Raw genomic sequence first — 72,089 nt, forward strand, 5'->3', positions numbered from 1 at the left:
ATTTACAGCCTTGTATTCACAGAATGACTGCAGCAGTGCAGATTACATTAATTTAGAGATGAAAATCAGTAGATATACAGCAACTCTTGCATTTCATTTGTACAGTTGCTGACTGGAAATGAGGTAAAAAAGCAGCAACATGTCATGTAGCTAGTATTTGCTACCCTGCGACTAAAGATCACTTACATGGCAAAGAAATCACCAAATTTTTCACACATTCATGGATCATAGCCCAAATTAAATACAAAGATCTTCAAATATTTTTCAGGTAAATAAACTTCCTAGGTTTCCTTAAGAAAGCAAACTGAGTAAAACAATTCCAGGTGATCAATTGATCAGGTTGTTTTGAGTGTTAGTATTAAACAGAAATAACATTTGCTTGTCTATGCAGCAACTGAGAGCCTTTTAGCATCATGAGCTCACAAGGCAGATGTGATGCTTTGTTATAGCTGTCAACAATTTGCTGCATTGCAGGCTAATGGTAGTACTGTAGGACAGCAGTGCTACAGTAATACTGAAAGACTCATCATTAACCATCACACTCAGATTCTAAAATAAGATATTAATTGAACTCACAGAGTGTTAAAATTGTAAATAACATTGTCTGTTAAGTTTGAACATTAGTAGATTTCTAGATCTTTAATTCTGCAATTGCAGCAACCTTACAAAATCAGAAGTAGAATTTTAATACAACAGCCTCCTCAGAGAATTGCTTACACAGTCGGACAGAAGAATGCAACAAAGGAGTGGAAGATATCTGTTTTCACTCTGCCCTTTGAACACACTCATCCAAAAGCACATATATACATTAATTTAATTAACTAAAATATCCCTGGTGGCTGATACCTACTTGCTTTTTAATATTTTACATCTGCTTCATTAGAATAGAATAGGAAAAAAACCCATAAATTATAATAAAAATTAATACATGGTGCAAAATTCCATAAAAAGTTATAAATAACTGATTTTGTCTCCTGACTGAAAACATCAAATGTCTGATTCTCCCAGACAGTGATAATCAAAAACACATTTTCTCCTTCCTGTCTCACTTTTTGACAGCTATCCTGTGCATAAAGGTTTCAAGGACAAACTCACACAACTGCAAAAAATCACCTAATCATCTAATTTTATATGACTAAGACAGAAAAGAATCCTGTTTAAAAGGCATTTTCACATGGATCACATGTGGATTTTCTTTAAGCTGTTTTTGTCATTTGGATTTTAGGTGTTCCAAAATTAGCCTTTATAATTAGATGTTCACAAAATTATGCCAAAATTTCCATAAACCCAATGAGTCCTTTTAAAAATTGTAGTGTTACATGATCCCAAACTCTGTATTAATGGTTCCATCACTAAACTGAATTACTCATTTTTCCATAGCTGGAGCACAATGCCTATAGCCCACAGGACAAAAACTTGAATTCCTGGAGCATTGAACTGAACCCTTCCTATCAGAAGTGTCATATAACTTTTAGGTGGTTTGCTACCATCCATTTCTGTCAAGGTGAATACTATGTGGGAGAAAACAAGTCTTGCCAATTTGCACATACAACTTAAAAGAATTAGTAGTGTATAGGTCATTGCAGGGTATGATGCTGTTTTTCTTCCTGTGTGATTAAACTGGAAGATAACAGTAATCAAGCAGCATTGATTAACTGGATGATGAAAGATTTTTCTTTTTTTTCCAAATCCTGAAATTAAGGCCAAGACATTTCGGTATGACATTAATTTGTGATATTTGGACATTTTGTTATTTGGATTGTTTTGACAGAAAGCAGATTTTAGTAGTGAAGGGTCTACAACAGGGATTGATGGAAGAGCCTAGAGACTGATTCTGAGGTGATGGCTTATGTGAAAAGGATGGACTATGACTGGTATGGTATAGTACTAAAGGGACACTTTAGTGGTGGGGTGTGAGAATCAGAGATGAAAGTAATACATCTACATTTTTTTTCATGTTGAAATTTCCTACACAATCACAGATGCCAGATGTTTGCAATGGATGTAAGCCAATACCCAGGGAAATCTTGGCTTTCAAATATAAGTTAAGTTATTGATTTACTTTTCCAAACTGGTTAAATGAAACAACATTAGAAGGACTGAGCATCTCTCCCTAAACTCTTGAGCAAACAAGATCAAGAGAAGAGGATAATTTCTTCTCATGCATTCCCTAAAAATAAGGGTAGGGTCCACACTGATAGCAACACGGGATATGTCTCCCCACCTGTTCTTTGACCCAGAACTGGAAACAGCCTGTTCTGGATGCTCTTACTTCAAGTTGTGCCAGAAATGGGTAACAGATGGGTTTTTCTCTGAGCCAATATTTCAGGAATACATGATTGTCTAGCCGAGATTATGGTCTCTGGATTACAAATTATTGATGCAGTTTTAAAAAAGAAACATGAAAAGTTAAAATGCTGATCCCTAAAACATTTCTGATTTATTTTCTTGAACTTCTAACTCCACAGCAGTATCATTTCTTAATATTCAATAGCATTCATATAACATCCTTTTTGTTAGTAATACCTTTCCTATAAATCTGTGTGAAAATTCCAATTACCAAAATAGATATCAAATTCTAGATGTAGGACTTCTGTACCTCTTTTCAAAAGATGAGTTGTAACAAAAAAAGAAAAAAAAAAAGATAAACCTCTGAGCACTGAAGGAGGAAGCAGCATGGCATAGCAGATAGACCTTCAATCTAGCTCTTCAAGCAGTGACTAAGCACATCTTGGTATTACATACTCAACCTTTATTTTTGCAGATAACTCAACATTCACAGAACAAGATGAACAAGGAAGACAGTCATTCCAATGAAAAGTTTACTCTTGGATAAGTCAGAAAGCCTTCTCCAAATTCTGGTATCTGCATTGTTATTCTCTGCTAAATTTGAATCAAATCAACATGCTTACAGGTGAATCAGTTTAATAGCACAGGTTTGACATGAAAAAAAAGAGGAAAAAAAGAGCGCCTTTCAAGGTAATTTTTCAAGGTTATTTCATTCAAAAATTCTTTTCTTTCAAGTATTTTTTCAAGATTACTCAAGAGCTGAAATAAGAAAAATTATATTTATTTATAAAACTTAGTGTTTTTACTTACTGCACACTATATTATGTACTGCTTCTTTTGGGAGAAGAAACACAAAATAGGGACAATTTTAGAATATTTTGCTCCTATAAGGAAAAATACTAACTGATTCTGGTCCCATACTTTTTGCACTTCCTCTCCCATGTTTGAATTCTTGGGGATTCTTCTCATTAAATAAGAAAGGATTAGCATTAACAGTTATATCATAACTCCAAGGAGAATGGCTGAGAAATGCAGCAAGAAAGTTGGTGTTTGTTGGATTATTTTGCACTTACTCACATGTGTATAGAAATAGCTCCTTGGGAAAAATACTGTGGAAGGATTTAATAGCTAGTGTCTATTCAGCTCTTAAGGTGATCCCACAGAGTAAATTCCAAACAGAAATCCAGCAACACAATTTATGAGATGTGACATAAATCACCACTACTAGACTCTTCAAGACTGTAAAGAATTAAACTTCAGAACCCATAAAGGGTATCACTACAATTTGCCATTTGTTACCTTGAACACTATATTTTTTCTAAATATGTTTTTTTTCCTCAAGTCCTGCTTTCTTCCTGAATTTTATGACAATGTTTAGTGAAGGCAATTTTAATATTAAATCTTTTATATATGATTTAATTTTTTCTAGCTTATACTCCCAAATTACTTATCCAAAGTGAAAAAAGGAAAAAGGAAATCAGTATACATATTTTAATTCAAAACTCATGCCATAAATAGAGACACAGATATTCAACACAATCTTTACCCTGAAGGTATTCTTAGGCCTTCTTTCCTCCTCTAAAGCAAAAGGAAAGCACATATATGGCACAAGTTTTTGCCACAGGAGAATATGCAGTAAATGTGTGAACTCCTGGATCCTGGGGAATTTTTTTAAATTCATTATGTTAAAAAAACATTGAAAACGAGAGATGCACTGTTTTCTATCATTACTAGGCATGATCATTTTGTTAAATTTCTCTTGAGCTTAAAGATGCTGATCTCAGGTAACTCCATGAGCCTTCCCTAGACCACATTTCAAACTTTCAGACATCAATGTCATTGCAGGAGTTGGTACATATACTGAGAACTCATGTTAAATTTTAGGAGATAGATTTCTTAATCAGATCTGGAAGCTGATATGGCCAATTTAAATTTCTTACTGTGAGAGCTCAAAGAAAAAAGGAAATCTTTCATCATACTTTTGATATTTTTTTAAATGCAACCTCATGTCTTTAGCTGATTATGATACTGCTATCACCTAGAAAAAGTCAATGTAAATTTGTCTCTTGTAAGATTACAGCTTCCCTCTGTTGAACTAAGTCAAAAACTCTCAAACTTTGAATTTGTAGAAATAGACAACATCAAAAATATATGTAAAAAAGATATTATCAAATAAATACTGTAGATTTTCAGTGGCCATTTCACAAAGTAGAACAAGGGGAGAAGTATTTTAGTGTCAGTAATAAATATGCATATTTGAATTCTGATATCATAAGCCCTAATTAAAAGTTCTCAATTACCTTGTACAATTTATGATAGGACTAAAAATAAAAAACACAGAAAGAAATTAAATTTGGAGAAAAATCTAATTTGCTCAAAGAGTTTATTTTCTGCCTTAAATATGTAAAATCTATGGAAGCATAAATTATTATTTAACTTCTTATTTCATTTGAGAATTCTGCAGCTAACTTGATAAAGGGCATGGGGACTCAATTTGTCCAGTGAGGAGCTATCGTCTCTCAACAGGGAGTAGTAAAGGTTCAGGGACGCATTTCCTGGCTACTCGTCCAGCCTAGATGGTGTCAAGGGAAAAAAGATCTCCTGCAAATTCTTGAAGGCATATGGATATCCAAATTTGTTCCTGAACCTCTCTATAACCTCAATTCAGGGGACATTTCAAGGATAGGGGATTAGGAGCACAGGAAAAGCCAGATGACATGCTTCAGGGATATTTCAATGATGTATGTTCCCTGGTGATCTGAAAGAATTCAAATGTAAGTTTATTTGAATTTGTTAAAAATTGACCTTAGAAACTGAAACAAATTGTAGAACATTTTCCATTAGACTTACTTCTTCAATTTCTTATTATTAATTATCACTCATTTCAATAGCATTGTCGACATCCATTGCTCATGATTCTGCTATAAAAAGGAAAGTGTTTGTCCTTTTACTATAGATGGTGTGCCCTTCAATTCTGCTAGTTAATTCTCATGAATGTCAATATTGTGCAGTTCAGGAGAACTTGAATCAGAATGTTTAGATTACTAATTTTTTTGTCTCCAAAATAAATGAGTTATACCTAGTTAACAGATAATCATATGGATATGAAAAGCAAAAAACAAAAATAAATCCCTTACACTCTTGCTCCTTAAACAAATTGTTTTGTTCAATTTGATCGCAAAAATGATTTTTATCTCAATTATGTACATGTCATTTTTGAAAACAGAAGGTACTTCACAGAAAGTATTTGTGAACAAGATATTTAATGCTCAGCTGAATTTGGCCTCAGGTAAGCACTTAAAAATGTATTGCAGTCTTAAAATCCATTCAAGGTGTTCCTTAAGTCTCTGATTAGGTTCTGATTTGATCTTTAGTGTATATATCAAGATCTATTGGGAAAAAATCAAGTATATACTGTTTATCATCACAAACTTAATTTAGAATTCAAAATCTTCACATTAGGCAACAGATATAAACCTACAAAGCGGCTACTTTTGACAGAGCTAAGAAAAGAACATTCACAGTTTTAAAACACTGGTAGGACCTCATATAACAACTATTTCCCCCTATCTAATATAGAAGGATCAAGGTTGAGTTTCTTTTAAAGATTTTGAAATCAAGCACAAACATTGTTTATGGAAATATCTTCATCAGTAGCAAAGAAAGGGAGTGCACCCTCAGCAAGTTGCAGACAACATGAAGCTGAGCATTGCAGCTGACACAACAGAGGAAAAAGATGCCATCCAGGGGAACCTGGTAAAACTTGAGAAGTCGGCCCATGAGAACTTCATGAAATTCAACTAGTCTAAATACAGGGTTCCGCAGCTGAGTCAGGACAATCCAAGACATGAGTAGAGACTGAAAGAAAAACTCAAAGAGAGCACTCCTGTGGAGAAGGACTTGTGGGTTCTAGTGGATGAAAACCTGAACATGAGCCAACAGTTTGCACTTGCAGCCCAGAAGCCAACTGTATTCTGGGTTGCAGAAAAAGCAGCATGGCCAGCGGGGTGCAGGTGTTTCTGCCCCTCTCCTCTGATCTCAGGAGACTCCATCTGGAGTATTACATACAGGTCTGGGATCCTCAACATTAGAAGGACATGGACCTGTTAGAACAAGTTCATTGGAGGGCCATGAAGATGATCCAAGGTCTGGAGCGCTTCTCCTGCGAAGGCCGGTGGAGAGAATTGGGGTTGCTTAGCCTGGAGAAGAGAAGGCTCTGGGAAGACCTCCTTGCAGCCTTCCAATACCTAAAGGGTGCTTTTGAGAAAGAGGGGAGCAACTTTTTTTGCATAGCCTGATCGTGTAACAAAGCCAAACAGTTTTAAAACAAAAGAGAGATTTATATTAGATATAAGGAACAAATTCTTTATTCAGAGTGTTGTGAAGCACTGGAACAGGTTGTCCAGAGAAGACCCGGATGCCCCATTACTGGAAGTGTTTAAGGCCAGGCTGGATGGGGTCTCAAGCAATCTGCTCTAGTGAATGGCATCCCTGAGCAGGGTGTGGGGTTGGAACTAGATGGTTTTTAAGATTCTTTTCAACCCAAACCATTCTATAATTATATGAAAGGGAGATAATAAGAAAATTAAGAGTATCTCATTTTATTTTCAGGGTAGGACATCCATACTGTTCTCAAAATGTGTATGTATTTTGGACATATAAGACAAAGACGTAACCCCCCCCCCCCCAAAAAAAAAAAAAAACAAAAACCTACAACAGTAGTAACAGTATAAACAAAATTAAAAAACATTGTGTTGACTTGGGGGATATTTATTTTTTAAACATCCTCCTTTACCTTCATATACACAGAATATAGGACAAACTCCCTAAGAAAAATCCAGAGGGAGTAGATTTTTAACATGGTGGAGTTTGCTCTTCAAAAAATGGAAATCATTAGAATAATCTGCATAGTTTCCAGATGAGTTAATAAAGATGTAATCTCATTAAGTCACAGCCCTTGTATCTTGTCTTCTTTCTTTTCTGGGACAAAACCTAATTCTTCAACACTTTGTACACTCCACTAAAGAGTTCCATTACATTTTAATCGCTACTTTCTGAGTAGCCATTATAAATCTGTGTCATTCCTCTTTTACTGAGCCAGTCAAAAGCTATATACCTTGTAATGAAAGGTGTGCACTTTGAGTGCTTTCACAAGAACACCATCCTCTCTATCATGGTGTTGTGTCAGGGCACAGCTGTGGGCAAGATGGAGCACAGTCATACTGATTTCAGTGTCCTTGCTATCCAGGGTTTCTTTCAGAGTCCAGAAAAGATGAAAGAGGCAATCAAGAAAGAGATTCCATTTTATTTTCCAGTGAGGAACATTCAGTTTGTTTTTGTGCAGTGTGGTTCTGATGACTGCTGACATATGAAAAGAGACCTTAAAGCAAGTCCACATCCTCTTATAAAATGTAACAAAGGCCACAAGGCTGGCTCACTTTTTTCTTACCATCTGACTTCATTCCACTGGCATTCTAAGTAAAGCACCTCAAAAGAACAAAATTTGTTGCAAAGTTGAACTAAGCCAGGAAGGAAAACGCTTCACAAAAGAGGAGGTAGGGGAACTTGGCAAGGATATACACAGCTGCATTTTTGTCTTGCTTGCTTAATAGTGTAAACAACTTTTGTTGCTTAGCTTTGTATGTGACCATTCAGGAAACCCTCTATATAGACAATGTATCTTGTCAACCATTTCCTCTGTGTGTAAAATGTAATTCGTCACCCTGTGCTGCCTTGGCAGCAGCCTTGTAAAGAGCTCACTGAATTAATGAATATTTCATAAAGATGTGATTTATTAGCATTCCTCCCCCTCAGCTTTGAAAAAGATCCATCCTTCAAAAGCTGAATGCACAAAAGCTATCTGCAGGTATGGAAAGGCGACTGAAACCCCTGAAGACAAAACCAGGATTTCTTAATAACCTCTGGGCTCTACAGACTTTAGAAGAGATAGTTAGTCAATCTTGTATTAATATTTTAGATGGTAAAGAAAAGCCATACTAAGATATTATACTGAATTTTGCTGTCAGAACCATGGGCTATCACAACAAATAAAATATATTACCAACTCAGAAACTTTTATTTGCATATATTTTAATGAACATATAAAAAATAGGTAATGGCATAAAGCAAATACTTCTAGGCCTTCTGAGGTGCCCAGATTTTCATACTGCTACAGAGTACTTTCCTTCCAGAACTACCAGCAAATTCATCTCAGGCACAAATTATGAAGTTGTAGGTACCTACAACTAAGCACCTACCTGTGTTTTTATCCTCACCACTACTATCCTTGAGTACTAATACAATAAGTACTATAAGAATAATCATTATTTTCTGTGATTACAAATATTTATTGTGCTCAATTGATATGTATAGCCTTGTTTCTAATACATAAACATTCACTTTCAGAGAATTTGCAGATTCTGACACACATTGCAATACAAACACAAAATAAACTAAAAAATCCAATGTGATTGTGATATTTAAAACAGGTAGTACTATCTAACAGTGGCAAAAACAAATTTACAGATGTATTTTTCCTTTTTTTTTTTTTTAACAGGCATCTGTTGTTTGCAGTTCTAGTGCAATCCCATTGTAATTGTCCTTTGTATATTTGATCCACAACACCTGTTGCATTCACACAATTATTACAGCTGGATTGCTAAACTCTTATCTTCAGCTGTAGGAATTTATACTTTCAAGTCAGGAGTACTCTTATTCTGTAAAGATGGCAAATGCTGCATAATGTCAGACCATGGCAAAATAACACAGAACTACTTCACAACAAGAATCATCTATTATGGTTGTGTTTAAATCTCCTTGACTAAAACTTTCTTGTGTCTCTTTCTCTGAGAGAAGATGAATAGCTCCACTGCACAGCTTTCGAATGTGAGGTCAAAGGAGAAAAATGTGTGTGGCAAGTTAGAAGGACAGAGCAGTTTTCCCAGATGATAGATGATACTTTTTGCAGTGATTTTTATTTAATCTATCTTAATTAGTTAATCTGATTTTTTTTTAAGTGGAAGAAGTACTCATTGTGTGTCTTTACACTTCAGAGAGACACATATATATGAGTGGAAAGAGGCTTATGCTACAGGAAGAACATTACAAATAGGAAAAAGAAAACTAAAGAACACCTGAGTTATATTCAAGCATAATATGAAATACATGGCACAAGGACTGCATGAACTCAACATCTGTATAGAAATAATTCTTGCATTTTGCTTCAGAACCCAGAAAAGCCTTCTCAATAAGATGATAAGCCCAAAATACTAAGGGAAAATATGTAGATATACTTCCTAGAAGGTTGTTCTTGCACAGGAGCATTCATCTAGGAAAATATACCTATAATCCATCAAGAGGGTGTATGAGATATCATATATAGCTAAGATAAAGCTTATAAAATGCTCAGTCAAATATTGGTATGATGGACTTAGAGAAATGAAATACTATATCAGAAGTTAATGTTCTCAGACACATCAGAAGGAAAACAAGAGATTTTCTTGACACTGCTGTCATCCCCTTCTAGGAGCCATTCCCTGGAGTCTTGCTGCATATTGTTGGCTTATTCTGTGAGCACCACAAAAGAGATATAATTGGTTGTGGCTGTGGTTTGCTCTGTAAATTCAATTCTTTTCCTAATGCAGAGGTCAAAACAGTGTCAAGATTTCTATTTCAATAATTATCAAAGTTAGAGAAACATAATGTCAGAAAAGTTTTTAAGGATTTATGGAACTAAGTGGGGTAAAACAAATAGTTACACTAAGAGAATTCCATGAACATTTTTGAAGCAGAAAGTGATTAAGTTACAGTTTCTCAGTGCTTGCACTCCCTAGACAAATTAGCATGCAATCTGATTTAATCACCTATCTAAACAGAAAAAAAAATTGGATGGCATTAGAGATTTTGGAGAGAATAGAACTGAACAGTAGGCTGAAGCAAGCATTATATATACTCAGTGGGTCAATACTAATTTACCTTACATGATGAGTTTATAAAGTTGTACCTTGGCAAGGAATTTACAATAAAAACTTGGGTAAACACATAGGGCTTGAAGTCCAACTTCTTAGTTCTTGTTAAATAACAGCAGTTTCAGAATTGTTGGGGAAAGTCTATTGATATGGTGAAAAGAGTTAATGACATTTCTAATAAAGTAAAAAAAAAAATCTTTTTGTTGCCTTCAGCTTGTTGCTGGTCCTTCAGCTGTACATTGAAGCAGGTCAGCTAAATACTGGCTGGATTACATAGTCATGATAAACTCACATTTCTGCCATCCCCTCCTTCTGAAATTGGAAACAGAAAAAAATGAAGCATGGAATTATTTGGGGTAACCTACCTACAGACATCACATTATTCAAATCATCTAATGTAGTTAAAAAATAACTTGGAAGATATGGGAAGAAATCTATCCCAATCCCTTAAATGTGGAGACCTTTACAGATTGACACAGATGCCTAAAATCAGACCTTCAGCAGAGCTTTCAGATATTATAGAAGTTCAGTGGAAAATTTCAGTGACATTTTTCTACTGCTACTGCACTGTGTAAAAAACAAAAGGTTAACAAGGTAACTATCAAAACTTTTCAGAGAGGCTTGAACTAGATAAAGGCATTATTGTCTTAATCTTTCTTTTCCCCTGTTTACTGTCCCAAATGCTGCAAAAATATTTGAGCATATCTCCAAGATTTGAGAAGTGAGTAGGAAGTTCAGAAAAGATGGAGAAGGGGAAAAAAATCTACCTTCTTAGTCTTCTCAAGGGACAAAAAAATGTAAGCAAAATTTTTCCATTATGGAGAAATTATACTCTCTAACAGCAGAACCATTATCTGATCGATTGTAAATGTAGGCATCTCTCATACTAGTCCCCTTTAATCTGGTTTGACAGAATGAAAGGAACATATTCTAAATTGCTGTAATAGCGCTTTCTGCTTCAGGAATTTAATATGAGACTTGTTCATATCAAAGGCAAAATGTGCATATCAAAGTCGTAGACTTTTTTTGTCACTTTCCAAAACAGTAAATGAGATGTTTACATTTAAATTATGCAAATATATTTTTTCTTTCCTATCTGCCTTAACCTTTGGTTTGTGTCAAGAGACACTTCAGGTTAGTTGGCAAACATCAAAGCACTTTAATCCCTACCGCTGTCATTTTTACAATAATTGTATTAGACCACTTAACGATGTTCAGTTTCTTGTATAGGTCTCACAGCTACAGAAAGGGCAAGGAAAATAGGAGGGTGAAAACTTTAGAGACCTGTAGAGGTTTCCAAAGAAACTGTTAATGTTTGAGTACACTGCTGTGATAGAAGCATTTCCTAGTGTCTCACACTAGCCACAGAATCACTTATAAAGCAATCAAAGAGAGAGAAGACTTTGGGGATCTTTGGAGATTGAACTTTGGGGATCTGTACTAATTCATTATAAAGACAAAATAAATTTTTATTTAATAATTAATATATTAATTTTATTTTCTACTTTTTACTATTTTTGCATTATTAAAAATGTACCAATTGCCTCAATTATTACCATGAAAGTTAATGAAAGTTATTCCCAAACACATCTCAAAGATGTCAGATAGTACTGCCTACACAGAGGATGTTTCTTTCTTTCTAATTTTTTTCACTCTGCAGTTGCTACAGTTTCTATATGTGAGTTTTATTGCCACATCATTACTGATCCCACAGATACAGGGGGTTTTCTGTATCTTCATGAATTTGTCAGTATAAATGTATATGGTCTAGCATATTGACTTACACAATTTATTTTCATACATAGCTTAAAATGTATATGGCTTCTCATATAACTTGGGGGTGTCAGTCAAAGCATTTGGAGAGTCAGGTCTAATTCTTTATGATGCTACACAGTGTTTGCTAGGGGAACTTCTATGGGGCTGAGGGGTTTGATTCCTATTGAAGGGGCATTGTCTGCCTAATTCTAGCATAGTGACGAGGCTGGAGTGGCAAAACACTCAAATGAATCCAAGGAAGAAGAATGAATCAGATGTGATTAATAGAATTATTGTGTATCATAAGCCTTTTTGGATGCTTGGAATGTGTCAGCTCATATGACATTTCGTCATTACTGCAGTGTGACTGGGGCTGTGCAAGAGGGCCGGGCGTCAGGAGTCAGGAGGAGATGTAGTGAAACCATATGGTGAGTCCTGAAGTAGTGACTAGGGCAGTGGTGCCCTGAAGACTGGTCAGGGACTTGGGTCTACTATGTGTTAGAAATGTGCTCCGTGGGCCATTAGATATTTCAAAATATTTTCTTATAGGTGCAAGTTTGATAAAAGAAAAAACATGTAAATTGGGACTATGGCCACTGCTATATCTAGAACAGTTAGTGGGAGTAGGATTGATACAGTTGCCCTGTTTATCTTCTGGAGAGTTATCTACATAATGCCTGGACAGCTGATCCTAAGTTTCAGAGTCCCTACATATAGAGATACAGATCAAGATCAACTGGATTATATCAACTACTCTCATCAGCATTTGTCCTGAGATACAAGTCTGCAAAATACAGCTGCTGAAAATCATATCCATTCCCTGCCTTGTCACTTTTGCTAAAGAGGCAGAAATTTCCACGGAGGATCATAGTGAACATATTATGGAAGAGTTACATATTCAGTTGTCTCTACTGAGTATACCACACCTTTCTTCTCAGTTATACTGGTTATGCAACATGAACACAGGAGAGAAAGAACAAATATGGTCTAAAAATACTAGTGGTTTGGTTTTAGGTTTTTTTTCCTTTTGTGCCAGTATTCCAAATGTTTGCACTATTTGCTTTTCTAATTTGAGTGAATGGAAAGTCATTCCTCTATATTTTGAGATTCTTTGGTCAACTGAAAACCTAAGCACAGCAGGCTCGCTGAGAAGTGACATTTTAGATTTAATGCCCAATTTTCTGCATTCCAGTGATTTAATCCTTTTTATGTGGCTTTTAAACAATGTTATTCTGGAATCTACCAACATTAATAGTGGCTTTAGTAGTTGAATAAAAGTATTCATATGGACTGCAGAAATTTATCTTTGGATGTTAATTTCATGTTTCCTTTTTGTATGTGTGGAGATTGTGGTATTAATATAATAATTGATATGATATAAAGTGAAGAATACAGATTTGTTTAGCAAGAAGCCTGAAAACTTTTGCATATTGTAATTTATAAAAATATATTGCAGAAAAAGGGAAAATTACATCATTTGTGAATGTATAAAATGTATTGAGAAATGACAGTTGCAGATTTATGGTGTCTGATTTATGCTGATTTATGGTCATCTGGTATACAGTTAATAATATATGTTAAATCTAAATTCTCTTTTTAAATTAATGTCATGGTGAATTTGCATGTAAGTGAAGTTCAAAGGATTTTTAACTCTTCTAAATTTCATAATAATGTGTTTATTTACCCTTACTTATTCAGTAACATGTTTATTAAGTTTAGATGTATAGGTCTCCAAACTACAAAATTTCCACATGGCTCCAGGTAGTCATATGCCTTTGAAATTGCTTGCAAATATATTTACCCTGTAAATTGAATGTATTGAAGAAACCTGATTTGAAGGCAGTCCTGATCTTTTTTTTTTTTTTTTTTTTTTTACAAAGAGATGGAAGTAATGCCTCTGAAGTGGATGGATAGCTGATTCTTGAGACTGGTGGTCTCTTGAGTTACACAGTAAGGAAAGCATATAAAATGACAGAAAATATCACAGGCAGATTGTTCATAGAAGTAAAAACTAGTGATCCATCAAAAAGCTCTGAACCATATCTTTCTTTTTGTTGCAGATATGACAGTTGCAATTCATTTTGTTTCTTGCTGAATATCTGAAATCTGGTTCTCTAGAGCTGAGAAAAAATTTAAGGTTAGTGTAATGGTTTTTTTATGAAGCTTCATCTGCTGTACACTTCTTAATGCATATATTACATCTAAATATTCTCTTTCCAAACACATGTCATGGTGACATGTCAAGGCTTATGGGGCCAGTGATGTTTAACATCTTGATCAATGATCTGCATGAGGGAATCCAGTGCAGCTTCAATGAGTTCACAGACAGCACTGAATTGGGTGGGAGTGTTGGTCTGCTGAAGGATAGGAGGGCTCTACAGAGGGTTCTCTACAGGCTGGATTGATGGGCTGAGCCAATTGTATGGAGTTCAACAGGGCCACGTGCCAGGTCCTGCACTTGGCTCACAGCAATCCCAGGCAGCGCTACAGGGAGAAGTGGCTGGAAAGCTGCCTGGTGTAAAAGGATCTGGGAGTGTGGGTCAAGAGTAGCTGGACATCATCCAGTATGTGCCCAGGTGCCCAAGAATGCCAACAGCATCCTGGCCTGTATCGGCAATAGTGTGGCCAGCAGGAGCAGGGCCGTGATTGTCCCTCTGTACTTGTCACTGGTGAGACCACACCTCAAACCCTCTGTCCAATTCTGAGCAACAGAGCTGGTGGAGGGTCTGAAGAAAAATTCTTATGAGAAACAGCTGAGGGAGCTGGGGTTCTTTAGCTTGGAGGAGAGGATGCTCAGGGGAGACCTTATCCTCCTGGAAGGATGTTGTAGCGAGATGCAGGTTGGTCTCTTCTCCCAGGCAACTAGCAATGGGACAAGAAATGGCCTGAAGCTGCGCCAGGGGAAGGCTGGACATAAGGAAAAAATTCTTCACTGATGGAGTGGTTAAGCATTGGAGCAGGGCTGCCCAGGGAAGTGGTGGAGTTACCATCCCTGGAAGAGCTCAGCAATATGACATTTAGCACTGTGATTTAGTTTGACATGGTGGTTTTTGGTCAAAGGTTGGGCTTGATGATCTTAGAGATCTCTTCCAGCCTTAATGATTATATGACTCTAAATGCATTTAATTGTGAATTAAGAGAAATATACTTTTTATTTTCTAGGAAATAAATCATCTAAGTTTTTTAGAAAATATTTGAGGATTATTTTCCAATAAGCACTTTATATCTATTTATGTCTATTTTATATATCTTTATGCTCAATAAAAGACTGTGATAATTACCAAGAAGAGTCCTTAAAATCCTAGTCAAGAATCTTACTCTTTCATATATTTTTGTTATTGTTCGAATGTATGAGAAATTAGAGATCAAAAAAGGGTTACAAAATTAAAATTTCACAAGACATTTTCTGAGGCCAAATTCTCCAACTGATTATAGCATTTTTAGGATCAGATCAAACTTAGAAGGAATAACAGAGCAATATTTGCCCCTAAAATTCTTTTGTTATCTCTCTTATGTTAGTACACCAAGTTGCAAACACATTTCTGAAATTTGACCATTATGTTACAAATTTTGGCTAACATAGACAGAAAATATACTATAAATTGTACTAGAAGAGATACTTGGGAACATGATGAACACAGAAAAAGAAAATATGGATCATAACTAGAATAAAATTTTCAGAGTTGGGTCTAGTCACAAAGGATAAATATTTTCATGGGCGTGCAGAACACCACAGGTGGAAATTACCAAGCTATTATCAAACTGTCATCAAGCTTCAGCAGAATGTTTTGACCTTTCAGAAGACCAGAATACAATCTTTCACAACACACAGCTAAGAGACATCATCTGTGTGAATGAGGTATTTCCCACATCATGAGAGTGAGCTGTTAACAATAACAAAACAAAAGGAAAACAATTCTTGGAGTCCACAGATGCAGGAAATCAGAGGGGTCAGAACACATCAGTAATAGTGGCCAATTCGTATTACCAGAATTGAGGACTCAGAAAGTTTCATGGTCTCAGATATTCAGGTTACCAGAAATCAAGAGTTGCAACCAGACACAAATCTTTCCTCTGCATTTTGTGGAGCACCAAGTTCACTTACTCCAGTTTCATTGAATGCTAAAAGCAAGGCAGGGAAGCAAAACATACTGACAAATAAAAAATTGAAAGGACAAAGTGAGTCAAATGTTCAAATAAGTACCCCTTGGTTAAAATGTATATCCATTCTTACATTAGATATATTTCAAATAATCTCTGATGCAATTGTTCTTTTCATTTCAATAGAATTATAGAATTTATTGAAGTTTGCTTTAAAATTCTAAAAATATATTGCCACTCTGCAACATCAATATAAATCTGGATTGATTGCCTGTGAAATCAATGTATAACTCTGGAGTGAATTGCTCTTTGAGATTGACATCACACTCAAAGAACTATATATATAATTTTGTTTATTATGTTCTTTCCACACAGACGTGAATCCATTTAACTTGGAAATTTTTATACTCTATTAAAAAGAGCCAGTGCTTTTGAGCTGTGAGTAGAATTAAAAAGGTAACAGCTTTGAGCAGCTCTCTTTCCTTTACCAGTTTTAATTTGCAAAAATGCCAATTTTGATGTCATTATCAAAGGAAGTAATTTTGCTCATTTGTTTACAAAATCATATTTACACTGAGAAATGTATTACTCCATTAGTGAATTGCTTTGCAAATACTCATGTGCATTTGTATAAAGAAAGAAACAGCTGCTCTTGATAATTTACCAATTTACAGAATATTCCTCGACTTTCCAAAATCTATGTCACAGCTGAATAAAATATTGCAAAATATTTTTTCAGATGCAACCTACAAAGTTGGTTTTCTTTGTATGACTTGTTAACTGTTAGAGCTCATAAGAGAGACAATATCAACCCAACATTTTTTCTTTTCTTCCTTTTTCTTGTGACACATCACTAAAACTGTAGTAGGCTGTAGGGACCCAGGACCTAAGATAAACATTTTTCTTAAGGTAACACAATCAAGTCAAAAATTCTCAGACAATGACCATGTCATACACAATAGCAAAGATATCTATTTTAAGAGGTTTGAAAATGCTGAGCACTAGACTAAGCTGAGACAATAGACAAGTAAGAACAGTGCTTGACCTATTTGGTACAATACAAACACAGTATTAACCATGTATCAATATTTATATTTTAGCTGATTGGAAATTTTGGATCAGAGTCTTGTATGAATATTAAAAGCTTATCTCACACTAATTTTAGTGAGGCTAGTTCTCTCAAATTGCCACACCTGATAAATTAATTATACAAACACAAAACATTCACAGGCTAAAAATGAAATTAAATGGATGCAAAATTTGAATTTTCTCAGAAGAGAAAACATGACAGTGAGGTACATAAGAATAGACTTTGGTTCCAAACTTCCTCTTTTAAGGTGGTTTTCTTCTTTAAAATTATAGTGGATGGCGGGTGTTGGCCAGTGAGTTTGCCTAACTTATTTTTTTAAACAACGCTGAAAATAAACATTTCAGTGGAGAAAAATTCCTATTGAAAATCAGTATACAGAAGGGAAGTAGTTTTCTATCTGATCAAAGAAAAAATATGTGTTGTTATTAACAATAAGAAATAATCATCAGCATCTACATTTCCGTATTGAAAGATTTTATTTCAGGATTTTTTGTGCTATGGAATGGTGATTAATTATTCTATTTCATAGTTGCGATAGATAGGAAGAGAATATTTCTGTATCATTCCTACCACATTGGATGTGAAAGACATAGGGAAGGAAGAAAAGTAGGACAAATGAGGAAGATGTGACTGTGATGTGGCTACTCTACACCATCATAATAATTTGGAACATACCAGTTATACACTAATGTTATTTAAAACATTAACCTTGGTACTTATATTATCAAGACTGTGGAGACCTTCAGCTAAATGTGAAATATGGAATGTGAAGAGGTAAATCTGAATTTCATCTTCATTCTTCTTGCAGTTAGTAGAAAAAAATGTAATAAAGCAAAATAATGGTTTCTGCATTTCATTAACAAAACTTGAGTCCTTCGGGCTGCTTCATCCTTTCTTCATCTTTATGAATGTGTTCTATTTTAGTACTGATACTTTTTTATTTTCTGTATGTGCCAAGCCACTATACTGTAGAGTCTTATCTCATACTTCATTAATAAGTCTGAAGTTTTGCAAAATAAAATCATAAAAGAAATGTAGAGAATGAAATCTTTGTAATATGTGTACATCCATTTTTGCTAGAATGTTCTCATTCTAGGGAATTTTTCTGCTTCAAGAGTAATTAATAGTAGTGCATTGCTATGGAAACCTTTTAGTCTTCTTATTTCCTTTGTTATTTCATCACAAGTTACGTTATGTTTTCTGTGGCTTGTAAGTTCACATGCACGCCTTGCTTTTACCTTAACTTCTGATTTGAATCTTGTTAGTACTGTAATAAACTTCTCCTAAAATAACAAATATCTTGTACCATAATATTTATTATTTTTTATACCTAAGTAAATTCAAAGGAGAAAATAATTATTTTATCTTTTTGTTCATCATAAGTTCTTTTCAAATGTTTGTGATGTATTTTCAATGTAAAATGAATGATTAAATATAATTATCAGATAACTAAGGAGAAAAAAAAAGTAATATGTTCCATTTTACTTACATTTTTTAGAGGAATGAAAGCTTACCAGAAACAATCTTTCAAGCTTTGTTCTTCCCCCAGGCTTGAAATGAATATAAATGGATGTCATAAACTATGCCAAAAAACCACTGAAGGAATACAAACTGCAAAAGTAAGGTTGTTTTAGTGTACTGCTGTGCCCACTGCTTCACACACAGCACAAGCTCTCCCTTCTCATAGTGTGTATGTGCATGCACTTGCACATCTCTAATGTTCACAGCTGCACTGTAAAGCATCTTGGGTTGCTTTAGATGAAGAGGCATGTATAAGTTTCTGATTCATCTTGAAACAAATATATATTTAATTGTATATTTAAGGATCACAGGAGACAATAGAATAGGAAAAGATATGCAGGGAGTTGATAAGCCTAGTCATAACTGCAGTAGACTTAGGATGGTCTCAGACTGAAGACAAATTCGAAAGACAAGTACATTATTTTTCTTATGTTGCCAAAAAATATTTTTTAAAAACATATATATTTCAATAAATATATATAAATTATTGTTGCATACATAGATGTACTTAAATTATTCTTCTAATATATAGTTATATCTATATACAAATGCAAAATCGAAACTGTCATCACATATGTATCACTTGCAACATAAAAGCTATTTTATCAAAGATGAAAATAAGAAATAAATTCTGCACTATATTTATTGTCAAATATATGAAAAATATTTGAGAAAATTCTGTGCCATTCAACATTCTGTTAGCTTTCCAAACTTTGGAGTGCTCTGCAGTGATGTGCAGAAATAACTGAAGTAATCTATACAGCATAAAGAGTATCACTAGGCTAATGCTGACCTCTGCCTGCAGTGGTCCTGCCAAGTATAAAATGGGAAAATCTGAATTACCATTGTAAGAAGGATCTTGGTACCCTTCTGGAACAAGTTCTCATCCTGTCCATTAAATACTCACTAGCTCTACTACAGGAAAAAATACAACAAATCATCCAAAACTTCAGTTTAAAGTACTCTTGCTTAAATTGATTCTGTTGGTTAAAGACAAAAGGAAAGTCAGATTAATCCCTATTGACAGAGCTTTTCAGATGGCAGTGCAAATGAATAGCAGGGACAAATGTATCTTTGGTAGTAGTAGTTCCAGAAGCTAGTTGTCTGCTAAATTAATGCCATTCCAGAGCTCTTAGCTTTTTCTACTCGGGCAGCTTTGATTTTAGTACCTAAATAACTCAATATCAAGTACACCCCTGAACTGGTTTTGGGAAAACTATCTCATGCAATGAAGGCTTTTGGAGCTGTCCTGATCTTCCATTTAACGGCAGGATCCTTGGGCACTGGATTCATGGCTATGCTATCCAAACAGCCACCCCTGAAATCATCTGACTGTTCTTGTCCCCTTTCTACACACCTCTTTTGCATTTACCTTTAACTTACCTGTGTCCTGACAGACACTTGTTGTGGATGTCCAGTTATTCTTCCATGTGTAGCTGGATTTCCTCTTTTTATCATAACCAAGTAGCACTGCTAATCAATGTTAAACAATGCTCCTAACTTAAGATCATGATCAGATCACAGTATCACAAAATTATTTTCCCAGATACTTCAAGAAATCATTTTGAACACTCTTAAGCTTTGGCTTAACCTATGACTCAGGTATTTTTTTTGCAGAGCACTTTCAGCACAAAAGTGTTTCTGCAAATGTTGACACACAAAAGATTAAACACTATGATTTATGTAATTGTAGGTTTGAGAAGCAGCTCAAAAGAAGCTTTGGGGACTTTGGGACTTAAGGTAAAGAGAGAGGTGCATACATCTCTTTTGAGACCCAGAAAATTTAAAATGCCAAGCTGTGAAAATACTTTTAAAAATGGCATTTACAAACCTGAAACTCATAATCATATAATTAGCTCACTTATGGACCACTCCATGTGAAAGAATTGGCCAGATAAATCTTACATGAAAGTGTAAATAAATTGTCTTGATTGGCAGAATAGAATTCTGTCAATATATAGGAGGAAACTCCAAGAATATCAATAAAATGTTTCCTTCTTAAATCTCACATTTTTAACATTTTTGTAAAAAAGCAACTTTAAAGTCACAATTTTCATTTCATAATAAATTTCTAGATACAAATTAATATCTGAAATTGAGCCTGAGATTTTTTTTTAAATGTTGACATATTTTAACATTTGATCTCTTAATTTCATTGTTTTCTAAAAATCAGTCAAGTTTTTCAAAAGAAAGTCTTTATTTCTACAATAAGATTATACAATAAGTGTTAGATTCTTTTTCTTCAGAATAGATTTTTGGAGCACTTGGGTAACTGCTATGAAGTAGTAAACAAGTGACATTACATTCATGTATTTTCTACCCATGGTAGTTCTTCATAAAGTTATACATTGCACCTTTGATAATTATGGTTTTTTGCTCAGAATGTTAAGATGAGAAGAATTTTTGTGAACATAACTCTAGCAGTCTCATTTTAGAGTTCTGAAATCATTACCTTTATTGCTGGCTAAAGATATAATGCATCACTTGCAATAGAAGCCAGCAGTGGCATTTGTCTTCCATCACTTCCAGGACTGGCTTAATTTTTTGTATTAATTTATCTATTACATGTCTTGCATCTAAAAAAGATTAATGCATAATGGCAAAAAAGTGCAGCACATGCTATAAAATTGTATACTTTCAGGGTAGATATTATATGTTTAGGTATAAGAAATGCAATACACTAAATTGTTATTTTCATCACAGAGCAGTAGGTGGTATCTGGGACATCATATTTTTATATTGCTTTATTTATATGGTTTCAAACATGGCAATGAGTAGTAGAAATTAATGGGATTTTTTAAGTGATGTGAGATCACCCTCCACAGGAAATACCATAGAATGCAGAATTCCTTTATATCCTGCAGGTTCCAGTAATTCCCCTATGTGCTGCTATATTTTCCAAATATTCCACATCATTCTTCGCCTGTGATGTGTCCTGATCAGTATCTTCATGTTTACCCATCTTATAAAAGCCAACAACACTTTCAGAAACAGAGAATTGAGACATAGAACATTTCCCATATTTCACAACTTTTGGTCACAGCTTTAACCAATTCAGCCTGCAATGATGTAAGTCATACAGAGAATAATTTTGTTCGGAATATTGCGGCTCTATTCCTTCTTCTTTCTCTTCCTTTTTTTTCTCTTTTCCTTTTTTTTCCCTCTTTAATTTTTCTTTCTTTTTCTTTTTTTTTTTTCTTTCACTTCCCTCTTGTCTCCCTTTCCTTTCCTTTCCTTTCCTTTCTTTCCTTTCCTTTCCTTTCCTTTCCTTTCCTTTCCTTTCCTTTCCTTTCCTTTCCTTTCCTTTCCTTTCCTTTCCTTTCCTTTCCTTTCCTTTCCTTTCCTTTCCTTTCCTTTCCTTTCCTTTCCTTTCCTTTCCTTTCCTTTCCTTTCCTTTCCTTTCCTTTCCTTTCCTTTCCTTTCCTTTCCTTTCCTTTCCTTTCCTTTCCTTTCCTTTCCACCTGTTTTGTTTTTAAGTAATTTAATTTAAAAATGCAATAATGCATATCTTCTTAATTCAAAACAGGAGTGATCTGCAATAGTTTGTCTTTTCTTTCAAGTAACCTTAGGTAGAAAGTAATTAACAAACATTCATTACAATTCCTAAATAAATGTTCCAGGGATGAGGAATCTATATCTTTAGAAATAAATATCTCTTCTCTGCATAGTACTGAAGCTGTTACCCTCTCTCAATCCTTGGTGTTTGTTTTTCTTATGGATGCAGACTGATCATGCCATAAAAGTCCTTGGGTTTGGTAAAATATGAAAGGTACATAAAAGTAGAAAATAAAGGCATGAAGAGCAAAGAAAATTTATATCTTTGAAGATATAATTTCTAAATCTTTGTAGATAAATCTTTCTAATCAGCAGGGGGGTAAGCAAAAACTCTCTATAGGTGCTATTCTCTACAGCAGAAGTGTCACCACAGAAAACCAATTTAAAAGGCGTAGTTACTGCAAGTTTGCTTTAGTGATTTGGCAACAATTATTAGTAATTTATTTTTCTCTACTTTTTAGTGATTGGTTCTTTTTCTCTATTGTCTTCCCATGCTGAGCCCATTACTGTGCACAACTCTACCATTCTCTAACCTAAGTGCTCTCTTTTCTTCACATCCATAGTTCCACCTCTCTTTCTAAGTATCTTCTTAGTGTTATCTTCCTCTTTTAATGTTTTTATTCTTTCTGTTTTACTTGAAATTACTATCCTCTTAAAGATCTCATCCTGCACACCTGGAATTAATGAAAATTTTGGTCCTTTTATAGAGTTCATTTCTATAACCCTCTCACTGGACAATGGCTTCTAGCAATAGCTGTGTGTGTGGTTCTCCCATGAGTGAAAAAATACTCTTTCTCGGGGCAGAAACACTGTTATTTCTGTTTATTCTGTTCCAGGCTGACTGTGATGTTTAGAAGTAGCTATTTGTAAGCCCAGTTCCTGATCTTCAACAGGACCCATGATCATCTTCAAGCAAGGTGACTGTGACTGCTTGGCAAAGACAAGGTGTAATGCCTCCCACCATGGCTTCTATGTCTACTTCCTGTTCTGTAGCCTCCAGGGACAGGGAGCAGGACACTGATTCATACAGAAATTTACAGCCCAAATACCAGAGTTTGATTCTCAAATCTGAAAGTTTGTTCAGGAGCTGGGAGCAGCTGCTTTACAGTGAGTTCTGAGCCAGCACTGACATAGGAGGGCACCAGCCCCACATCCCCTCTCACCTGGAATAAGATGGATATTTGGTAGATGTGACAGGGGCAGCTGATTTTTGATATGCCATTTAGCATTAGCATTGTACACACCATGTATTGAGACCTTTTTCATTGCACATTTGAAGTAATTTAATTTATTGCAGTTAACTTTTTTCCTTTTCTTTGAACCATTGATCATCTCAATCCTATACTTTATGCCCATAAACTCATCTTATTGTTTGTCTGGATTTCATAGAGGTGGCGTATTTTAGAGGGGGGGAAAGTATAACAAAAGAAATGCTTTTCTTAATCTGTAAGCAGTATTCATATAGTACATTAAACAAAACATCTTCTAGAACAATTTATGAATTTTATATTTTGAACATTACTAACATTTTCAAAGGCTTCAAGGTGAAGTCCCACCTTAATGTAAGAAAACATTCAAAAGTAAAACTATAAAGACAACTCTTAAAGCCAATAAATATTTTAACATCAAAGATGACTTTGTATAGTTATTATAACAGTATATATTATATTTTGGGGGCTTATCATTTATATATTGTCTCAAAGTAAAAAAAAATATAAAAACTTTAAGAACACTTTGAAATTCAAAATTATGCATGGGATGACTTGCAAAGAAAAAAGTGAAGACTAGAGATAGATGACAACTAGTAGATGAAATTGATTTAACCTGTCAATTCAAGTAAAGACTGCATCACTGAATTTTACTGGCATATCTAACAGTGAGAGAATAGGTGAAGGCAGTGAATAAATTGAAAGTTAGCTGACTAGAAAATGCACTGAAATACCTACTTATGGTTCTCAAAAAAAACTGTAAACCTGTTTGACACTGTATACTTGACGCTGCAAATACAAACATAAACATTCTTTTCAGGTATAATAAGACAACCTCAAAAGATTCTACAGTCATAAGAGCAAAATTACTGTCATATATGAAACAGATACTTTGGTAGGTAATCTAATAAGGTTAGTTATATTTTGGAATTTGCTTTTTCTATATTTATTTCAAATAGTGGGTTTTTTCTCATATTTCTAAAATTATCCTTCCTAGTTCTAATAAGTATGGTATTCAAGAAACTATTGACTTCTTCATTTCCCTTGTACCTAAACCTGCATTTACTTTGATAATTTACTGTCAGAACTCCTCCTATGCAATGTAGTATGCACTACAACATTTCAGTAAAAAGGCTGTTAGAGACCTAGAGAGAAACAAACTTGCTGTAATAGAAAGACTGCATATTTATTCTGCTCTTTGTAAAAGTTTAAATTCTATCCAAGGAAGAGGTGAAAATTATTTTGAAAACTATGAGATGATACTTGCAGAATCTTGGTTTCCAGACTAAAATTATACTGAGCAATCAGTAGGTGAAATTCATCCTGTTCATATTTTTGTGGTTTGGTGATATCATTACAGCTTTGAGGAGTCTTTGTTTTCAGCCCAAGAATTAATTTTACCCTATCTGAATCTCTTTCTGAAATCAAACTATTCATACAGAGCTTTAAAAAAGATTGGAAACAATCCCTAGCATATGTGTCTTCCTTTCTAAGAGACTGGATGAATGTATCAAAATAACAGAGAACTTGATTTTAAATGTCTCCTGAAACTGGTTGTAAAGCTGCTTTTCAGTGCTTACCTCCGACCGAAGATAAGTGTGCTTTCTAAAAGATTTTCATCAGGATCCCATATGATTCCTTTTTATTTCATCCCTACCGCTGCCTGTTTAGTACATAAATGAATTTTCAATCAAATCTGAAATCATGTAAGTCCAGAAACAGAGAAGATGCTCCAAATTTTTCTTCTTTGCTTTTATTATTTGTATATCTATAACATCTTAACAGTATTAGTGTCACTACCTAATGACTGTATTGACTATAAAGCAAAAAGATAAAGTCATGCTGCTTTAATAAAATAAAGAAAAATATTCATCTGCAATATAACATCAAGGAAAATATGCCACAAGTCATAAACATTATTCAACTTTGACATGAAACCAAAAAGTTTATCATGTATGCTCCTTTATGAATTTCACTCCTATAAAATGTAGCAATGATTTGCAGTAAATTAGCAGTGATCTGTAATGAAAAGTGTACTGATGATGATTTAAACTTCAGCTGCAGCTTCAGCTAACAGCACGAAAACACTTTAATGAGATTTTCTATTTCTCTGAGGACAAACTTTTTTGTCTTAGTAAAAGATTTCTATTTTTATTTCCTTTTCACTCTTAGATAAAAAGTATTCTGATGGAGTATGTTCCCATTATGCTTCCTTCCAAAAATTCCCAACATAAGAATTTTAACTACCTGCCTTTATGTCAGATGTGAGGTGCAGTTTCTACACAGCAATGAGAGGATGACAGGAAGGGTTTCATGCTCAGTTCCAGACAGCAGTGAGACAGACTGTCTAGGATATTATGTCAGAAAGTGTTCACTCCAAATAAGAAAAGTGCTTTATATTGCTGCTTTTCAGGTTTTCCAACCAGTATCAATCCAAATCTATGTGGAGTTCACATTCATGAACCAGCTTGAAAAGCTGGAAGTCCTGATTCTGAGTGTGACCTTGGTTTATTTCTAAATTCAGAAAGCAATCTTAGTAAAATCAGGACTCATGATTGAAAAAAATCTCCTGTATGTTGCAGTTAGCAAAATCTAACAGAGCTTTGGATAGTAAATGGGCAAATAAAAGGGGAAAAAATACAGTTATATTATCACCATATCTATGCAACAGATTCAATAATTTGAGATGCAAATTTCCAACTTCTATGCTCTGGGAACAACATGAACTCCATAAGGAATTGCTATCTCCTGTTCAAACTGAATGTGTTTACCAGCTTAGGGTTCAGTTACAACCATCATCTTGAAAATTGAGTGATCCCTGAAGAAACTTAAAATGATAGATACTGAAGTACATTAGATCATAAAGGGACTTTCTTGGTCATGGAGATCATTCCCTTGCCAGTGCTAGAGAAGATAACGACATTACATAATCCATTGATCAAGTTCCATTTTGAAAGAAGTTACTTTTAAGGGGTTTGTTGTATCCTCTTGCCTCTCCCCCTCCTGTTGTGTCATCCTGCTTCCCTATACCACAAAACCCAAATTGTCCAAAAGGAAATTGTTTTCCTCTTGAAAATTTCAAACACAGAATATGCAATGGCATCAATTGTTATATTCTTAGTTTCCTCAATCAATTGTTTTAATTAAAAAAAAAAGTTAAAAATAGAAAGAAAAAGAAAATAAAATGGGGAAAAAATTCTGTTTAATTCTGTTTTGTGTCCTATTTTTATAGTTTTCTATCATGAATTTCATTTCTGTTTCAGCTCTTTCTCAAAGCTCTCTTTTTCTTTATTTATTCCTGCTAAGACTATTTTTTAGAATGTTTAACTTTCAGCCATTACTAATTAGCACTATAAATTACACTAAAATGGGTTAAAATCAAAAATGAAAGATTAAAGTAATATTTTGTGGAGACCATCAGATTGATCTGTTTCACCTCATCACATCCAACACAAAAGTGATTACTTCATCCACAATTTTTCCCACTGTGTAAAATTATTGATAAAAGCTAGTTGGCATTTAAGCCTAGGTTAGGTGCTGAAGCTCAGGTTTTCTCAAACTTTTACCTGCATGTCCAAACAGTTACTCCTATTGTGAGTATATCTTGTTGTTTGTCATTTTAGGCAAATATTTTCCATGCATAGAAAAATACTATCTGTTTCAAATGCAGATGTCCATTTTTGGTTGAAATGGTGAAGTTTTAAAATGTAATTTTTTTCTTACACTAAGACACAATGTTGAAATCCCCTCCAAACATATATCACCTATATAGAGATCTCATTGTAAAGATGTGTATACATAACTATACAAACAATAAATGTGTATATACCCAATATTTGGCATTTTTAGCTTTTACACTTTTTTAAAAATATATCATTATAAAGTATAAAACTAAGCTTCAGGTTTTAAATATCTGAAATAATAACATAAATTCTAATTTCATTGAAATGTAATTTTTCACTGGAAATATTTTACTCGAGTAAAATAAGTAAGCTTGAATTGGGAAATTCTCAAGCGCCTGGTGGGACTTGAAATAGTAATCTGTCTTCACACGCAATGATACTACCACTGTAGTTGACAGATTCACATATATTTAAATCTGCAATATTGAGCATGGCTTTAGACCTCAATAGTTACATTTTCAATACACACATAGCATCAGTCTAGCCAGAATATTATGTGGTGAAAGCATTCGAATTTTCTCAAGCAATTCATGTGAAAAATTTCAAAATACAGACACACATATATTATGTACAATCTATTTTTGAAATTTATCCCAAGAGTTTTTAATATGCATATTGCAATAAAAGCATGCAATCTTTCGCTAATATTTTGAAAACCAAAGTATTTATATAATCTGATTGATTAACAGTCCATGGGTATTGTTTTTTCAAGATTAGAAAGCTTTAAACCCTAAATAATTTCCATAACTGGCTGAATGATGTATCTGTCTCTATATGAAATTTAATCTAGTATAGTAATCCACCAGAACTATCAGTGATTTTCGTGCATTAACTCAGGTAACATTAGCAAGTTTATTCCACTGTTTTTAGAGACAGTTAATTTCAAGTGTTTTTCAAGATAAATCTTTGTGGCACATATGGAGAATTGCTGATTTTATGAAAATTTGTTTTGCAAATGCCAAACTCATTATGTTTGCTTTTATGGTTTTCTTTCTCTGATATTGTCTTCTAAAGGTCTAAATATAGCATGTAAAAACAGGCTATGTTATATTAGTCTTCTCAAAAGTGCTAATGGCAAAACGAAAACCTTGTTTTATAGAATAAATTATTCTACTTTTAAAACATGTCTTTTTAGTCAGTATCTAGCTATAGCCCTCTTTATTATTTTTGTGTGCATTTTATAGAATTCTAGAAAAACAAAAAAAAAAAGTGGAAGCAATTTCTTATCTATTTCAATGGATGACAGTACATATACATGCATACCCACACAAATAAGTTATTTTGAATTCTGCTACGCACACATTTCTGTTGATGCTTCATGGGTGGTCTGTTTCTAGACCTAAGCACCTTTCCCACTGTGGTGGATATCACCTCCAAAAGAGAAAAAGGCAAATAGGATAATCATGGACCTCAATATCTTCTAATTATGCAAGACCTGTTGTCTCAAATTAGACTTTTTTCAAATAACCCATCAGTACCACAAAACAAAAATAAAAACATGTCTGTTTCAACCATATGCTTTAGTGTAACAGTGTATGCAACAGTTCAAGAAATGGGGAGATATAGATAAAAAGGTAAATAAAAATTTTTACAAGCTACCACAGAAATAAATTCTCAGAAAAGCAGAAGGATTCTCACTCTTTTGATGTCATAGTCAAGATATGAGGCCAAATGTAGGTTACTGAGTTCAACACAGAGATTAATTTAATACAACATAATGATGTGGTCATGCTTGTTCTCAGTATTAATGAACACAAGCCATTCAGTTTATTTCCCTACTCAGATAAGAAGGGCATCAGAGTGATTAAGCTGCCCTATGTATTGATTTGGTTTTTCCAAGTACAGCAGAATAAAACATAGTAAGATCCTGAGTTATGGGCTACACCTTTTGCTCTTGGGAACTATAGCAAGCTGTGAACTTCAAATTAGTGAAGAAAAAACACAAATTAATGGTGTTTGAAAGAAGAACCTCAGAGGGAGACATTCCTTTTTGTGTGTACTTTAATAAGTCAGGAAAGCAAGTTTTAAATGGATTTCACTGTCAAGATCAGGCTGAACTCTGAGTGAGACAAAAAAAATTACACTGAAGGAAAAAACTACTGCATTTGCTTGGATTCAGTAAGTTTGGATGCAGATGAAAAATGTTAATCATCTGTGACATTTTTAAGTTTGGTTGAAAAACTGAACAAAAATAATGAATAATAGCAGTCTGTGTATAAAGTGTGTCTAAATAAAGAAATCACAATGAAATCATGTAAGCTGCCTACTAGGACTGGCACTTTAATTTCTAGATTTTATAAGTTATTTTCTTTAAACATTCTTTGTTAAATAAAACCACATCACAGTAGTAAGGATGTGAAGGATGGATCAAAGGATTTCCTCTTTGATCACACTGAAGGCTAAGACTAACTCTGAGAGGTTCCACGGGTCCCCAGGCCACAGGGTGCATAAAAGGCTGATCTCCACATTGCTCACGGCTGGACAGCACTAGACTGAGTAGGCTATCTCCATTTTGTGTATAACTTGGCCAAGGTCTCTTCCAAACTCCTTGTGCTGTTCCTTTGAGTTTAAAATGCTCTTTTTACTGTAGATATGGTGCTTCTATTGTCATGAGTAATCATGCAAGACATCACCTGAGGGAATGGAGAACACAACTGATCTGCAATAAGAGTAAGACCTCTATGGATGAGCATGAAGAATTATGGGGAGTTCAAAGTCACAGATATTTGGGATTAATCTATAGTGCCTACTATGAAGGATCCCTGGAGAGAACATCCATCTAAAGAAACATTTGTTTAAATGGGAGCTAGTTTATTTGCTTGGAAAGGAAGCTTGGAACTGATGCGATATTGTGTAAAGTAGGAGAAGGGAAGTAGCTGGATCAAGTCTGATGGTCAAATTACTTGATGATGAAGAAACAGCCAGAATCTCCCACTCAGCTGAGAATAGGGTTCCATTATTTTACAATGGGAAGCAAATTATCTTGAGATCCAACTCTGTGTGCATCTATACTGGTGATTTTTTGCTTGGAATGACTCTCTTTAGCTATAGATTTAGATTTAGATCTGTGCCAGGATTGACTGATTGCTGTGCACTGTAGAATGTTTCTATGCACATTTCAAGGTTTCCTTCATGGCTAAGACAAGAGTGATATTGTTACTACACCATCCAGAAATTACCACTTGAAATGTAGAAAAATAACCTTCCAACATTTTGCTCTCTACATGTGTGGAGGATTTTAGCACGACAGCAAAATAACCTGGAATAGCTGTACAGAAATCTAATTATCATTGCCTATTAGGTACAGCTGCACAACATGACCCTATAATCATGGGAAGTCAAAATTTCCTACTTTCTTCTTTGTACAGAAAAAGTCAGTAGTGTAGGTGCACCCTATGTGGGCACAATGCAAGTTTCAACAGTGTATTAAAGGACATCATAGCTTTTAGACTATAGTGAGGAAAAATAGAGACATTTCTATTTCACCCCTAATCTACCCAAGATCTAGGATCCACAATAGGACCACCAAAACTTTTTTTCTTGTAGAAAATGCCTTTATAAAAATATCAAATTGTGCATTACATAATTTGAAATTTCTCCATATGTAAATTAATTTTTAACAAAATTTATGTATTTTGGGGTAATTATTAAAGCAAAAGTTTTAGCAAAATAGAGAACAAAGGTATTCTTCACAGAAAGAAACCCATTCATAAATAGTTAATATAATCCATGTTTTCACCTTCTGGCAGAAAATCTACTGGTTGCTGCACTAGTTTTCCCCATGCCCTGAATCTGAGGCAGTATTGGGAAGACTAATTCTATCAAGGACTTGGCATATTTAGTAATCTGGCTTTACAGAATACATGCTGGACAGCCTCAGTCTAGGGCTGTCAGGGCTTCAAGCCATATTCCCTTACTCCCGCCTGACAAATAATCGTATCTTTTTTATTCTCTTTTTCTTTCTTTAGCAAACAGATGGTGTTGGTGCCTGACTGTGTCCAAAAATAGTTTCAAACTTTGCAACCAATTGTAGTTTCTTCACACTCAAATGCATTTCATCTTAGCCCTTTGCTCTCTATTTCAGCATTTATTCAATGTTCAGCTAATGGTGAGTTTACAGCTCATTTCTTTATGCTTTTTTTTTTTTTTTATTTGCTTGGGTACATATAGCCTAAAAATTCCTAAATAATTACAGCCCTACAAATTGAGTGAAAAAACCTGTCAACTAGATATTATGTTCCTGTATGCAGAAAAAAGGAATCTTATAATAAATCTGCTACAACAGCAGAGAGTCTGATCTTCAGTCATGATCCCCTGCACTATATTGCTCTATATAAAGACAAGAGATAGCAACAAAAGAGAAGAACTTTAGCCATCTTGATATTCAATGAATGTGCTAACTGCTTTTGTGGAATTGCACTGTTCTTCAATGTGTTACCTTTATCAAACCAAGACCTGCATAAAAATGAAATGTCAAACTCCAATACACTTCTAGTCAGTCATACAGTTTATCTTCTTGTCCCCAGATAGAGTTCACAAATTTAATAACTGTCCTTTATTCTTGTCTCACTTCTCTTTCAGCTTTCTATTTGACTTTCCTTCTGTCCTGATTTGCAGGAAATGCTTCATCTTCCTATAGTAATCAGAATAGAAAGAACAGAAAAGCATACCAATTGCCATTACAAAGAGTATGAGGGGTAATCTAACCACTTTGATGGTCAGAGAAAAAAATGCTCATTGCTATTCTACCACATACAGTTTAACCTATTTAGACAGCAATTGCCTAAAGTAACTGAATAATTTAAACTGAAAAGTTTATTAAAAATCTTAGTCACGGTGCTTCACATCTTGTATGAAAAAAAATATCATTTATTCTTAATGAAAAGTAATAGGATTACTTGGAAGAAACTACTGATAACATTATCAAAATTACTTTTCGTCTGATTAGAAAACATAACGATGAATTTTTGCCCTTTTGTATTGGTTTCTGTGACTATAATTAAGAATGACTCTTCAGGCCTCCATATGGTCTGTAAATGACAACTATCCTGGTTTCTGCTGCTTCCAGGACATTCACAAATGAGAATAAACTGAACTTGCATTTTCCTCTGAATTGAAAGTACTAAAAGAAAAACTGCTAAACCAACCTGCTACAATGTCATCTATGTGCTTCTGCGGAGATAAATGGAACCACTAAAGCCTTGACTCCTTAAAATGCTCAGCAAGGTTCATATGTGAAACAGTAGCCAGCTCCTCTACAGCTGTGAACTGTCAACTCAATTTTCTTCCTCCTAGCTGGCAGAGTGTAGTGTTTTGGAATCAGTAAGAGAATAATATTGATAACACAGCACACTGATGTTTTAGCTGTTGCCAAGTAGTGTTTACCCTGCCTAGGTCAAGGATTTCTCAGGTTCCCATACTCTGCCAGTGAGTAGCTTCACAAGAAGCTGGAGCAGAGTGTGGTAGGACAGCTAACCCAAACCTTCCAAAACGATTTTCCATATCACAGAACATCATGCTAAATATATCATCCTAGGGGATTTGGCCAGGAGTCGTCAGTCACTGTTCGGGAACAAGTGGGGATCAGTCAGGGGGTGGTGAGGAATTTTGTGTATCACTGTTTTTTTACCCTTAAATTTTATTTCTCTCTTTCTGTCTTTGTTTTCTCCCTTTTCATTACTATTATCCTTATTATTTATAATTATCAATTAACATGATACTATTTTACTTCATTTCAATTATAAAACTGTTCTTAACTTATCTTAATCCATGGATTTTTCCAATTCTCTTCATCCCACCTGGTGGAAATGGGGAACAAGAAAATGTCTCATGGGGTTAAATCACCCCACTACTCATTTTCATAGTCTTTAAAACTGAGAAATCTTGTATCTCCATACATTTAGGAAGAGGATAAAAGAACAGAAGCATAGGAGATGCAGAACTACTATCTGGCTAAATAAAAACTCCTGATGTAAAGTAAAAGGAAAAATAAAGTAGATGTGGGTAGATTGCACTCTGAAAAGTGAAATTAATCAGTGGACACAATACTGTCTTAAACTCAATGAAAACTGATGAAAATTGAACTACCAACTAGAATGGGGTAAGGCATGTTGGGGCTGTTGGAAAATGTTACCATCTTTTTGTATTGAAGTGGAAAGCAACATTTGATCATCTAAATAGCAACTCCCCTTTCTGTCAAGTTGTTTGTAATTTCTGGTCCAGAAAATGTTGCTGTAAAGTTTTGTCAGCAGCTGCTAAGTTTTGAAATTTCAAGATTAAATTTTTTTGACAGACACTTTTTATTTATTTTTTTTCAAGCTTTAATAGTTTTGATTGCCATAACAATATAATTAAAGCAACCTTTGAGAAAATAATTTGTATTGTGGAACAGTCTACTCAATATTGTATCTAAAATATACATCATATGTCATTTTATATATAAAAATTGACTAGAATTTCATAATATTTTTTTCCCCAAAATCCAACTGACTTTTAATTATTCCTGAAGTTAATTTCCATCCAAGGAGACATCAATTAATAAGAGGCTGACTGTCATTAGGAATACTTTTGCAATATTTCCTATTCCTAGCATGAGTTCAGAGAAAGCAGGTTCATGCTGTTATTCTAGGTAGCTATTGAAATACAAAGACTGGATACATTTGGTTTAATATCACTGATTAAACAAATTGGATTTTGTGTTTATTTTAGCTGTCATTAGAGAGCTAACATAAAAAGAGGGACATCACATTATTCTAAAATTATTCATAATTAAACAATTTTATTTGCATATACCACAAATTATATGGAATTGTTTTGAGGAAAGGAAAAGCCTGCTATAGGAAAAAGGTAGATCTCTAGCTAAGGTGTTTCATATAATTTTCAGAAGACTTCTCTTTAAATCATACCTCTCTTAAAAGCTTCTTGTGACCTTAGGCAAGTTGTTTAATTTCACTGTACTTCTTTTCTCATGTAAAATATTTTCTTTCTCACAGCATCCTTTTTCATCACCATGGAAGTGATGGAAATCATCCTAACTGTGTGAACTCGCAACAATGTGCCAACATGTCTGGCAAAAATAATAGTATTTAACTGAAAGGAGGAAACAGGAGACACACTGGCATTTTCACTGCTAGCAAATATGCTATCACTTTTCCTAATAATTACTTCAGGTTGCACATTGTTGACATTTACAACAAGAAACAAAACAGGAATCAAAAGCAAGTACAATGAAAGATACAAACCTAAAATTATAGGATAACTTGGATCACAGTATTTACTGAAAATATTTATTCATTTCTTGGAATATTCTTTATGTAAAATATATATTTAATTATCTCATTAGTATGGCAATCTGGTTTTCTTATTAATAAAACTAACTTATGAAAATTACTAGATCAATTTATTTTCTTCTAGTGTTTAATCTGCTGTAAAATATGTGAAATAGAAGTGAAGCTTTTTTCCAGTAGATCCTAATGCTATCTTGTTTGGGACTCTATTCACAATAGTGAAAGGATAAATGTCCTTAAAATGAACATAGGTAAGGTAGCTGTAGTCAATGTCATAAATATGTTTTCCTATGTGAGTAGAAGTTTGTTAAGTCAGAAAAACCTTTACATCATAAAAGTTTGTACCTGGGTTTTTGCATACATTTGGGTTTTGCATACTTCACATCTTCTTCTTCCACTGCCACCAAGAAACAACAGGAGCATTGTTACATGCTCAGAGTGTTCTTGCTTGTGGTTTGTGTGTCCATAACCTCAGTGGACCCTGGAACCCACAGAGATTTTCCTTGTGCTGCCACATGCTCAATGCAGATGGCATCTTCAGAGAGTATGTTGGCAGACACACACAAACCCATATCTACCATGTGCAAACAATGTTTTTTATGAGTTTGTAAGTCAGCCAAAGGCAGGTGTCTTTCACACAGATAACAAAACTGTTCTCTGACCTCATGTTGATATTCTCCACTTCTCCAGCTCCCCATCTGAAAGTCCTTGATTAAAGTATGAAAAGGTTTCTTCACCCAAATTATATTTTTTCATAAAGATGATTTTTTTTTTATTTCCAAAGAATAGCCAGTATGTTTCATCTGGAATTTAAGTTATGGTCAATACTCAGCCAAAAACATCACTTTCAATTCAACAAACACCATAGAGAGAGCAACCACACTGTAAATTAAACTTGTAAATTCAAATGTAAATTTTTAAGAACTTGCAAACAGCTTCAGTAGGAATTGTCCCTAATACATTCTAGTTCTTCACAATAACTTTCCAAAAGCTTAAAAAGTGTCAAGTGAATGGTTTATGCAGATTGAGGATTTGGCTCAACACACTTTAAAGTGATGCATGATAAAATTTAAAAGCAATATGTAATCCTTCAATAAAATAAATATCTGAAGTAGCCTATTGATGTTATTTTGTTTTATGATCCTTCTTTTCAAAACCAACGTATCTGTATATTGCTTATAAAGCATATTAAATATGCATATTATTCCAACAAATACTTTACAGGCAAATGAATAAACTTACACTCATACATCTCAGCTATACCTTTGCCCATAACTGTTTCTAACAAACATCTTCATGAAGGCATCTTATTTAGATAAGCCACCAGTGAAGAGTACACAAACAATATAATAAACATTAAACAGTGTCATAACTCTAGACTGGTTATTCTGTTACTCAGTTGTTACATCTGTGGGTTTTGATAATGTCAGTTTAGACATATTTAATCTATAGTTAATACTTTTTCTTCTGAGAAAAAAAAGTTCAATATGTTCTTCAGTCCTTACTAAAATTGGGACAGCTTTGGCTAAGACAGAACTCAAACACAATATTGTGATTAAATGCACTTTCCTTCCCTTATTCTCTACTCTTCAAAATGTTACAATGTTTGCTAAAGAAAAAAATAGCTTTACAGCATGTAGATCTATGTGCTAAAAATTTGAGAATTTAATATTGTTACTTCAACATATTAATTTCTACCTTATTTGAGCATATGCTGTATATTCCATTCACATCTTGTGATAACATATTCTCATAATTTTTATGTTAGGCACACATTAACTCTATTTTCATGTATGAAAGTAAAAAGCTAAAATGTGTATATTTTTAATCAGATAAAGTTAATAATATTTATATATTTTTTTTTTTAATTGAAAACATGGGCTCAGCAATGCCAAATTTTAACATTTCTACCAAAATCATCAGTGACTTCAAGTTTTCAGACAATAGATATTAGAAAAAAAAAATCAGTTGGAAGAAAGCATGCCAAAGTAAATATGCTATCTCTCATCTACAGTACAGATAAATCTATTTTCATACCTTTTTATTGATATTCTTGGTAAGCATGCAATAGTTAGCTAAGGGGATATCTCCTTTCAAAGACATCAAATGGGAAGTTGAAATGGAAAGCAAACTGTCTTTTTACTGGAAACAAACTCAAAGTTATCCTTATTTGGTAAATTCAGGTTTGAGTAAGTAACATTTATCAGTGGAATCACAATCAATCCAAACAACCCACAAAACATATTGCAATTTCAGTTAGATTTCAAACATATATACACCAAGCTATTTATCTGTGTCATTGCTCACTGCTCTCAAGATACGTACACTGTAGAACTATACAGAGATTCCTTCCTAAAATCAGCAATGGAATAAACACTGGCATGGTTGTCCCACGGGATGAGCCATGTGATGCCATGCAGCATCGCAGCCTCCTCTGCTGGGCAGCTACACCACCAGTCACAACCAGACCAGAGGCAACCTCCAACAATCCAGGACCCCTTCCTGTTTTCCCTGTCTTGTTTTATGGTCCAAGACATGTTCCGGGGCCCAAATCTGAAAGACAGTTTTCTGGTTTCTCTGGCTTCCCTTCCTGGATGAGTACAACACCCAAATAACTTATTTTTCATCTGAAGTACATTTCTGAACATATTAATATTTTTACAGAGCTGAGAAAATTGTAAGGTACAGATGAAATAGTGTCTGTATCTCAGAATGGTCACAGTAACTAAAGGTGAAAAACATCACATCAGCTGTTTTATTTCCTGCATTATAGTAACTTCTTAGAGAAAATATGCCAGTTCCTACTCAAGTGCAGATGCTCTTCATCTCCTAGGTGTTATCCAAAGAATCCAAAAGAAATAAAGTGGAAAAAAACCTACTGAAAGGGAAGCTTTTTAGTTCATGGTTCTGAGAGCAGTGAATGTCAGATGGACAGCCTTAGTGCAGGTTAAAACCTGCAAAGCTTTCTCCATAGTTGAAAGGCAAGAGCACTCTCTTTCAATGTAGTCAGCCTGACTGTAACAGTTCCCTATAAATACATAATAATTTTTTTTCAGCTGTGAAATCTTTTAGAAAAGTGCCTGATAGTATCCAGTCACGAATTACTGGATAGTTTTTTTAAAATAATTACATTCCTGCAGGATAAAAGAAGCTCCACAATACAGGTCAAGCTACATGATATTAAGTTCCTTTGCAGATGCCATTGAATAAAAGTATATCCAGAATTAAACAGAAAAAAATTCAGAGAGAAAAATGAAATATAAGCCCATTTCATAAACATTACATTAAAATGAACCAGATTTCATGGAGGATGCTGCAGAGATGCTGATATAGCCCATCATCATCAATGTAAAACAACTAGCTAATACCATAAAACTGAAAGAATGATGTTTCATTTAAAATGCTCTGAAATAAATATTTCAGTGTTGCAGTCATGATGGCACATATTCAAATTCACAGCATATTTTTTTGATATGTGCAAAGCCTGAGAGCCTGGCTCTGTGTGGTAACGACTGCATACATATTTGATAGGATAAAAACAATCAATTTGCTTCAATCATATTGATTCCAGGTAATTAACTAGATCAAATAATTCATTGACAAATGCAGATGTTGATGATTATGCTTTAACGTCAAGTTTTACACTGCTATGACCCATACCAGGAAAGAGAAAAAGCTTTTGAACAGTTGGGTTTAAATGTCCATACTCTTTTCAAAAAAATAAATAATCACAAGTTGTAACTATCTTTGCTGTGTATTACATGGGAAAAAGAGTATCTTTAGTAGTTTTGCACCTTGTAGAGTAGAGGATGCCAATGACAGCTCTTTGACAGACATTTAAGTTTTGCTCTTAAAACTATCAAATGTAGAAGGTAACACAAAGCTGACAAGAATCAATAATTAGATAATAAATGTTGTGGGTTTATTTCCTGCAGCACTTCATTTTATTTCTAGGGCTTAGCATTAAAGCTCTGCACATCTCTCTTATTGAAAGATAAAGAGAGAAATAACAGTAAATGAATAGGCTGAAATTAAGCACACAGAGTTATGAATGTTTGCACAAAGGTTCCCCTGGTAACCTGTTGACAGATTGCTGGCTGTCATGAAAGTTTCCTCCCAGTAAGTCATTCCAGAGCTTTACATACTAGGCCAAATATTATTGATTGATTATTCAAATGTCTGGCATTTCTGGGCAAGAGAACTGACATTGTCAGTATATATTATGTGTCCTTAATATCTGGTTTAGATAAACAAGTTTTTCTTATCATCAAAATCCCCAAACATACAGCTTTGAAGTAGGTCATCAAAGGATGCTTTTCTTCAACTTAGGGTTGATATCGACACCTAAAAATAACCTTTTTCTTCTCAATAGCATATTTACTTGAAAGCTGTCTAACAATCCTCACTGAGATATGAATATGAATGAAATTTACAGGATGGTTAAAATAAAATGCACAGTAGTACTTTTAAAATTATACCATATATTCCAAAGTAGGTCGAGCTATTCAGTTTAAATGTAGAAAACACCATTAAAATGTAATGTCTCACTACATTATGTCTACATTGAACTCAATGACAAAAGTTTTACTAAATCGTAAGCACTTTTTGAATATACTATACTTGCTAGGAACACAACCATGTTTAACCAGAAATTTAGCAAGAGCAGAAGAGGCTGACACTTTTCTTTGCAGTTTCCTTCAGGGGCTTTTCATTGTCCCTTTTAAAAAAAGTCATACAGGACTGCCTAATATGTTTTTAACTTCTCTAGTTTCAACTTCCAGTAACTGGTTCTTAACCTGCATTTTGGTAAAAGGTCTAAAAGCTGTTTACAAGGAAGTCGCTCATATGACTGTTTGTACTCCAATTGACTGCTTGTTGCAATTAAGTCACTTTGCAATCTTTTTTTGTTTGAAAAGCATTTGCATTCATTTCCTAACTTTTGGGTTGTTTTTTTCTTTTTTTTTAATGTCCTTCAAGGACCATGTGCATGAAAATTTTTTTAACTATTCCAGTGTGTCATATGCCAAGGCAAAAATGTTGGTCTGCTTCTTCTCACTCACTGCTCCTCCGCTTTTCAATTTCCTTGGCTTATCAAAATTCATGTCAAAATTTCAGAACAGCTTTGAAATTTAGTCTTCTTGAAAAATGAAGGTTAAAAGTTATAATAGAAACTTTAAAATCCATGTTGCATAATATGTTAACAGGAGTATGTAATATATCAGCAAAATTGTCCTTAACCAATCTGGAAAACTTTTTGCTAGTAAGTACAAGAAAGCACTAGCTATGAAAAATATGTACTATATCAGCTGTAGCAAAATTGTCCTTAACCAATCTGGAAAACTTTTTGCTAGTAACCACAAGAAAAGTACTATCTGTGCAGAACATCGCACAGTTACACACAAGGAAAGCTTGTGGCAAAGATGGAAATAAATCTCACCTTTTAAGACAAGGGCCATAGGATACATAGTAGGAAAGGCTCCCACTGGTTCCCTGTGCTTTTGATCAGGCCTTTGTACATACACAGAACAAAGGGAACCTCTGTTTTAAGGATCTTCAATAAAATTCTAAAACTCTTCAGTAGCTGGGTGGAACTCATTTGTCTCTCTCAGTGGGATAAATGAACATTGATATTAAAAAAGAAAAAGATCACTTGTGGCTGTTTCCTACATCACAAGGAAACACTGACTTCACATTCTTCACATTCACATGTTCTTCTGATGTAAGCTTTTTAATTAAAAGACACTGATTTTTTAACAGCATTATCTTGCTTGAAAAATTAATATTTTCCTCTCAAAGGTAATTCTATTAAAACAGTAGACTGTGTGGACATTAAATGTGATACACACATAGAAAACAGCTGCACTTGCTAATCAATACAATGTATATGGGTAATGAGATGATACTCTACAAGAAAAAATATTATGAGAAAATTGCTTTTTGGAATTATCTGTATGAAGAGAAGCAAAGCAGTGCAGCAGTTTTACTAATGGCAGCATATATACTTGCTCAGTTCATGAGAGATTATGCCATTTTGCACAAGCCATTATCAAAGGTGAACTTTCCTACATGATGAATGGCGAGCATTTGTAGAGCTGTATGACCTCTTGGATGTCATCACCTACATTTGGTTATGTTTAGACTTCTCTGTAAATGATTCACATACAATGACATTAAAATGATTTGCCACTTTTATGCACCAATCTCGTCAATAGCTGATGAAACACCAATGGTCTCTCTTAAATGGACCGTGCTAGCTTCTTTGCTTGCAATATGATAAAGACCATGCATAAAAAGCTGAAAGATAGTCAAAATGTTTCTTTTGTTGTTCTCATTCTGCTTAGGGCCTGATGAAATGGCAAACCCAACCCTTGAGCAGCTAGTTTGCTTCATCTAGATCACCAAAACAGGTCCCCATAAGCTTACAAAAGGGACAGGACCTCCTGTTTATTCACACTGTGGTCAACTGTGGCAGCAGAGCAGGCAGCTTCAGATTTCATCTCTTTGAAGAGAACTATTTGCTAAAATTGCCTGGTTTTGAAAATTCTTTCTTGCAAGATCAGCAGAAAGGGCCAAAAATCAAGGAGAATGGATTGACTTTTAATAACTGTCCATCACTAGGATCTTGAGTAGAGCTGATTAATGAATCATAAATCATGGGACTAAGGTGAGAATTTGGTTGATTTCAACTTGGCATACAATCTTGTCAGAAAGGAGGAAATACTCAGGTTTTACTAATTAGGAACACTATTCAACTGCTCATCTCATTTTCTGAAGAAGACCTAAACTAGGAATAAAATCACTACTGAAATACATAATAGCTGTAAGTTTCAATAACAGTCCAGAATCTATTCTGAAGAACTTAGAAAGTATCTAAGATTAAAGGGAAATTTCTACAGAAGAGGCATTCTCCACTGCGTGCACATCTACGGCATTATGCTAATCTAAGAATCACCTAGATTACCACTTAACTATAATTGATTTATTTTTATAAGATTTAATGAATATTTTCCTATCTACCTTTAATAATTTAACAATTCCCAAGCAACTTATGTCTATAATTCTTGGCATATAAAAAGTGCTTTTTAATATTAAAAAAATTAAGTTTAAATAAACACAATTGCACAAAAATTAATTCTACTTGATATTCTTTCATAGTTAACAAATCCTTATTTTGAAGAGCAGAAAAACAAGGAAGATGAGAAAAGAGTAGAAAAAAAGAAGTATTCTTATTGGTTTTGATATTTGCAACCCTATTTTTGCTTCTTTTCTGCATGTACACATCATTCAGCAGTGATTTTTTGTTTGACTCATAGATCAATGTCGTAGCTCATGTATAAATTATGCATAGCAATCCCATGAATGTTGCATTTTCAGGAGAGGACAGCTGACACATATTGAGGCTATAATGATCTCCTTTGTGTCTAAATCAATTTTAAATAGTCAGAAGAGTTTGGGGGGGGGGGGTGGGGATTGTTGGGTTTTCGGGGTTTTCTACTATTGAAATAGTGTTATAGCCTTCATTCTTCATTGCAGATACATTTATCCTACCCTCTAAAAACATAAACCTTGACACAGTGGTAAACTAAACAATACATTCCTACTTTACCTATTTTCTTTCACAACTTTTCTAGTACATACAATTTACTGTTAGTATATGTGTTATTTTGAATGTCCACTTTCACCAAGTAAATACTCATCTTTCCATTTAGATGTGTTTCTACATATATAATTAATATAATTTTAGAAGATATTTCAGTTTGAAAGTTGACTTTTTTTATCTCTGATGTTCACAGTAATTTCAACTAAATGTCACTAAGTTAAAATTGTCAATACATTTATATATTAATTCCACTATATACAGAAAATAGAAAAGATTGTTTATTCAGCCATCAGCCCATCCATGAGGTCAGCACTGATGTCTTTCCCTCCTTAAAAGCACCATGACTGCAGTAGCTAGGCTCACTTGTTAGAGAGCTAGGTGACGTACTATATTTGGACATCGTCTAAAGCATTATTTGCACGGCTAGTTAGTTATTTTCTCCACTTGGCTTCAGTGTTTCAGACTGAGAAGGATTAAGAAGACTATTATAGGTGCTTGTAAAGTCGGATTTGTGCTGCTGTAAAAGATGTAGCAGTGGATGGCAGACAGCCAGGCAACAACATGAAAGTGGATGTGTTGGACGTGATGCACAGCGGTACTTGAAAAACTACAGAGCTGTAGTTGTATTCCCTACTGCTGCTGCTGAGAGACACTCTGCTGTGACTTACAACATTTTCACCACTTATACAGAGAATAGAAGTTGTATCACTGTTATTATGAAGTAGAAGTAAAAAGACTATCTGCAAGCTTGTTCATCTTTAAAGTCCTCTTTGCGCGTTGGTATACGTTAGCACATGTTTACATATATAGGCAACACAACTCAAAACATAACTCCCAAATTTTCATCACCATATTAAAAAAAAAAAATAATTAATGAAAAATAAAAGAAAACAAAAACCAAACTAAGGTCTCAGATGGTCAGAGTGTTAGGGGGTCAATATTTTGAAGCAGGTGATTTGTTTTATGATCTGTTCTTCATGGCTTTTCCATTGCATATCTGCTGACACAGCAACAATTTTTCAAGCTGATGTTGCATCAAAATGGAATAGGTATTCATATATGTGTCATTTTTTAGTCTTTAGGCGACATTAATCTTCAATTTATTTGCTTCTGGTCACAGTGAGATACACTCTTTCCTCTTTTGGAATACTAAGTAGAAAATTACAAGTTGTTTTGCATTTACATAAGTATTGATAGAACTGTAGCTCCAGAAGTCTCTGATCAGTTTGGCTAATATAAGTGACATGCATGTAGCTTCATAAAATTTTAGTTGCATAATATAATCACGCAAGACTTAAAACATCAAAACAAACAAAACTAGTGAATAAAAAGATAACAGTTTGCAAGGAAGAAATTAAAAGGATAAAATCAAAATACAGTCAGTGCTACTTTCTCTACTGTATTTTCCTTCAAGTCCTAACTCTAAGCTCTACCTTCTCTCAAAAACTGATAAAAACAATTTTATCCAAGAGTTACATAAGAAAGGAATTCAGGTATCAATTTCAAAAATGCATTTTGCATTAAATGAACTCTGGTAATTTTTCCCATTGACTTCCTAGTTAGTCCAATTATAAATGATGATTTCAATTAAATTCAGAATTACTTTAATTACAACAATATGAAACCTGAAGACTTGTTACTTTTAAGTAACCTGTTAACCTGTTAACCTGAAGAAGTTATTTTTAAGTTATATTAACATTTTACATTATATTTCTATATACTGAATTACTTTCATATCATATTTCATCTTGTTTCACAGGAAAAGTCTAGAATTGATAAGCTTTCTGCATAGAAAGAAATTTAAGATCCTGGACTTTGTCAGTAGCAGGACAAAAGGTTTTCCTAGATGACCTCAAATGTCTGGCTTACCAGCAGATTGCTCAGCCTGTTTGTATCTGAGAATAGAGGTTAGTTGCTTTTGCTTCACCCTAATTAGCAGAAGATTTTTTTCCTTGATTGGCACCACAGTTTGTGCCAATAGTGAATATGACAGTGGTTACCTCTGCAGTGAAAGAGTCCTTTTGTTGTTCCAACAATGTCTCAATAAGCTCTAAAAGTGAATTCAGTGCCAAAAGAATGTTCTCTTTCATTACTCTTTATTCCATATATTTTGGCATACACATTAAAGTATTACTTAGGAATTACTGTCAATAATAATTAATGTAAGAGTATTAAGTATGAGGCAAATGTCTAAAGGCAGGCATTGAAGTACAAAGGTTGGGACTTTTATTAACACATTTGGTAATATTTTGGAAAAAAAATAGTATATCATTAGCCTCAAAGAAATTGTGTTTTGAACATATGTGCTCTAAAATATGTGACCACTTAAAAAAATTCCATTGTTAATCCTTGATTTTCTGTACCTTTTGCTTTTATCTAGCACTATTGTTCTTTGCTAGAGAGAACACTATGTGAGTTCTCTAATATAGCAACGAGTGATGCCATGACATTTCTAGCTTTGTCCTTCCTTTAATTATATTTCATGCTGACCCTCTTGTATGGAGCCAGCACCAGAAAACACAGCTTTGATAGCAGTGTTTACATGAATGTTTGATAAGCATCTGTCAGCCTTTAGCACTCTACAAGACTGTGTAACACAAAAGACACCAGGAAACCCTGGAGCTTTTGCCACCTGAAAGCATAATCTGTGTGTTTTCTGAATTTCAAATGAGGATAGAAATTGTTCTTTTGTAAACCAGAATGTAATTTATGTAGTATTTATTATAAGGATGTATTAATCAGAAATTACTGTTGGTACTTTTCATTAAATTAAGTTTTCAGGAACAAGGTCAAGATGCCTTTTAATATGTACTTATCTTACTAAATTGTCTTTAATCCATCTGAATAAAAAAAGGAAACAAAATTGTATAGTTGACTAGACTATTGACAACATCAAGATGAGTAGTGAGCAATTAATTACAAAAAATTAGAATTATTTTTAATTTTTTTTCTTTAACTCAAACATTTTTGTTTTCTGCAGAATTTTCAAGAATCATAGAATTGTTTGGTTGGAAGAAAAAAAGCTTTGTTTTTACTTGGATTAAAAGAACAGATGAGGTGATTTCTGGTCAATCAGAAGGAATACTTCTCCCAGGTCTACCAGTACACAGTTGTCTGACCTTGAATTAGATGTTGTGCATATCAAAACCATTTAAATATAATTTAATTTCGAATCCAGAAGATGTGCAACCATATCATTTTTTCAAGGACCTGTGAAATGTAATGGAACATAATATGCACTGCTGTTCACAAACCACTCCATAAGTGTGGATTCTAATATTAAAATGATGTGTGACCATCCAGCAGATGAAGGTCATATCTGTTTATTATGAAGTATATACCATTTTTGTACATGTGCAGGCCTTAGTAAAGTACTTAGCAAAGGTCCAAACAGAGCAAATCACTACAAAAATAACTACTCTGATTTAGAGTAAAGGCAAAATAAACAAGTGTTTAGGTATTAAATTGCCCTAGGCAGCAGATTTCCTGTTTGATGCTGCTGGAATCTGGGACAAGTTTTGCAACATCTTTAACAGCCCAAGCAACTGATATCTCAAGTGTGTAAGTCACTTGCATAGTAGCTGTCATTCTTCCTCACTTATCATGGGTGAACCTCTGGTCCAGTGTTAGCAAGGAATAAGAAGCCCAACTTTCCAAGGTCTTTATTACAGCTCTTCATTCTGCTCTGGCCTTTTCTTCCCTTGATTGCTTCAGCCGATGCTGCATTCGCTTTGACTTTTCAACTTATCCCATTTCCTTTAGAGGTATGAATTACCATAAATTCATGGAATGGTTTCAGTTGGAAGGGATCTTAAAGATCATCTAGTTGCAACCTCTCTGCCATTGGCAGGGATACCTTTCACAAGACCAGGTTGCTGAGAGCCCCATTCAACCTGGCCTTGAACGTTTCCAGACACGGAGCATGCGCAACTTCTCTGGGTAATTGTTCCAGTGCCTCACCACTCTCACAGTAAAGAATTTCTTCCTAATATATAAATATACTCACTTCTGGTTTAAAGATGCTATTCCTTGTCCTGTCACTACAGGCCCCTGTAAAAAGTCCCTCTCCAGCTCTCTTGTAGCCTTTAGGCGCTGGAAAGCTGTGATAAAGTCACCTTCAAGCCTTTTCTTCTCCAGGCTGAACAACCACAAATTTCTGTCTGGTCTTCATAGAAGAGGAGCTCCAGCCCTCAGATCATCTCTGTGGCACTTACCTGGACATCTGGACATTTTCCAGAAGCACATATATCTACCTACAGACTTCAGGAAAGCTCCTTGAAGCTCTAGTAGATCTACACTTCACCTACCTCCTTAAGAAATGAAAGAGTACAGCAGCCTGTAGGTGTTATTGAATAAATTCTAGTGAATTCTTACATGTTTTCTTATTAAATAAGAACAAAATAAGTTATCAGCTTCACCAAGTATCAGTTTACTCATTCATATTAACCTGTCTCCATGTCCTCTATGCAAGATTCTCATAAGTATGCTAAAATAGATGGAAACCCACCTGTGCCAATTAAAGAGGCTTCTGAAATACAAAAGGTAAAAAGAAAGAAAAAGCAACATAGTATTAACAAACATTTGAAAATTCCACTCAGTTTTCGGGGTGCCACTGTTTAGCCTGATTAGCAAGTTCCCTGTTAGTGTTCCCTGTTTTAAGCCAATTGGCATTTTCTTTCAGATCAGGGCTTTGTATGTCCAATTCTGTTCTCAATTACATTGGCACATATGAGGAGTAACTCTGCTACCTTCAAAAAAATTATTGTATTCATACCAGTATAACCGAGATTAAAGTATGCCCCTCAGAATTCTATTTTAAAAGGTTAAAAGTTTATGGTGATTTCTATATACTGTGTAAATCAATCCCACAGAAAACATGCTTAAAATACAGGGTTCATTCCTTATAGTATTAGAAACAGTTCTTTGTTGTCTTTAAAACCTATTTAAAGTTGATCACAGGTTTTTAAATTGGCACATGTGCTTGTCAAAATATGCTGCTCTAAAATTAATTTTCTTTGAGGAATGTTTCCCTGAATATTGCTACCAATTAAAAACATGCTAATTTACACTCCCCAAGGCTAGATATCTATATTTAATATTTTCAATACTTTCTAACACTACCAGCAATTTTCCTTTACACATTGGAGTAAATACAGGGAATTATGGGAAACTATTTCAGCTAGTTTTTAATGCTTTTTCTTAAACAAACAATGAGAAAATTGCTAATTAATATTTTCCATTTTTGTGCACAAGCTGTGAAATTGCACAGCTAGCTGAAACTAATGAATCACAGAAACTCTCAATCTTGAGGGGAGTGAAATATACTAAAATTTAGTACTTATAAATCTCTACTACATAATTTTCACAAACAATGATCTCATCACAGTCACAAATATCCATATATGCACTCATAATATAAGATGCAGGTGCAAAAATTGAAGTGTAAAATTTGCTTGAAAATAGAGGCTTTCAGGAAAGTTTTTAACACGTGAACTTACAACTGTAAGATACTTATTAATGTCATTCCAATTTAAACAAACACATCTAGGAACTTGTTTTCAATTTCTTGTCACTGTGCCAGACTTGTTTAAATAGAAATTTCTCTTGAATAACTTGATAAAGAGTGAATTTAGGTAACACTATGTTTACAGTAAAATTCCTACTAGATTGTTGTAAAGCTGAACATACTTACACAGGGCTAAGAAAGGCTTTCTTTGCAATCCCAATTTATTTCTGGCAATGAATAATATTACTGTATTTATGCTAGAACCATGAAAGGAACATGCTGGACTTTTGAAACACAATCATCTGTTAAAAAGTCTCTGGTGCAGTTCTGGCTCTGGGTCAGCTATGACTCTCCCAGACAATTACCACACACAGTTGGGAGCTACAATAGACCAAGGACTAGTCCTATTAGGCAGTTTGGATTATGTCACCCCTGTTGGAGGGGAAAGAGTGCAGTAGTGTGGATGTGAGATGTTCTGTTCCAGCTGGCCTCAGTGATGAGAATGATCCTGGGAATATGTAATTTATGAGTATAGATTCAGTCTATGGTGCCAATAGGAGGAATTGAAAACAGCTGTCCTGTGCTCTCAGTGCCAAGCTGCCAACCATGGGTAGCATAGAGTGGTAAGACATTGCCAAAGAACCAGAAAGGAAAGACTAAGACAGATGTTTTGTTCCTGTACTTGCCTGAGGGAGGAAATAGTGGGATTGTTGAGGTTTGGAATCTTGTTTGGGTGAAGAGTGGAACCAATGGCTAAGACAGTAAGAAACCTTTGATGTGTAGTAAATCAAGGCTTTAATTTATATTCTGCCTGATGCAGACCAACTAATAGGGATCCTTAATAACCATGCCAAGTGTCTCCCTGCAAACTTCTTTGAGTTTTTCTTGCTGTTGCTGTTCTACTTTGTTCAAGACAAAATTTTTAACTGGGACAGGAAAAAGAAAGGCCTGGAGTCAAGACCAGATGGTGCCAACAGTAGACAGCTGAACACTCTGTTGTTACTCTGCTAGGTATTACTGTGACCTAGCAAAAGAGGTACAGTCTAGTCTTAAATAAGGTTTATTTCAAACAGTTTCAATATTTTTGTACAATAAATAGCACCTCCTTCCTTACATATGATCTAGTATAGCCAAAACTATGTATGAATGATTTTTATATATAATTTCTCATTATTATTATTTTTGTTTTCTTACTTGTACTCTTCAAAGTGAATAGTAATTTAGTTTATAAGAATATAGTAATTTTATAATAAAATTCTTTTCTATTAAAAGAGTAATTTTGTTTATAATAATAAGCAAAATAAAATTATTTTTGTCATGTTTTCCATACAGAGGACTTTATTTAGCCCTTTCTTATATGTGAATGGTAGTATGTTTACGTGTGAGCATTATGTCTTTTCTCCTACAGATAGAAATTTTAACACCATTCTTCTTGACTTCAGATTCTGCAAGGCAAGCAGGAGATAGCTTTCATGTTATATAAGATGTGGGTCTCAGCAAGTGTGGAAATCTGAATTTTAGAGGCCAACAAAGGAGGAACAGTCATCAATGCATACAACTCATGAGCATTAACCCATGGATTTATTCTAACTACAAATCCATCAGATTTAAATTCAATTTAAAATAATATATAAAGATTCTCAGAAACAAAATGAATGCTTTCTTCTCCTCTTCAGTTTTGTCTTTAATTTATGGCGCACCAGATGTCTCCAACAAAACATAAATATTATCCATTATTTATTTTATTATTTTATTTGATTATTTATTGATTACTCACATTCATAACAATTACAGTGTTAGCCCTATTGTAACAGGAAACACCTGTCTCACAATTCATTTTTGTCTTTCTGTCTCCTGACTTGCAAGACTCAGGTTTTGGTCAATCTTTTCATATGTCATGACTACTTTATTATTACATTCAGCAAAATTACTGAGGTTGAGCCTGGCAGAGGCTGAACTCGGAACTCATACAGCAGCTGATTGCTTTTGTAGGTGAAATAGTACTTACAAGTGTTTTATCTTAAGCCAGTGAGTGAATATATATTCCAGAGAAAGTATTCAACGCACTGAAAAATAATTCTTCCTGACCTTTCCATCAGAAATCCTTAGAAAACACAGATTCATTTACAAACCTTACAGAAAAGGACAAATTGGGGGATCGTATCTTGCAATTACAGTTTTTTGAATTGTGGCTGGAGTAAAAATTGAAAAAGTTGAGATTAAAATCTGTTGAGATTAATCCAAAACAGAAATTTAAGGGTAAGCACATGAGTGATTCAACAAAATAATATTGAATTGCAGATTTTGCATCAACTTTATGTTCATTTGACTTGGAAAATGAAATTTTTCCCTCTTCTTTCCCCCCTGCTTTTATCTAGTTGCATTATGTTGAGGAAAATTTTGAATGCTATATAAAAATTAAAAGTTTCACAGCTTTAAAAATGCTAGAATAAATTTTAATAGCATATATTTTGAAAAATAAAACCTTTCTTCTTACAAATACCTACCAATTTTTGGCAGTTGATTTTCTGACCCACTTTGAGTAAAGTTTAGTTCATTATTGTCCTACCTAGAAGTGCAATTTTCCCACAATTCTTGCAATTTTTTCTCAGAAAATAAAATTTCTACCTTTATTACATGGTTCTAATGTTTATTTCATATTAGAGCTGCTGAACTACAACAGTAGAAACACAAGTGTTTGAAAAATAGAATAAAAAGGACATTAAGGTTCCAAAGATACAGGAATCAGCTGACAGTTTCAAGCAGAAACACATGAAATGCTTAGCTGAGCTATTATAGCATGAGAATTCAGATCTGTAGACATTTTACCAGTTTTGGAAGGATAAATATATTTTTAAAGATGAATAGTTTAGAGCTAGTACTTTCATTAACTCAGTATGCCATTACGGGTTTTTTTTCCCTACTTTTCTCAGGTATTTTATAGGAGCTCAGTTTTTCTCTTCAAAACTCCTGATTTGTTTGCCTCTGTGTTATCCAGAATGCAGGTAGAAACACTTCCTGAACACACTTCTGAGTTACAAACTACCAAGAATTTCATGCAGAAAAAAAACACAGTAAGATTTTTCTGTACTTTGATACATTTAGGACATAAAAATCTTTATGTAAAATCTGGGATAAATCTCTCCCATAGCTTAACTTTGAAAATGGCCTTTCATGGAGACTTAGGAAAGAATAATAAAGTGGGCAGGGGTGAGCTGTCTTTGGTGTGCTTGCCAGCTTTCAGAAAGGCCCTCCAACATCTTGATGCCTCTCTCAAACAGATTTACAACACACTTGCACTTCTCTAGTTTTCATCATATATGCAAAGATTGAAATATTCACAATTTCAGTATTGTTGATAACAAACATCAAAACTGTTCTGAAATAAAAAAAATTGGTTATGGATTTATAGATTTCATTTTTCTAGGAGAGTAACCTTTCAAATGAGTGATAAAGCTCATAACTGACAGAAGATTCAAAGGTGTTTTTTTTTTTTTCATAAGGGCTACAATTTTATTTTTAACTTTTTATGTATTTCTTTTAAACTTTCTCACAGTGATATGCTGAAGCAGAGTTGGTGTTAGATTTTAGTCTGAAAGTTGATGTATGAATAAATAACTGAATGAATTCTGTTCAGTGCTGCATTCTCTAAGGATTTCTCAAGGGTTTTTGAAGCTCCAGGTTATCATACTGCAAAACTATACTCCTGAGCTCACTTCCTTCTGGCAATACATGCCTTTATGACCTTCAGGGAGAATGTCCTTGCATCATGAGTCCGCAAAGTGGCTGGTGAGAACAGAGACACAACATGAAGATAGTGTAGGACTGAACACATTCACTGAAAGGGAAGGGATGTGTCTCCCTGTCCCTGATCCATAAAACCCTCCAGTTCTACAGGAATCAAAAATCCAGACAAACATCTAAAGGGATTTGGTATTTTAAGTGATACTGATTTTGTATCCATATGGATGAGTAGACAGGCAGTAAATATTATTTAAGATATTGTAACAGCAGATGTACTTTTCAAGAACAACTCCTGCTTTGTGTGAAGTAGTCTTCTTTTGACTAGTCTACACCTGTATAAATGGTTCAAGTGTACTTGTACTGACTGAAGTCAGCTCATTAAAAAAGTGAAAAGCACACTTTCTTGTGCAATATCATGACATATGATATTCAGTGGTAATTAATTTCTCAGCTGTTTTCCATTGTGTAATTGATCAGAAGGAACACAAAGTAGGAAATCAGGATGTAGATGCTGGAGAAAGTGTGATATATAAAAAATCCATAATTCTATCAACTTTTTTTCTGTCAAACACATTTTTATCAGTAATATAAGTGGAAGGCATATTAAAAATCAGGTTTTTCAGGCAGAAGCAGAAATGTTCCACTAACTTTGGTGAACCTTCTGAACCTGAAAGGCAAATTCTATACAAATTATTTTAAAAGGACTGAATTACACTTCCATACCAAAGCTAGACATATTCTAAATTTCAAAAGGTATTTCTATCTCCAAAGTTCTGTATGAACCATATTCAGCATTTGCTTCAAAGAGGCACACACGACTTTGAGATGTTGACTATGATGACCTCAAATTTGTTTTATTTTGTTGAATCCTGGTTTTAGAGGCGTGGAAATTATTCGGTTAAACAAAGCAGCTTAGATTCACTCCATAAGCACTGCTTAGGCCACAGCAAAGCTAGATTTCAGTAATATTTCAAAACTGTAGCAAAGCCAGAGGTGATCCATTATATATATTTTCATATGTATTTTCATTATGAATTAGTTAATTTTATTTCTTTATTGTTCAGTTTCATAGTATATAGGCCATAAAGATCAGTCATATCCTGGGAACATTGGGAAACTACATGGGAGCAGACACTGGCTTAGATATCTGTTGTCACAGCAGTATCTGGCAATATTTATGAGTTCAGACTGAGATTATTTGTGTTCATGGTACAGAATTCATGTTTTGAAGAACCTGGAGATAATTTCAGTTCAGATATTGGGCACCACTCAACATCAAGGTCAAAGGATATCTGCAGTGGTAGACCCTGTGTGAGGGTGACATTTAGCCCTCAGTTACATTCACACTTGCAGGACAGTGCCCATTTTTTTGATGGCATAAGAATATTTTTTTTCCAGGAGCCACAGGAATTTCTAATTCCTCTGGCTCACCCCATCTCCCATTCCCCAGTGGTGGGTGACAGAAGAGGCAGAGATTTCCTTAGAACTACAAGGCTTTAAAATAAAATTGAAACACAACCCATATGTCAGGTTGTAAAAAATGCAAAACATGCTGGATCTGTAAAAGCGGCACACCAGGCCATATGCTTCAGACAGAACAGCTTGCATCCGTCTAGGCCTCTACACTGATTTCAGGAACTGAAAACAGTGGCTAGTCTACTCTACTTTTCCACTTGTTAAATTTGTTTTGCTAAAGTCAGGTTTACATCCAAAGCCAAGAAAAAACATTTTTTTAAAAAAAAGTCTTTATCAAAAGCTTGTAGTTGATGACTGGCTACTTATTTTCTGCACTTTGATCAGTCATGCTGTAATCAACTGAAGTGGAAAAACTGTAAGGTAGTTGTTCAAACCCAGATATTCAGTCTACAGTGAGAAATAGGGACCCGGTTTTCAACACCAGGAGAGTTTGTCATATTGGAGGTGATGTGCTCTGTGCAAAAATGGCATTCTACCCAGTTTTTCTATCATCTCAAACACTTTTCTGTCATTTCCTACAAGGCTAAGGAGCATTAATTCTTCTACTCAAAAGAATTCTTCCCACAACATTTTCTTTCACACAGAAAACCCTACATGTACACTGAATTAAAAGTTTATTGCAAACTACATTTGCCAGGAAATTCTAGAGTCATTAACCTTCCTTATTGTGCACAATATCATGGAGGTCTAGGAACAGCAGGATGCTTCACATACAAAATCCTATGTGGTATAAGAACTAAAATGTACACAATTAAGGAGGTTAATATTCAGCAATAACCTCTCTGATTTGATTATGAAATGTTACCAGAACAGTTGAAAACTTTTTTGTATATGAGCAGTGCAAATGTTTGCACATTTTTGGTCTTCCTGCAAAAGCAGACTTTTGAAGAAATGTGAAAATTCAGAATATATTTAACCTTGCTGTAGTCAATACTTTTTGAAAAGAAAAAAATAATTTAAATAGTAAGTTTTTCACTTGCCTGTTTCCCAGACACCTCATAAAACCAAGTGATCATTTTCAACAGTGTGCAGGCCAGCTTTCTAAGTATTATCTAAATTTTGCAGAGTTGTTTCCCTCCATTAATAACTGTTAAGTACAGGACAGCAGACTGGATGACATTATGGTGTCTTCCAGATTTAAAACCTTATGAATACTCTGTTACTGAAGTGAAATCCTAAACTCCCAACTTCTGCTTGCAAACTTCATTTTATCATATTTTTACATATTTTTAATACTGAATGGAGGTTGCTTCTTTCTGCAAAGAATAAGCCAAAAGTGGTTTTCATTGGAGTGACATTTTTTCTTTAACTCAAGGCTTGATCAGATGTCCTCTTTCCACTGCATCTGTGTCAGTGAAAGATTTCTCAATGCTTGTCACAGTGTCAACTGGGAGGTTTTCATCACCTCCAATCTACCTAGCAAGAAAGTGCTCAATTATATTTTTCTGTCAAAATGAATAGCAAAACCCTGCTCATTAGACTGTGCAATTTTAGGCTGAGGGAAGTCAAAGGCTTTCTGTACAAGTCACCTGGCAGATCTGAGGGAAAATCGTCTTGTGTGGGTGGAGATGTGCAGCTGCAGGTTGGCTGAGTCAGGAAATTCCTCCAGCAGACCTGGTGCATCTTTTCAGCCGGGAATAGGATTAGTTTTTATATCTATAAAACCCATATGGTGCTTCCATATTGCCATGAAAGTTTGAAAGGAATTATTCAGAGTGAATCTAATCTTAACTATCAGGGAATAAGCATACAAATCACTAGACTATGTCTGAAGAGGATCTCCATGTCCCCAAACTCTGCTGTGCAAGAACAGTGAGCCTTAACCATTTTTTACCTATAGCTTTGAAATAAAGTCATTAAGCAAAGTTGCAATCCATAACAGTCATAATAATCCTATAAGGAGATTTAAGAAAATATGTTTTCTATTTGCATAATGGTGGTCTAATAATATCTTTCTTACATAGATATGCTTTTAATTAGTAGGTCTCTAGAGCTTTTGTTTTCCCTGGAAATGGACAGATACATAAAAATGTGAATTTTTGTGTTAGGAGATATTAGATTTATTTTCACCTCTTAAATAAGATAAATTAGACGTTTTTAAGTTATTTGTACTTAAGCATAGATCTGTTTGAATAAAATGAATAAATAAAATTATAAATAGTAATGCTGCTACATTTTTATTTTCAAAGAAGAAAAAAAAATCTCATATTTTCCTTGTAGTTGCAGGCAAAAATCAACTTTAATAAATCTATCTAAAAGACATTAAATCTAGCATCATTACATCTTAGATCTAGAAATTTTATTATATTAATAACATCAACAATGGTAATAAATAAATACATAATAATAATAATAAAAATATTTTTTGCCATTCAATATGAATATCATACTGTGCATTCTAAAAGTTCTTACAGTGCAGAAACAATTACAGTATACTGTTTACTTAGGTGCCTATATTTGTTAATGCTGTCACAGATTTGTATAACACCATTAGGACATAGATTTGAGTTTTGTCACAGTTACTTTAGACTTGACAATATAAAAAAATATTTCATATTATTTTAATTTCAATTTTCTTTAAATATGCTAATATATAGAGATGCCTATGGTGTATTATCACTCAAAAATATTGATATGTTAGTTTTGGCAAGTATCCTTCATGCACCATTCATTATCTTCAGGAGTTAAAAAAATATATTATTTAATATCTATATATCTATCTATAAAACTATTTATATATAAACATCCAATTGCCTTTTTTTTTTTTACTTCTTCAAAGTTTTTTTGAGAAAACAGATTAAATAAATTGTATATTCTTGTAGTTATGCTAGAAGAAACATTTCAACTTCATCCCCAGAAAGAAGCACTCCTTGATATAGCACCCAGGTATTTCTGTATTTTCCTAAGTACTCTGCAAACTGAGTTATTTTTATTGTGTTGTTAGTTAGTGGTTTGTCATTCTCCTTTAAATTTGTCTCAAGTTCATATTAACAGTCTATGAAGTTTTTGGTTTTGTGGTTTGTTTGTTTTTTTTTCCAAAGGTTTGATCTCTGGAAGGGAGATGAAATTAAAACTGTTATAAAAAAATAAAAACACATAATGAGAACATTAGTACACAGAGCTAAGTTTCAAGAACATGAACTAAAATGTGCACTGTAATAATGCTGAATTCTGCTATTCCTGTTATGTCCAGGAAAAAAGCTAAACTGGATATAATTTTTGTTTGCTGAACTGAACATGCCACTTACAATGAAGTTTAGTAGGAGTTTTGTTCTTGCTGCAGATGCTGAGTCATTTATAGCATTGGATTAAACTTGTCTAGCTGCAGTGGTTACCATCTTCATTTCTTCATCCCTCTGCTCTGCCATAAATTTACACTCCCACAGCAGGGCTGTCTGAGCAGGCTGTGAAAGGCATGGCTGATGATGAACCATCGTAGTTTACAGACTGTTATGCTAACATAAACCACCACTAACTTTAATATACTCTGCATTAATATGCCTGGCAGGAGATAGGAAGGCAGACTGCAGGAATGGAAACTGTTTCAGCTGTCTCAAATTAATTCATTCTATATATATGAGTCAAAGACTTTAATGTCTACAAACTATTCAGGCAGAAGCTGTTGAAAGATAATGTCTTCCTCTCTGCCTTAGATAGAGTTATGGAAAGATACAGAGAAATAAGTTAACACTTCTGAAAATATATGTATAAGGAAAGCCTTATCAAACTTTTGCATAATTTTGAGACTAAATATCCTAATATTGTAAAAAAGTTCATAGGAAATTAATTTTTTTCTCTATCCAATTATGAAAGTGTAGCTTTCATATATATATATATATATTTTTTTTAATCGCCTTTCATACCCACATTAAAAATGTTGAGGTTTTAAGATTATTTTTGTCTTTGTTATTAGTTAGAGGATTCTTTAATCTCCCTTCAAATTTTATCTTATGACTATCATCTCCTTTGCCATCACAAAATAAAATTACTGCTGGTTAACAGTAAGAATACTTGACACCAAAATAGAGTTTAAGACTAGTCAAAAGATAAATTTATTTGAGTAAAATTTTCCTGTGTGTTTCCTTGTATAATGTTCAGATAGTGCCAGTGTAATCCTTAAAGGCTTTTAAAACATACATTTGGGCATTTGGAACCTAAAAAAGTTATGAAAATGCTCCACTCATAGTTTTCCCTTTTCTCTCTTGATTCTGGACATATTGCAGGGGATTTTATAGCAGGTATTGCAACCTTGTTAATTCTGAAAAAAATGAAAACATCAGTCTGTCAGTGTTTTAGCTGTACAACTAATAAATATAACCAATGGCACTCTCCTTCCTCTTGTTTATATTTTTGTGGGTTTATGCTTACATTTCTACATGTGGCATATAATAAAGAGAAAAAGAAGCTGTGTAATGGAAATTGGGGTGGGCATTTCTAAAAACACATTTATATTTTGCCTATTTATGACTTGCTTTTGGTCATCTTGGTGGTTGTGCCAGCTTGGAATTTTGATTTGTTCATTAAGAACTTTCAACAGAGGAGTAAGATACTAAATAGTCTCATGTCTGAGCTTTACCAGGCATACTCCAGGTACTGAGGCATTAGTAACCACTACACTCCCTCCTCCACTACTCCTGAAAAGCAATACAACAGGAAGTTCTTTCTTTCAAAAATATCTACTACACTGGGCTGAAATTGAAAATAACATTTATATCTAGTCCAAAAAGTCTAAATAAAGTAATCATTTGCTCAAAAATCTATGTTTGAAAAATTAGTTGTAAAGCTGTTCATTTTTATTAATTACAGTGATAGAACTGAAGCTGTGAGATCATTGTTAAAACCACAGAGTTCAGTGCGGGCATGGCAGAGGAGTATTTTCATTTTTACCATGTTAAACCTGAAGCAACTTATAACTTCTGTATCTCATTCAGCTGGGAAGCCTAAGGACTAAAACTTTGCAGAGTTCTTCCACAGGTTTCATATGAAGTCAGCCTGATGGGTACAGCAGAAGTGGTTTTGCTGAAGCACAGCCAGACCCAGCTCTGATACATTTACCAAGAGACACAGAGATTAGATCCTAAATCAGCTCTTTACTCTTATCCTGGTCTAACACAGCTGACAGCAAAATTTCTTTAAAGATTATGCAAGCAGACACTGTACATATGTGAAACGTCATCATCTAGTACAGAAATGGCAGGGGTACAATGTCCTGATGTTTCATCTGAATGGATGTTGCAGACAAAACTGTTGCCAGGATACACACAGTTTTAAGAGCAATGAAAAGGCAATAACAGAATCTTTAGGAAAATGTTATACATGTACAGATTGTTTGTATCCAGGGGTGATGTGACCCAACTCAAGACACTTGCCACTGTAGTGAGATACGACTGTTTTCAATTTAAGATATTTGAAACTGAAAAGTGGGGAAAAAAATTATGTCAACATTTTTTTTATCTCAAAAGGTCCTTTTTAATATTAACTTTTTGTTGAAGAGGAAAACAAATTATGTAATTTATTTGCTCAAACCACTCATTTAGCCTCTAAATCAATAAACTGAAAGGTAATGTTGTTTACAAAGTGGGAAATACCTGTCAGATAACAGGAATGAAATATATTTGGCTACATTAAATGTTATAATAAAAATACAATGCTTAAAATTTAGAAAACACATTCATTTAAAATTTCTATTCAAAAGCAGAAAAAGAAATCTTCCAGTGTGAGGTAAAATAGATGCATACAGAATGCTCATCCAAATCTCAATGAAGCACTTTAAAAACTTTTCCTTTCAAATTCATTCATGAAAATGAAGAACTAAAAGGAAACTGAACCATTTTAAAAGTATGTATTGTTCATTAATATAGGTGGTAGAAAGGTAGAAGAAGGCAGTCTACTTTTATAAAATTAATTTTTATTAATAATTATTAATAAGGATAAATATTAAACTGGAATACCCTGAATGCAGTTGGTAGAAGACACCAAGGATTCTCTTCTCAGAAGGATATATTTTTAAAATATCTGACATTTTTCCAATCCAGTTAACCCCCAAGACAAAGAAGGCCGTTATGAACCTTCAAGTTCAGGTTTGCTTTAGCACAATCTATCAGTACTTCACTCATCCAAGACTCACAGCAGAGTCTGTCAGAAATAAAAAACTCCATCCAAAACTTTCTTGAGGTTGTTGAGAGAATTTTAACAAGTGGTCCCAGGAGAGTTCAAGATCCTTCCCCAGGCAAATGCTACAAAGAATTTTACCAAACAAAGCTGTAGTTAAATGGTTCTTTCAAAATGCTGTCTCAACTTTTTCACATTATATAGGAAATAAGGTAGACATAGCATAAAAAGGACTAAATAGAACTTTAAAGTCTTTTTAATTGATTCACTACAGAGCAAATTTATTTTGGAAAAAAGATACTTAGTTTATTCTGGTATCCTAGAAAAGCTAAGTACATGGAGGAAAGCCAAGACAGAAGAGACTTGTCAGAGAGAAATCGGACTAAAAATCAGTGTGTTGCCATCATTATTTTCATAAAGAATCTAAAGTACAGCACTATTAGAAGAAAGTAACTCTATTCCAGCCAAAAGTAGAACAATGTTTTATCACAAGCTGTGATATGAATTTCATTGTATTAATTTTGCCATATAATGTATTCAAAAACAAAAAGCAGTCTGGGTCAGAGTCTCTACTAAACTTGTATTCCAATAGATACCATCATTTTAAGTTTTGATATTGTCATAGTGGAGGTTTTGTGCTGTATAGAAAGAAAATTACAGGGCAAATTTTCTCTGTGGATTTTTACTCAGCTAATTCAAGTCTGATTTGGTTTGGTTTAGTTTTAAGAGAAGATAAAAATATGGCTTTCATTTCCTCCTGGAGATTTTGGAAATGGTTCTAAGATGAAAGAACATCAGGGGGGTAACAAAATGCTGAAAGGAAGTTCCATCTTACCTGTTTCTAGCCAAATTTCACCTTCTCTTTTCACTGTGATGTGGAAATGAATCAGATGCAATGATAGAACTGTCCCACATAACCTGTATGATTTCTGGGATAGCAATAATATGACAAGAGATCAGAAACTCAATTCAGAACTGTTTTATTTTTCTTGAGATCATATTTGTAAGCACTTTTTCTCCTTTTTTTTCCCTTGAAGAAATAGATCAAAGGTTGGGTTGTGATTTTTTTCAGTTATTGGCCCATTTTGTTCTATTTCACTCACCCCAGTCTTTGAGCCAGGAAGAGGGAGTTACTGCATTGAGGAGACTGTTTGCCATGTAGATCCATATGCTCTTGGAGAGGTAGCAGGAAATCCTCTGTGTGTCTATGATGTGCTCCAGCTTGAGATTTGCTCCTTGTTCTTGCAGTTAGGATTTTCAGTGCCTGGATGTGTAGGCTTTCTTCCCATTACGAGTTGGATTACCCCAAAGTTAATCATGAGGATGTAACTTTGCCTTAGAATAGGCTTCCTGACTTGGTACATTCATCTATTGCAAATTTTATCATCATTCTTTGAAATCAGCAGCAAAATACTACTTTCAAATGAATGAAGATGTTTGTCTTGAACATATCCTTGAAAGGCTACTTTTCTTGAGATACTTATTGAAAATAAGTATCCTACAAATCATGTGGGCAGAGGTTAAATTACCAATATTTAGATAGTTTTAAATTTTTAAGTGAATACCAAATCACACATAGCATTTCTGAAGTAAGAGTACTAAAAGCTCCATTTAGATTACGGTATCTTTTGTCATCAGTGGAATCTGTTTCAAATTATTATGGTTTTGTATAATGAAATAATGCAAAATCCAGGGGAATCTTTTCTCTAAACATTCTATGTAATTATTTTAATTTATATTGGATTTTCTGTTGTCACTTGGTGTGTTGAGTCTCCTAAAATATTTAATAAGTGAAGCGTATGACCCTAAAAACAGCAAATAAGACCTTATAGAGGACATCCTGCGTTTCATAACTGTATCCAAAATTTACAATGTGTCATATTAAAATTGTCATGTGACACATTGAAAATTGCCTCAAACATCCTATTCACATTCCTAGTGAATATAAATATTTTATTTTGAACAAGAGTAGAAAAGAAGACTCTTCAAATATGCAAATTTTCTCTGTGAGAATTTTTTTTTTTTCTGAAGATATGGAAAATGTTGTCAACAGTGTCATCTGTGTCTTACTCTGCTTCTCAGTAGTCACTAGCTCATTCAATCCATCAGCTGATTATGTTATCAATTTAGTGATTTGGGTGATTTTTTAAATAGTTTAATCCTAAATTCATCCAGTCCATTCTTTCTCAGCTTAAGAGGGAGTAGAAATGAGAAAGAAACTCTTATAAAAGGACCTTTCAAGGAACATTATAGTGACTATTTTTCATTTTTCTTCAAAATCAGTGATTTCAACACTGAGGGCAATCAGTTTGGTCTAGCTTAGATACATTTATATCTTTCTGATACATTTTTGCTGTAGCAGCATGTTTGTAAGTGTTAGAAATACATATTCTACAATTTTTCTTGAGACTGAAGCCCTGGAATTCAGGATCTTCCATTTTTTATTTTAAGGAGGAAAAGCATAATGTTAGTTTTTTTTAATGTTAGCTCTGTCTGGTGAATCCTAGCCAGCCAGTTTGGCTGGCTGGACCTTCTCAGAATTACGAAATACTCAATGTAGCACAGAAGACTCCTGGCTTCCTTCACTACACTGTGTTGACTTGGTAGATGCCTGGGTGGTGGAAATCACCTGCGCAGATGAACAGCCAGAGTCCTCTGGCTGCCAGCCTTCAACCTTTGCATCCTGTTGAGAAAATGGTTGGTAACAAGCACTCACCACAACAATGCCAGTGTTTTTTCCTTTTTTTAACAGCTGTGTCTTTGGCTTTATACTGGAATTCTGTGTGGTCAAAAAGGTACTTACATGGAAGATAAATACCTCTTAAGCAATGAAACCAGATTTTTTGGTCTTTTCATGTCATCATTCATTACCATTGCATACAGTATTGTCTACATGAGTCACTGTTATGAATTGGATTACTTAACATTAGATACCTTCCCATGATATTCTAAGACCAATATTTTGTAATATTTATTTTGTGAAAGCTGTTTGAAATATAAATAAATGCCTAGAACAACAGAAAAAAAATGGCTTTTGATCCCTTTTAATAGTTTAGCGGGCTGCAAGTAAGACTGAACAGATGGTAGGTTAAAAATTGAAAGATGGAACTGTATTGGAGGGAATTAGTTTACTGTGATGTCAGTTCACTAAGAAAAATCAGACAACCATTTTTTTTCCCTGAGGATAACATGAAACACAATGGTTCATTAAAGAAAAACTTGAATATTTAAACATTTCTGTATCACCATATCTGAGGAGAGGTGGCATTTTACAGTTTACACTTTAAAATCTTTTTTTCTCTTTTAGGACTGAGTCACCCACAGACAAGTCTTCAGTGAAATAAAATTATTTTCTAAGTTACATGGCAAAGCAACATCAATAAATGATTCTTAGATATCTTGTCTGATGTTATTATCAGAAATTATTTATCCAACAAATAGGTAAGAGCTTCATGCAATCTATTTGCATAGAATCACAGATTCACACAATAATCTCAGGTTTTCTCCTTCAACCCACAACTCAGAGCGGATGTGAAGTAGATGAGAGTTTTTAATGTCTTTAACAGCAGTATACTTGTTCCAATCACTGACTACTCTCATTGCATTTTCTTTCCCTGATATCTAATTAGAATATTTCTGTCATCTATCCAGAACTTTATTAGTATAGCTTTATGTTCTTCTAAACTGAAGGAAGCAAAACTCTTGCCACAGTATTACCATTGCAGCCTGGATGACCAAGTCATTTTTATACTGTGACTATTGGCTTCCTAGTTTCATAGATGTCAGAATCATAGGGGGAAACATTTTGAGATGTTAATACACATATACAAATGATGTGAGTCTTCTTTGCTTATTATCCAGTTGAGCTCAACAAGTATTTTCAAATAATATAGCACAGCTAACGCTACACATATTGCTTAGGGACAATGGGAAAGCTTTTCACTTCATTGTCTCACCAGCTGTAGACAAAGCCTTGTCATTTCTGTCTGTCACGCATTTTCTTTGCCATTTTTGAAATCACACTTCAGCTTCATCTCCATCTGGGGCAGAAGCAGGGGTACTGTAATATTGCAATAAAAATTGCTTTTTTAGTATTTTTAGCTTGATTGGATGATGAGAGCTCTGAAAATGCTATGACATAAACTGGTGTTTTCATGGTTATAGAGAAAGTTTGCAGGTGCAATAGGCTGACCAACTGCACAGCAAAAAGCAGCTTAGGATGACAAGTACTACATTAGCACAGCTCATATGGGAAATGACATTTTTCTAACAGAGATAGATATGCCCTGCATGCTGCAGCCAAATAGAGATTCTTCATTCTGTTCTTTGGCTCTTTGAATATGTATTCAGTTTTACACATGTCATTAGCACATTTTGTGTAAAAACAGGAGAAATGGTAAATCAAATTATGCCCCAAAATATAAATGTAGATCTAGAGTTTGGCTGTGCATATGAAATTCAGAAGTGAAACTTAGATAAAATGAATGGGACAAGATTACTCAGTGTTAATTATGCTGAATTAAATTGTCCTTAGATCAGGCTAATAGTAATATTAAGGTATTATTTTACTTTTATGAAGTATTAAACAGCAATCCTATAATATTATCACCCATCTGAACTTTTGATAATTTGCCAGATTTATACTGAAGAACATACATTTTCTTTACCCCTCATCCCTTTCAATTGGAGGCAGTAAAAGAATTTCTGTTATTCTTTATCATGGACATGGTTATTTATCAGGAAGGCCAGGAACTGAACTATATTCATCTCAAGATATAGTTGCTGATTGTAGTAGAAATGAAAACTTTCAATTCTGTGCATAATTCCTGGGTTCCTACAATAAATCTGCTGGCCTTCCTAGCATCTATCTAAGCTCTACTGCAAGTGTCTTGAATCAATTGTTTGTTAAACCCCATCTTGCTCTAGTAGGGAAAATTAACTGCGCACTGAAAACCAAACCAACATCTCTTTTAACATGTAAGATATTATTTTACTACTTTATTTTAAATTATAAGTCTAGTAAAAATTAAAACTACTGTCTCAGAAAAGTAGCAATTGCACAATGGAAGAGCAACATGGAGAAATGAAAACCAACAAAAACTTTGTTCTGAAATATTTTCAAACACTTCTGAAAAAGGTCTTCCCTTAAGTCATTCATAGAAAGTACTCTAACTAAAATTTAACTACACAGTGCTCTCTTTACTAAAATAATGTGTTACTAAGGAGTCTTACATAACTTTATCTCAATTTTTGTGTGAGTTCTAATACAGCTAACAATTTCAACTGGATCTCATGACAAAACTAAACAGAATGCTCAGAATGGTCTCTATATTGTTCCTAACAGAGGAAAATAATTAAGTATTTGCAAAATATTGAAGCTATTAAAAAATCCTACGAACATAGTCCTGGGCAGCCTGGTCTAGCTGAAGCTGCTTGATCAGGTGCATTAGGCAACATGAGCTCCAATGGTCACTTCCAACCTACACCCTCTGTGATTGTCTGACACCTCGCAGGATAAAGCTTCTGAATACCTGCTCCCTATTTTCCTTTAGTCTAGGATTTGGAGCTTCTGTCTAGTCCATGTTTGTGTCTGAAATGACAACATTCTAAAACCATTTCAACCTTCCCTATCATGGATACACATATTTTTGTAAGGTGCAAAACCAAAGATTTTAAAATATTTTTTCTTTTTCCTTTCTCCTATGTCTTTTAAATCCTGAGAGATTCCAACAGTAGTTTCTAACTGTTTATAACAATTTAGTTACCCTGACTTTCATTCTCTACAGACAAAAGTTTGGCAAGCCATGTCTCAAATTTTGTTGGTATACTTCTGAACCTGGCAGTGCTAAACCTAAGTTTATCAAAATATGGATATCAAGGGATCAATTCAATGTCAACTATAAGAGCAGAATAATATTAAGTATGATTATGTTCTAAATTAAATGCGGCAAAAAATACTTTGATATAAAACTTTCTACCTTGAGACCACAAAAGGGTTTATTAAAGGAATTTTATCATAGTCTTATTTTAAAAACGAAAAAGTTGATAAATAGAAAATTAGAGACTTGTTTGAAATTTACTGTTTTCTGGAAAGCAAGAAAACACGTTTCCAAGAATTGCAGTCCTCTGAAGATTTTGATTGTGTGAGAGTCAGATTCTTTAACTTCTGAATATATAAGTATTTAAAATAGAAATGTCAAAATGAGAAAGAATAGTAATTAAAGTATTCTAATGAATTCCATCAAAGTGATAGAGAAAAAGTACAAAAGTTTCAATTTCACAGTTTAGTCTTAGTCTGCATCTTTATAATAAAAATTTATCTTTCTAAGATAAATACCTCCCTAATTTATCTTGCAAGACACAGTTTACCAACCCAACTGTTAACTTACAAAAACCACTTCCTGAGATAGTGAATAGAATCTGCTCCTCTGGACAGTCTACATCTATCGATGAGATCAATGACTCAAGGAGCAGAAGTGTTTTGGCTCTCTTTCATGCTGGACAAATGCAATTTCTTTTTCTCTTCTGCAGTCATCAAGATAATGTTGATGCAGAAAAAAATGAAACTTATCATTGCACTGCACTTAGTGCTAACAAATATTTTTATTGCTATATTTAATTTTTTTAATCAAAGAATTTATAAACATATTTGGGAATTAAATGTCTCTTGAAAGCAAAATTTTAAGAGTACTTCATAGATATGCATTATTTTGTTTCATGTTAACAAACCTAACATATACTGCTGCTTAGCTTTATCTTCTTATGCCATGTTAAATATTTTCTTCCTAGCTAATATAATTTGAATATTACATCAATAAACATGTTTTAGATAAACATTTCACAAATATGGAGTTTGAATGACGGGTATTTATTAAGAAGAGAAAGCTTTTACAAAAAGGTGATAAAAAGAAATATTTAAACAAAGGAAAAAAGGAAAAAATTATTCAGAAAAGCCATTGATTTTGAATTCAATGAAAGATTTACCCTAGTTCTAATTACTTCTATTTTCCACAAACTCAAGAAGATGGATGTATCTTTAAAAAAATGTCACCTTTGTCAGCCATATAAGTCTAGACAAAGGCTAGTCTCTCTAATATTGCCAGATTTCCACTAAACAATGAAATGAGGACACAATTTATCTTTACATTAGTATAAGAAGGACATACAAAAGAAAAGAAACACCAAAATTATCATCATAATATGATCAAGAACAGCTCATAACTAACTACTCCATAATTAGCTGGCTCGTTTTTTTAATTGATTCTGGACTGTATCTTCAAGGTTTTTATAAATAAAACCTCTTTCACTATAGATTGCAGTACACAAAAACTTTACTATTTTGTAATAGCTTAATTTTAAAATAAGTATCTGAGAGTCACTGCATTGATGAACAATAATGGGGTTGTCTAAATATCAAAATAAATATTTTTTACTTTGGAAAATACATAGTGAGAAATACAGAATAGTACAGACTGCAGCCCTTAAGGCTCAACAAACACAATTACTTATAATTCATAAAACTGACAGAACTATCTAAAATCCATTTTAAAAAGCAAATTATTAATTACAATTATTATTATCATTAGTTACTCTTGCTTTTAGTACTTTTAACATCTCCTAACTCTCCATTTTTCCTAATTTCTTTCTCAGAAAAAATTTCTTGGAGAACAAATCCCATTATGCAATTCCTCATAATTTCCAAATATCAAGGACCCTAATCCTACAGGGTCAAAAGGTTGGAAGAAAGAAAATTTCTTAGGATTTATCAGTGTTTGAGAAAATTTGCTCAACTCCTTCATGGTTTTATGACAATTTTGCTCAACTCAACTGTGTTTACATTTGGAGAATAATGCCATACAACTGTCATGTTTTTATGTAAGACTCAAGGTTCTCTTTTTATACACTCAAATTTAAAATAGTAATCATCTTCATCAGGAAAGATAGGTAAAAGTCAAGCATTATTATTTCCAGATCTAGTCCTTGCATCTCAATCTATTTAAAAAAAAATAAAAAACACAAATTTGACCTGTCTTATATTCGGCAATATGCTTCATGACGCTTAACATAGTTTTAATCAGCCTGGAACTGAAAACAGCTTCTTGTTCTTTTTCTTCTTTGGCTATATAACAGGCTGCTGAATTTCTGCAGTGCCAAGCATTGTTATCATCATAGCCACTAAAAAGTGAATGAAAAAAATTATAAATGAAATATATAAAAGTTTAAAAAACAGTTCAGCTAAAAAATTCTCAATATCATAAAATAAAGGCTAGTAGAGAAACAGATACAGGATCTGAATTCTGGAGAGAGCAAAATATATAGCTATAAAATCATTATGTGACTTAAATTTTCTCTCTAACAGGTCCAGACAGTCAAAACACATTGCAAGCTTCATAATAAAATAACATGTGAGAAGATATGCTACCTTTAAAAGCATAATCAAGAATAAATGACATATGTATGCTGTAAACAGCATTGTGGCAGATGGACGACAGTTCAACTGCACACTTACTGAAAACTACAAGAAAATTCTAGAGTGTCTCTCATATCATATTTTTAAATTGCTTCACTACAGGTTTTTCCATATGCCAAGTCTTTTATCTTTCATACTCAGATGGTAATAATACAGCACTATATTTGTTTAGCAGGGTGCCATCAGTTGACATCAGAAATATGGACAGCAGACCCCAAGTTGCTTACCTTCTTCCCAAGACAAATGAAGTCCAACAGTGAATGTTAAATAATGTGAATTATTTCAGTTTCCTGCAGGATTTTGTGATCTAGTATATTGTTAGCTTGGCACAGAAAAGACAAAACCATTAGCTGTTACTAATTAAGCCCTAAACAATCAGACTCTGATGGTCTGAATCACTAAATTCTGGTAACTGATTTAGCTGTTTCTCTTATGTCAGTAGCCATCTCTGTGCACTTTGGATAGATTTCTTGAACATCTAGGTTTATTTTTTAACTCAGCTTTGTTTGTTATGGAAACCCATCACCTTTAGCTGATGAAAAATAAGAAAGAAAATGTTCAGCAATGTTTATGATTTTGTTAAGGATTGCAACTACTGGTAGCTTATAGATTAATTGGTTTATATGTTGTGATGCTTATATATGCCATATAAAATATATTCTCACACTTCCTAAACTGATAAATGGCTCGGTATGGTTCATTACATTTTCAATTCAGGCTAGCTTTGGGGTTTGCATCAGTAAACTACAATGAATTCAGAGCAGAAATTAAACAAACTTGCAGAAATAACAAAATACTACACTGATAAGTTCATAAATAACGTTAGGACAAAAATAAAAGAATTATATGGGCAAGTGAATTAGTATATAGTTCTGAGGGAGAATAAGATGCCGTAACAGTCCAATTTGGTTAATTTTTAAGAAAATTTGGGTTGGAGACTAAATGAGAGATTATATACATGTGATTAGATTCCTTTTCTAGGAACATAATATAAAGCTTTCTAAAACTACAGATTTAAGTCATTCATTCCCTTCAAAACTTGTTGACTTCTAGAGTGAATGTTTTTACAATTATATCCTGCTTCCAAAGAGTTGTCAAGATAGGCCTGTCTTGTCACATTGTTACTAAGGTCCCACCAAAGAGTTCTAACACGTATGTCTGTTGTCGTTTTCCTGAGGTATAGCAGTAAACCACCAAGGTACAATGAATGAGAGCAAAAATGACTGGAGAAAAACACTGACTGAGGAGGGGAGGCCAATATATTTTGCCCAAGAAATATGTGAGACAACCACTAGCAGTCTAGTGCTCACAAATCAAACAGGTGCTTGCAACCATTTGAAACGTTTTTCTTCAGTCTCTTGGAAATCATTCACTAATGCAGACAGTTTTCTTGAACTGTGCAGGAGGGTGTCTACATCCTGCAGACTATAAACTAACCATAAAGTCAAAGATTGATTAGTCAGTGTATTCAAGCAGAAAATGCGAAAACTTCACTTGGCAACAGAACTCATGTGTGACTGTGGAGGCCTTGGCAGGTTTGAGCAGAGGTCTTTTTCAGTTATTCTGCCTTAGGAAGGACTCTTGTCATCACATGCCAGATGGTCACAGGCATTGAGAGTCTGTGTGTGACCACTCTTGCCCAAAAGCTTTTAGAGTGGGGTTATTTTTGGTACATTGAGACAAGTTGTAACTTCCAAGAGATGCTTTTCAGCAATTATTTAGTCAGGCATTACCATTCCAAATGAAAAGAAACCATATTTGAAAAGTAGATAGAGGTAATTTAGAATTGTCTGACATTCCTCTGTCTCAACTTTTTTGAAGCCTTCATTCCTTTATTTCTTCTGACAAAAATTGTCAGCTCCTTAGCGGCATCCATTGCAGGGTGATGTTACCAAGGGAGGTGATTGGTGTGAAAAGAGAGAACATGAAGTTTTTGCTGTTCCTTCTAATTGAAGAAAAACCTTAATTTCAGGAAGACCCTCTTTGTGCACTGGTTAGATGCCCACAAAATCTGTCATGTTAGGAACTGTCTTGGAAGGAAAGGTCCAGTAAATAAGACAGCTGAGGCCTTCTAAAGCAGCTTTTTCTTTAGCTACTATATCAGTCATTTCTTGTGTGGTGTAGCCTCATAGGATCTTAAAAGGCCAGCCACAGAGAAGAGATGTATATCCTTATCCACTATATATATTTATTTAGGAACAATCCTAATATTCTATTTTAAAAGCGTCTGCAAGTTAATCTGTCTCAGCATCTCAAAACCTCATGCTCTTGCTGTTGAATTTTGGCATCCAGGAGGTAGAAAATAGCTGCTGAGTCCTACTAACTCAACTCAATGTTTGTGGGAGGTCAGTATGCCAATATTTACTAACATGGATACATCTACAGTTGTCCCATGATGCAAGCATCAAAAGCAGATAAATGTATCTTGAGGAGATGTTTTAGAGATTTTTGGGATGAGCCACATAAACAGCAGCTGCATCCAATGATCATGAATTCTTTCTGACCTTAGAAATGGTCTTAGCCATTATTAAGCGTTGCAATACATGTTGATATCCAGACTATTTAGCCTATTCTCTCTACTTGAAAACTGGAAAGCAAGCTCTGATTTTATTTTAAGAATGGATAGCCTGCAGACTAAAATTAAACCATATTACATTTCATTCTTTCCTGCTGGGAGGAATTAGTCATGAATGGTAAATTAAATGTAGCTTAGTGTTTCTTAACAGACAAGTGAGTCTTTTATTTTGCACCATAACATAGTCCAGCCTTATATTTGCCTCAAATAACTGCCTCAGTAGTAATATAATCAGATTAAATTTGTATGTTTAATTTTATATATTATTGTTGTTTCTGCTGCTGTTGTCGTCTGAGAGACCAAATCACTAGTCCAGGAAACACTAGAAAACTATCAGCCTCCTAGGACATAAATTGTCCAACTTTTCCCAGCTGGTTCAGAAAAAAAGATGCAAAAGTACAATTGTGGGAAGACCCATAGCACAAAAAAAGGCAGTTTGTTCCTCTTTCATCTGTTTAATTGACTTCTACCCTGAAGCAAGCACTTTTATATCATGTCTATAAATCTTTGTCTTTGACATAAGAATAAATATTACAACTAATCATTAACATAGCTCCCCCTTCTTGAAATTCTATCCTGCTATCACTGATAGCCCCTACAGGAAATAAGAACTCAATTACCAATGCAATTGCTATCAATCAGGTCCCTGCAGAACAAGCTGAAGTTCAGACTCCAACAATTCCACAATGAACATATTATTACTCTTCTGTAACAGTAGGGTCAAAGAGATTTTATAGGTCCATTTGGGGGTTGACAACTAACTATTGGGGTGGTTTTATGGGAAATTCCAACCTCCAAGCTAATCCACCTCTAACTGGTATAATATTAAGGATTATTAATTTTTCATAAATTTTTGAGCTACTAGGAAAAAGAAGCTGAAGCACACATGTGTTTCTAGAGCTTTACTTTTTGTAGTGTAGCAACAGCGCACTGATGTGGAGAATATATTAAGTGCTAGCAGAAAGTAATATCACTCAGACAGGTGTAAAGTAGGGCTGGACATAAATGCAGCTTGGTGATGGCTGCCTGTTGCTAGGACCAGAGTATCTTCCTGGGTTTTGTGAGCCAAGTTTTACTTACTACACTGGTGTCTGAGGGAAACTTACTGGGAGACCACAACACAGAACTCTGATGAGAAGCCTTGGACTTTGACTCAATCTCTTAAACTATTAACTCATTTTCCACAGAATCACATAATAGGTTTGGGACCTCTGGAAATCATTGCTTAGTCCAGTCATCCTGCTCAGTGGAGGACCAACTAGAGCAGAATGCTCAGGATCATATACAGTTAGGTTTCAAAAGTATCTAGAAATATAGACTCACCTTTCTCAGAAACCTACTGCAGAGTATAATCACCCTCATACTTGCTTCAGTATGTCAACATCTGTGCTGTACTCTAGATCCTAGCACTGAATACAGCCCTCCAGATTTCATCTCACCAGTTCTGAGCCGGGGGGAATAAACTTCCCTGCTAGGTCCAGGTAGTAATGCTCTTCCTAATTTAATCCAGGATAGCACTGGATTTCTTTGTGCAATAGTATCCTCAGCTCCTTTTCTGCTTAGTTGATTTTTAGACTCTAAAATATTCCTATTGGCCCATTTGTTGGCCTTTCAAGGTTTCTCTGAACAGCAGCAGCCCCATTTGGTGTTTCAGTCCTCTCAGCTTTGCCTCACCTGCAAACCTGCAAAGGTTCCTGTGTTCTGTTCCACCATCTATGTCATTAATGAAGTTGTTAAAGGATATTGATACCAGGAAAAAACCTCGAGGTAAGCCATTAGTGACTGTCTTTCTGCTGGACTTTGTGCTGCAGACATTTAGTCCTTGCAGTTCTGCTCATTTGTCTAAGCCATTCTTCACCAGTTTGTCAGTGAAGCTGTTATGAGACACAGTGTTGAAAACCCTGTTAAATTTAAGATAAACCTCTGCTGCTCTTCTCTTGCCCACTGAAAAGTTATCACAGGATATCAAGCATGTCAAGAATTATTTCTTTGTAAATCAATGCTGCCTACAACTAATCATGTTCCTGTCCTTCATTTTTTTGTGAGTAGCTTTCATAAGGATTTGCTCCATCCCCTTCCCAGGGATCAAGGTTAGGCTGGCTGGTCAGTAGCTCTTGTTCCCTCTTCTTTCCCTTTCTCGCAGTCCCCAGGA

At 34.2% G+C, this 72,089-nt stretch overlaps 1 long non-coding RNA gene across 1 annotated transcript; it reads left to right on the plus strand.

Moving 5' to 3' along the window:
• The first annotated feature begins 11,796 nt into the window (after window positions 1-11,796).
• On the plus strand, window positions 11,797-23,908 carry LOC146767352 (uncharacterized). Its single transcript, XR_014955625.1, has 2 exons — window positions 11,797-14,148; window positions 16,488-23,908. It is a non-coding gene; the product is annotated as an uncharacterized LOC146767352 (long non-coding RNA).
• The last annotated feature ends 48,181 nt before the right edge of the window (window positions 23,909-72,089 follow it).

Source organism: Lonchura striata, chromosome 5 (genome assembly GCF_050655825.1).
Source record: "Lonchura striata isolate lonStrDom1 chromosome 5, ASM5065582v1, whole genome shotgun sequence".
In the NCBI taxonomy this organism is placed as follows: domain Eukaryota; kingdom Metazoa; phylum Chordata; class Aves; order Passeriformes; family Estrildidae; genus Lonchura; species Lonchura striata.